The sequence below is a fragment of the Lygodium microphyllum genome, chromosome 8, assembly GCF_053477565.2.
Source record: "Lygodium microphyllum isolate KBCC chromosome 8, Lygodium_microphyllum_v1.1.10, whole genome shotgun sequence".
In the NCBI taxonomy this organism is placed as follows: domain Eukaryota; kingdom Viridiplantae; phylum Streptophyta; class Polypodiopsida; order Schizaeales; family Lygodiaceae; genus Lygodium; species Lygodium microphyllum.
In genome coordinates this window covers 3,609,266-3,681,354 of record NC_141142.1, presented here as the reverse complement: position 1 = coordinate 3,681,354, position 72,089 = coordinate 3,609,266, and the positions used below count along the sequence as shown (strand labels likewise).

At 42.3% G+C, this 72,089-nt stretch overlaps 2 protein-coding genes and 1 pseudogene across 3 annotated transcripts; 2 read left to right on the top strand and 1 right to left on the bottom strand.

Moving 5' to 3' along the window:
* The first annotated feature begins 23,485 nt into the window (after nucleotides 1–23,485).
* On the top strand, nucleotides 23,486–24,280 carry LOC148031914 (uncharacterized; annotated as a pseudogene).
* On the top strand, nucleotides 23,603–25,887 carry LOC148031913 (uncharacterized). Its single transcript, XM_087683999.1, has 2 exons — nucleotides 23,603–23,918; nucleotides 24,808–25,887. Exon 2 carries the CDS (start codon nucleotides 25,348–25,350, stop codon nucleotides 25,885–25,887), a length of 540 nt encoding a protein of 179 aa, XP_087540125.1. The 5' UTR covers nucleotides 23,603–23,918; nucleotides 24,808–25,347.
* A 2,843-nt stretch (nucleotides 25,888–28,730) lies between these two features.
* On the bottom strand, nucleotides 28,731–51,868 carry VPS22 (EAP30/Vps36 family protein). Of its 2 annotated transcripts, XM_087682503.1 has the most exons (8): nucleotides 51,556–51,868; nucleotides 51,387–51,451; nucleotides 38,184–38,294; nucleotides 30,205–30,340; nucleotides 29,852–30,006; nucleotides 29,630–29,737; nucleotides 29,416–29,505; nucleotides 28,735–29,314 (listed from the first exon to the last, which is right to left on the bottom strand). In XM_087682503.1, exons 2-8 carry the CDS (start codon nucleotides 51,435–51,437, stop codon nucleotides 29,192–29,194), a joined length of 774 nt encoding a protein of 257 aa, XP_087538629.1. In that variant the 5' UTR covers nucleotides 51,438–51,451; nucleotides 51,556–51,868; the 3' UTR covers nucleotides 28,735–29,191. The 2 variants fall into 2 exon arrangements, with proteins under 2 accessions (XP_087538628.1, XP_087538629.1); XM_087682502.1 differs by lacking the exons at nucleotides 38,184–38,294; nucleotides 51,387–51,451; nucleotides 51,556–51,868 and adding an exon at nucleotides 34,135–34,504 and having other exon boundaries at nucleotides 28,731–29,314.
* Between the last annotated feature and the right edge of the window lie 20,221 nt (nucleotides 51,869–72,089).

Genomic DNA, 72,089 nt, shown 5'->3' with positions numbered 1-72,089 from the left:
AAGCTTCTTCCTCGTTTGGTTCTTCCACATAGTGGACAGGAGCGTCACTCGGTGGATGGGTTGCGTAAGGACCAGGCGGTCTACGAATGCTTGTAGGATTTATTTCCAACCTAGGAACAGCCGACTTAATGTCGTTAGGCGGAGGGAGGGCCAATGGGGCTCCTCTTCTGAAAAATGGTTGTAGCCTGTTCGTTAGGTAAGGCTGGCCATATGGTTGTGAGTATGGAAGTCTTCTTAGCAATCTACATTGTGTGACGTCATGACCGAACCTACCGCAGTTAGCGCAAGGTCTTGACCTAGGGTCTTGACACTTGACTGACAAGTGGTTTCCGCCACAGTACATGCATTGGACGTGTGGGCACGTTGGTTGTCTCAACATGTCTTGCAACTTGGCTAATTCCATCTTAATGTCAGCCAAGTCTTGGTTCGCGTCTCGGTGGTTTTCCCCTTAGCCTGGGATGATGGGGCTGATTGCTCACTCGAGGCTGACGCTCTCTCTGAATTTCGCGAGTTGGTTTGCTCAGAGTTTGAGCTCCTAGAGCTTCATTCCTTTAGCTGATCCTCAACTCGAATGGCTTCCTCAAAGACCCTAGCTAGCGCGTCTCACTGCAAGCTCGAGTTGCCTGCCAAAGCCTTATATAGTTCCTCGTTCTAAATTCCACTGATGAATACCGTTGATACTACTCTTTCAATCGGCCATTCTCCGGTAGGGATTCTCTTGAAGAGACTCCATACATGGGTCGCATAATCGCGAATGTCCTCCTTCTCTTTATGCTTGATGTTCATTAAGCGTACTAGTAGATTATCGGAGTATCCGGGCTTGGCAAATCTCTTAATGAAGAGATCCTTGAGGCCATCGAAGTTGGCTCACTCTGCGACATCTAAGCTCATATACCACATCCTACCCTTGTCGCCCAAACGCTTGAGAGCATTGAGTTAGGTCGTTGAGGCCGTTGGCTTCGCAGACTTACTCGAACTACTCAACTTATCGAGTTGCTTGGCAACAATAGGGATTTTAGACTGGCTCTTTGAGCCCTGGTTTGCTCCTAACCGTGCGAGCAGCGATGTCACTAGAGCCATGGCACTTTGCTCTGTAGCCGTGTTATCGAGCAGCTACTTCATGAGAAGCTCACTCAGCGTTAAGTCTCCTTCTAGTGCTCTCTCATGGTCCATTCGATTTCTGCCAGCTAGATTCAGCACCCGCTGCACCTCTTGCAACTCCATGCTTTGCCTTTGGCTCCTAGCCTGCTGATCCCTATTGTATTCAGCCATGCTTTGCGGGCTAGCTTTCTCTCCTCTTCTAGATTTGCGATGATAGCATTTGTTGTCCTGCCGCGGTGCTCATACCGGGCATGAGCGTCGTAACTGCTGACCAGCCTATCGAATAGCATCTGGAAAGACTCCTAAGTGGAATTCCTCATTAGATCTGCGGTCTGAACTTTCTTCTGCCATTGTCGAGTTCTCGTGCTTCACCAAGCTATTGATCAAGTTCAGTAGACTTGTCAAATCCACTTTGTCAACACCCCTTGCTTGGTCCTACCTTGCGCGTCAATGGTTTGTCTATGTCTTGGGTCCTCTCCTATTGGTGGGTTTCTTAAGTGGCTTATCTGGGTGAGTTTCTTCAGTTATTGAATACAATCCTCAATTTATGGCCACTCAATGTGTGTCTTTTCCTGTGCACTTGTGCTCAATCAGGCTTTCAGTTTCCTTAAGTGTACTTCAAGTGCAGAAATTCACGGTGAGTGCAGCAACCAATTTCTAGGCGTCTTATGCACTCTCGTGTTGCTTCGGGCCTGATAGGCTTGTTGGTCAATTTTTTGGCCGTCTTGGCAGGGTTTAGGGTTTCCCTAACATGTGCCTTGTTCGTTTTTGGTCCAATCAGGCTTTACAACTCAGTGGTTTGCGTCTAAGTCTTTAGGTCTCGCAACTGCCTAGTTCTAGCTGCTAAGCGGCTATGCCCTACAATTTTTCCTATTCTTTATGCCAAAATCAAGTTTTGAGCATCCTAAGGGCTTTCGACAGTTTACGCTGCTGAGTTCTAGCCAGGTCACGTCAAATTTCTAAAAATTTGATAAAAATCTACACTCGGCCCAACTGGTCCGAATTGTAGGGTCCGAGTGGGTCACTCGGACAAGCCCAAGCGCATGGGCCAAGGGCCAAATTTGGGCCTTGGACAGGGTGGGCTCGGACGAGCCGAGGAGTGGACTCGGACAAAGTCACTCGGACAAATTGGCTCGGACGGGCTGAGTGGTCAATTCGGACAAGGTCGCTCGGACGGGCCGAGGGTCGAGTTTGACATGTGGCAGAGGGCCGAATTGGTCCATGGTCCGAATGGTAGACTCGGACGGGCCGAGTAGGTTTGTGCCGAGTGGGCCTATTAGGGTTTGGGCCGAGTGGGCCGAATGGTAAGGGACTGAGGGCTGATTCTGGGACTCAACCCAAAAGTGACCGTTCAGATGGGCCGAGCGTGGCGCACGTCAACAATGTGAGTTTGATTTTGATCGTTCCTTGTGATTTACTCAATCGTATCAGGCACAAACCTCAAGATCCTACCTAAGGGGGTAAGGGAAGGGATTCATATACCTGGATAGAGTGATGGGCTCGTCGTTGGTGCGATGATCGGATCGAATCAGGCAATAGCTCTCTCTCTCTCTCTCTCTCTCTCTCTGAAATGGTCACAAATGGGCTCTCCCTTGGCCTCTTGCCTCTTATACCCCTTCCCGGGTATGGTGTTGGTGCCCCCAATCACTCACTTGCCGATCTTAGGCATCACAAGCAAGCTTTTGCCATTTTTTACACGATTTTTGCCCTATTTTGCAACAGTAAACCCTACCCTTCTCCGATGTGATTTCCTAATCATAACCTACTCTAAATGCAACAAGAATCGAAAGCAAAACACTGAAATGATTTCTCCATGTTTCCCAATCATCAAACAAACAAAATAACCCAAAATACTTACTTGTTTTGAAGATCAAAAGCACCCAAACTTCCTACCTATCTCAAGCTCCATTTCGGGGATGAATCCCTTACTTTGATGCTCGATATGAGGTGCGCAAGTGCTCAAGCTTGAATCTGTTGGTCCCGGCAACCAAACCAAAATGTGGGAGCTTTCACTCAATCGCCAAGACCCACGAACCACTTATTGTTTCAAGCATTCCAAGCGAGCTCTAATGGCTATCTCTCACCTAGCCAACGCGCCGTCGATCCTACGAGTGTAATGAGCTTACCTTAGTGCCGATATGAGTTGCCTTCTCTCTCACACACGTTGGTAGCTCCACGATCCTAGATACAAGCTCAAGCATCCTCAAGCCTCCTCCACCTCCAAGCTCCATCCTCCATAGCCGTGCGCGCAAGAAGAGAGAAGAGAAGAGAAGAAGAGAAGAGGAGATGGTGAAGAGCTTCACCCTCTTGATCCCTCACACTCTCACACTCCCTCTCTCAAGAGCACACACAAGCAAGAAGATGAGAAGGAGAGAAGAAGAAGAAGACTCTTGTTGCCACACACCAAAGAATGAGCTCTCATTCACTTTTTGAACTTTATATATACAAACCCTAAAATCCCATGGGCACCCATCCCTTTTTTACATGACCGGCCATTGTGGCAAGGTCCTTTTTCCATTTCCCTCTTCTAGCCTTATGCCTCTAGTTTACACCCGTCTAGTATTTTACAATTGGCATAAGAGGGAGCCTGGCGCTCTTTTACAAGAGTTTTCCAAGTTTTTTGAGGCAGCCTTCATTTAAAATTTCTCTTTTTTGCCCTGGCTTGGTTTTGGAGGTCGCCTACGTGTCTTTACTCTTTTTCCATGTTTATCTGCTTTTTTTCTTCCTCTTTCCGCCATCTCGACCTGGGGCCATCTCGATTTGGGGTTAACAGATGCCGTGCCAATGATATCAAACCAATAAAACCAAGGCCCATTTTTTAAATGGCTCCAAGGGTAGGATTGGCCAAAGTGGCAAGCGTTTCTATGACCCAACTGTTGGGGCAGGAATTGCATTGATGGAACCACTTATGCACATCACCATGCATGGTTAGCCACCTCAATCTGGCCTACTAAATTTTTTGATGGTCACATTAGTAGAAAAATGGCTATTAAAAATCCCTTGGTGAGCTTCCTTCAGAACGAAGGACTGTTCTATTAGTAAAACCACTCTATATAGCACCCCAAATAGGATGTGATGATATAATTGGCTTGTGATGGCCTCAAAACACTAACTCCAAACAGCCAACAAATTTTGTTGATCCTTCTAAAGATGGTCCGAAACTCCAATCTCCAAGAAGGTCAGCATTTCCTCATACCAAGTCTAGGGTGGATTAGGTGGTTCAAGCTCCATCCACTTATGTTGCAAATAAGTGGGAATTTGGGAAATCATCATCAAAAACTATTGGTGCTTCTCCAAAATCTATTCCAAAAAAAATTTCAACAATCACATGTTGAGCTCCTGGTCGATGTACCTGCAGGCAAACAAAATACACCTTGTTAATCTTCCCATCACATTTTGTTACTTAACCAAATAAACTAAGGCTAAGTGATCTACATGGAAAATAAAATCATGCTCAAGAAATTCATGTTGAATTTTCTTTATGGAATAAATCATGCTTCTCTTTCAGTGACGGAGTAATTCTCCTTTGCATTGGATAATCTCTGCCTTGCATAGAACACTAGGTGGAGCCATCCATTGGAGTCATCCTACATGAGGACACTATCAATAGCCCCATCAAAAGCATAAATAAAGAAATGAAATGGTTTTTTCCAATCTGGGGGAATCACTATTGTGGTGCAATATAATAATAGCCTATGTTATGGGAATGCTAGGTTTGCCTCATCATTCCACTAAAAACCAGATTTTTCCACTTATGCCAATCGATTCAAGGGAACACCTAAGAGGGAGTACCTCTCTAGCTCCCTCACCCCGCCAGCGCTGAGTCGTGTTGATGCGTGTTGATAGATCCACTCTTGCCTGTATGAACCGTGTTACCTCTGTGCCTTCGACTTGCTATGTACAAAGTCTCCCTATTATGAATATGAGCTTCACCCTCAAGATGGGCCATTCTGCGAACTTCTATGATGTGTCACATTGAGGTGTTTGTGTGTTTGTTGTGCTGGGTGCATGTCGAGTTGAGAAATGGTGTCGCGTCGTGATGTGTCATGGTCCTGTGTGATGCCTCCCAAGGCACAAACAAGCCCTACGGGGGATTCCAAGGGTCAGGGACCTTGCACTTGGTATCGAATGTGCAAAGAGTCACAAGTGGCACCCATGCCATCAAATTTGTCCCAAGAATCAAATAACTATGGATGGTGAATTTGGCACTCTAACCTGCATGATGGCTACAACCTTCATGCGGTCAAGAGCTATCCCCTCTTTGGAAATAATATGGCCAAGTAAAACACCTCCTTGAATAGCAAATATACACTTTAAAGGATTCAAACTCAAACTTACCTCTCAGCATCTTGTGAGACATAATCGAAGGTGCATCAAGTGGAGCATTATTGTCCCAAACACATTGAAGTCTTCTTAAAATATTATCATGAAATCAATCAAATAGGAACCAAATATCTCCTACATGTCCCTTTGAAAAGAAGTTGAAGCATTCTTTAGACCAAACCACATTACGGTACATACATAGACACTCCATGCGTTAATGAAAGCCATTTTGGATTGATCCTCCAAGGCAAGTCACACCTGGTTGTAGCCACCACTAAACTCATCCTACATCTTGTGACGAGCCACTTTATCCAAAATATTGTCTATGTAAGAAATATGGAATGGATCTATGGAATCATGGTGGCATTGAGCTTCCTATAGTCAACACAAATCCTCATCTTCTTATTCTTCTTAGGGACAATGACAATTGGTGAGATCGAGTCGGCTCAATCTACTAGGGCTATGAAGCCAACTCGCAGTAGTTAATCCAATTCCTCCTTGACTTATTTGGTGATGTGTGGATTCATTTGGTAAGAATTAATATGGAAAAAAGAGAGAAGGTGGGGTAAAAGACTAAGACAAGAGGGCAGAGGGAGAGCTCATTTGTCTTTTGAGAGAGCTAAGAGAGAGAAAGAGAGAGAGAGAGAGAGAGAGAGAGAGAGAGAGAGAGCTACATGGTTGGAAACCATTTCATGCTTGGCAATCTTTACCACTGCGCCTTTTTGAGCCCCATAGGTAAGCTCTGAGTGTGTCTTTATATTAGATGATTGCTCCCAGGAGTATAGTTGAGAGATTGATCAAGGCGCATGTGAGATTCAGTATGGATTTGATCATTCTAGAACTTTTGGTACCAAACTCGGACATAGTCACAGTCATCCGAGTCCCGCTACTACTGGACAAAATCCAAGTCCTTAGTCCGCCACCCGAACAAAACATACCGGGGTTTGAGTCATAGGCTCATCGGACTCAGATGGCCACTTGACCTCAACCAATTGACATCGACCTTGAACGGGGCCAAAATTCAAACTCCAAAAATAGTCCACTCAAGCATGCAAACATTCGGCCTTGAACGGTTGACATCGATTGCCCATTCACTTAGACCACTCAGACAGTCTCTAAGAGTCAAACACTCGAATAGTGTCACCAAGACAACTATGCAAAATCTAGATTCTAGAAAATTGGGCCCATGCCAACACACGCAGAGCCTAAGCCCAAACTAGGTGACACCCTTGTAGGCCACCAGACGCATAGACTGGCTCATAGGGCTACCAAACTCATGAATCATGACATAACGGTCCAAAAAATGACTACGATCATTGATTCCCAATCATGTGTCCCAATAGAGACTCGAATTAACTCATCAAACCTGCTACCTTATAAATCACACGTCTAGGATGCCGTAGAAACTAGAATGAACCAGCTAGAGTGGCCATCACCCATACAAAAGGATCAAGAAAAGTTTGTGTTGCATTGTAATGTTTTTGTTGAATTTGCACACTGCATCAATTAAACATTTGACATGCACTAGAAAAGGTGAAAGCTTGATTTTGCACAGTGCACTTTGACGAGCATCCCACTAGCATCTGAGCGCTCGTAACATTAAGGATTGTTTTAAATAACAAGGAATTCACGTAATATAAGATAAGCTGAACAAACCCACTAGTAGAAGGAGACCTCCAGTCATCAAAGAGTGGCCAAGGACACCAATCATTGAATATTGGGAGACTTGAATCGTCGAGCTACTTGGGGAGCAACAATGATAGCACAAGTAGGGATGCATCTCTACCCAACTTGATCAATCTGATCAACACTCTAATTGTTCAAGAAACAGGTAGCATGTTAGGAGCTAGCACCAACCTTGAAAATGATGGCCCTAACTTGGGAGAATTCCCAATCAACACCCAGCAAATGATAACATGGTATGACCTACAAACTAAAATGGAGCATCATAGTAGACCAATCAAGGACATCATAGCCACGTGATCTCGAGGAAGAGAAAAAGTTGATAAGGAAAGCACTACAAGATACAACTACATACAACCAAGAGCAGTGAGCTCAAAAGCTAAGCTGACATAGAAATGCGCAAAGTCCAATGCGTCTTAGTGCTCACAAATCGAAATAGGACAAGACCAAACACTGAGAAGAAGAGAGCACTAGAGGTCAATCTTACGCTGATGAGCGAGCTACTCATGAAAAGTGACTCTTGGACAACATGGCTACAAAGCAGAGCAGAGCTGTCCTGGCAACTTTGTTGCTAGCAAGACTAGGAATCACCCCGAATTCTAAGAGGCAAACCAAGATACCTGTGGTTGCTAAGAACCTCGACAAGTATTAGTCTGATAATGTCCCGTATAGCTTTGTGGAGCAATTTGAGCAACTATGCAAGAGGTGAATGACCTCACAGACCTTTCTCAATGCGCACAAGCTTTCGAACTTTGCCTAGGAAACAAAGGATTGACATGGTACACTAGTCTCACAATGTCAAACGCAATAACTTCAACACCCTCAAGAGTCTCTTCATCAAGAGGTTCTCTAATGTGGAATACTCTGACAACCTCATCATTAGGTTGATGAATGTCTATCAAACAAGGAGGATATCTGAGACTATGTCACCCATGTGCAAAGTCTCTTTAAGAGAATCCCAACCGTAGAGTGACCTAGTGAATGAGCAATCTCCACCATGTTCATAAGCGAAATCCAAAGCAAATAGATTTATAAGGCTTTGGCAAGAAACTCAACCTTGGAGATAGCACTACCTCTAGAACCTCAAAAAGAGCTAGGACCGTAGTGAAAGACCTAGGCAGAGCACCCAAGATAAGGAAAAGAGTGTCAGGAGTTAGCGGACGTAAAGCTATAGTTGACTAGGCTTCAAGAGATTATGAAAAGTCCTACACAACGTCACATGCAATGCATTCATTGTGGAGGAAACCACCTTCCGATTGAGTGCATGGATCTTAGATCCAGACCCTATGCCAATTGCGATAGGTTTGGCCATGATGCAATGCATTGCCAACTACCGAGGCAATTTTGATACTAATGGCCATACAATCAACCTCGCTACTTAGGGAATAGACTACTACCTTTCAAAAGGGAAGCTTCACTAGCTCTCCCAACACCTAATGATCCAAAGCCAGTTGTCCCTAGAATGGATATTAGCCACGCACGCATACCTAGACCACTTGGACCCATCATGACCCATCCATCGGGTGATGCTTTGGTACATTGCGTAGAGGATCTAAACAAGGATGAAGCATATGTGAACCCTTATGTCTCGTATGATGCAGAGAGTAATCCCATCTTGATAGATTTTAGACTAGTTTCGGTGATGGCGTTGGGCAGGGGAAGAGGTAGAGGTCCAAGAGGATGGAACCAACAATCCATAATACTAGACTTGCAATCACCCAAGGTGTACCTCATCTTGATTCCCCAAAGGGAGCAAGCCAATCAAGACAACACCGACCTGAGATACCCTTAGTACACACTTGTATACTGAGTGCCCTAGAGATGGAAACCTTCCACAAACTCGGTTATTGTGCCATCCATACCATTGAGGCTATTTGGAGTTGAGACACTTGATGGCGAAGCTACACCAATTCTGTTGAATGTCATGACCCGAGCACAAGCAAAGCAATCCATTATTTCTTGGACCTAGCAACCTTGATGCAACTTCAAAAGAGAAGAAAAGCTGTAGAAGGAGAAAGAGGATTACGCTTAAGACAAATAGTGTCACCACATTACCAAAGGGGAAGTAAGTCACAGATGTAGAAGCAAAGACATCTACTCTTAAGATAGTAGAAAAGGGGAGTGCCAAGATTGGACAATATCGCAATGTGAGACACCAATTAAAAGTGGTTGATAAGGTCAAGGAGTGGGCAAGAGAAGCCCAAGGGCACCTAAAGGATGTGCAACCCATTATCAAAGATGAGATTGATGAACTCTCTAGCATGAGCACACCATTATCTCCTACTCAATTGAGATCAAGAGACACATCTGCACCCCATGTACCACTGCATAGATAGAGCATAGATGCCATAGGTAGGTAGATTACCCAAGATCGTTGGCAAAAGAATGTAGAGCCTAACAAAAAGGAGGCATTGGCAACTTGCTCACAATGTTAATATCAGCCCCTATGACTTTGCCTTTGGGAGAACTGCTTAGGCAAAATCCAACCTCATGACAAGTGCTAAATGAGTGGATAGAAAGACCAAATGATCTTGGAGCCATCTGACTAGCCCAACCATGATGCAGCCACATAGATACCTAGCTTGACCCTAAACTCGGTGCCTAAGTCCTTACACATGGATGCTTTCTAATAAGGCACAAAAATGCATGCAATCCAACATGTCATAGCATTAGGGGATGCCACAAGAAATGGGATCGTGGACATAGGAGTAGGAGTCAGTGTACTCGGCCATGCAGTCCTGTAGGCTTGGGGTAACCCACCAGTGCAGACCGCAAGGTTTAATGTCATGCTAGCCAATGGAATGAAAGTTAAGCCATTTGGGATACTAAAAGACTAGCCCTTGAAGATAGCAAGAGTCCAATTCTTAGTGAACTTCATAGTCATGAAGGGGGTGGACTACAACATCCTGCTAGACTAACCCTAGATGTGAAATGCACAAGTGATAGAAGATTGGGGAAATGGTCTTATATTCTTGGGCAATAGATCGGAGGCTATAAGAGTCAAGATGGATACCTAGAAGACCACGCCGGTCAAGCTAGATGCCATCTCTGCTATCTTGAAAGGAGACTCTCAAGCTAGGAATTCTTACATGCAACTAATGAAGTATATCCCTTGCCTCAAGGATGAGCGGGATTGGGTGCATGTGCTGGCCACCATTGACCTATCATTCTCAAATGAGGAAGAGGATTATAAGTAAGTTTCAAGGATGGCTTATGAGTCCCATAAAGCCATAACATCTCAACTGCCAAAGGGTAAGATCCCACCATCAATACCACTTTGCATGATGGCCAGGAGCTCTAGCAAACAACCAACACCCATTTCACATTCCTTCCAACAAACTCGAGCTCTATGAAATCCTTGAATACTTGACAAGAGAGCTAGCAAGTAACCTAGCTACCAATCTCAAACTCCTTAAGGATCTCATGGACAAGAGACGAAGTGGCGATGGACCAAAGTACACAACTTGAACCTAATGTATAATTGGGCACTGATCGTAGATGAGAAGAGGATTGAGAGCAGAAACCTAGGTGATGGTGAGTAGTCAGAAGGTAATGATTCGGACAACGAGTATGAAGACTGCTACTCTCCAAATGAGAAAAGTGAAGAAGAGGCTAAGACAATAGAGTTTGACACGGATACGGGCCCATGTGGAGTTTCATAAGGAGAGATGGCAAAAGGAACGACTATTGAAGGAACTACAAGAGGTTAGGGCATAGAAAGACAACGAGTCAGCTAAAAAGTTGCTAGAGGCAGAAAACCGACTCCTTGGGATCCTTCGAGACCAAAAGTGACTGAAAGAAGAGTTGCATTATCACAAACAAGACAAGGAGAAGATGTTGGAAATTTGGAAAGAACAAGAAGAAGTGGTGACAATGCTATCACAGAGCTGAGTGAGAGTCAAGGAAAGATGGAGGAGAAGGCTAAGACCTTGCCCTAGCAAAAAGCGGGAGAATCATGGCAGAAGCAAGGGTTGAAGCAATGGTGGAGGCAGGGCTAGAAGTCCAGCAACACACCTTCATAAAAACAATGCTTCATGTAACTTATGCTGGAGATGAGGACTCCGTGGAAGGGCTAAAGAGGAAGCTGGAGATCTCAAGGAGATCCATAAGGTATGGGTTCCAAGAACACACCCCTAGAACTAGCACTACCCCAAGCTTAACACAACAAAGGAAACTTCTAATGCAAGCAAGATTCTTGATGGAAGAGTTAGCTTGGAATCAAAGAGTAAGAGCACCAGGAGTAGCCAACCACAGTGATCCAAGCAGAACCACTAAGGGAAGAAGGACCCGATTTTGAGCAACTTAATGACACCGAGGCATAGCTAGTGAGCAGAGCTTGCTCCCACCTCCATCAACAGAAGCATAATGCCAAGAAGAAGAAGATCCTACCACTGTCAAAAGAATGATCAAGGCGAAAAGGAAAAGCAGGGAGTCAGTTGAATTCACGAGGAGGAAGTTTAATTCCAAACCACAAGAAGTGCCTAATGTCTAGATGTTCAAATTGAGGAACAACTGCCTATCAATTGGGCACTAGAATTGAACCATTGGGAGCAATGGCAGAATGGGTGTAGGCCATTTTAATTTGAATTCTTCTACCCTTCTATCTTGGATCGAATGTTGTCCTTCCCATAGGTGGTGGAAGGAGTCATGCAAGTCTCAAAGCGGCTAGGGAAGCAATGGCTAGATGATAGGGTTAAAAATCCCACGTTATGGAGAAAATATCCTACAAAGCCTTGGGTGGATAAGGTCATGGAAGAGCCAAGAAAAGTCAAAGGCTATGACCCAACCTGAATGGCGCGGAAAGATATGAGACAATAATTTTGAGGCCTGGATTGCTTTTTGCAATACGCTACCATATGAAAGGGATAGCCCCACCTACATGGCTTACCCAAAGCGCCACAGTGTGGATTTTGACTGGGAAAAGCATGGCAAGTACAACTTCCCTTTGATCTACAATGCCAATACTACCACTCCTGTGAAGAATGCCTGACCTTTGGGACACAATACCTCCGACCCTCCATCACTCACTTCTTAGATGAGTTCATGGCATGCCCCAACCCCACTTTCCTTACCACTTGTAATACCTCTGCCTCTTACAAATCCTACTAAAATAAAAAAATTACAACCCAAGAAGAGTACCTACCACCCCTCTATTTTGATATCAATGATGCAAGGATAAACAAATGTAAAATGACTTGCTTGATATTAAGGTCTGCTCTCTTGCCAGATTTTTGCATGAGCCTTTTGGAAGGCATGAGTGACAGGAGGTTCTCAAAGTGTAATCACCCTTTCCTATATACTACCCCTCTCAATGTAAGAATTAAACAAAAGGGCTACATGCAAAGCCATGCATTCCTTAGAAAATCTCGTAGGCCCTCCTAAAATGTAACTACTGAAGAGCACCAAGATTATGTCTAGCATGCTCCCTCCAATGTATCTCTCAAAAAAAAAAAAAACATAAGAAAACAAAGAAAATACCTACACAAAGCAAAAGGGAAGGGAAAAAGAGCTTTCCCATGTAATATCAAAGTGCCACAAACACCGCACCTAGGGATTCTCAAGTTAGATGTGTTCGATGGCCTCAAGGTTAGCCGGCTTCGTGCCTAACCCCCAAGCCCTCACTATCCCCCCACTTCACACATAAGGCACATCAAAGGCAGGACACACCTAGGAGGTTTGTGCTTGCCTACGGTCACATGTTTCCCTAAGTCACACCAAGCCACAACACATTTCCTTATACACAAAGTGGGTCCTCAAGTGTGGGACAATACCACAGTCTCCCCTGAGGTTTGACCCAACTCCCAGCTTCACTAGCATGGACCCCTCGCATTACACGGTGAGGTAGGCACATCCCTAGGTAGTGCACTCCCTTTCCCCTTTTCAAGTATAGTCGACAAGTTACATGACCGACCACCAGCTTCAAAGGCCCCCGTCACCCACTCAATCTACTCTCGGCCTCCACAACCTCACATCCATTTTATAATGCTTCTTCTCCATGAAGCCCCATCATCGATCTACATGACAATCCTTCAACCACCTGAGTCCTCAATCAACAAGTGCTACCAAGTGCCATGGGACTGGCACTTGACTAGGATGTTAACCCTAGCACTAAGAAAGAAAAAAATAAAAAAATAAAAAATAAGACGAAAGGAAAAGCAAAAAAAGAGGCCTGACTAAAGCAATAGGAGAAAAGGCCAAAAGAACAAGGACAATCTTAAAAGTTCAGGACAAATGCAAAAGAGGGAAGGTGCATTTTAAATGTAAAGGCGCACCCCAAATTTCTATAAGAGAGCACCAAGCTACCTCTTGTGCAATTTGTAAATGTAGACGGGCATGGGAGAAGACACAATGTAAATAGGAAGGGAATAGAAAAAGAGGACCTAGGCTAAAATGGCTATCATGTAAAAAAGGGGATGGCTGCCCAAAGGGGATTAGGGCTTGTATAAAAGGTAAAAAGTGAATGAAAAAGCTCATTATTGTGTATGGCCAAAACTAGCTCTCTTCTTCTTCTTGTTCTTGCTTGTGCTTGTGCTTGAGAGAGGGAGAGTGAGGGAGTGAATGTGTGAGGGTGAGGAACTGTGGTGAAGCTATCCATCTTCTCCTCTCTTCTTCTTCTTCTTCTTCTTCTTCTTCTTCTTCTTCTTCTTCTTCTTCTTCTCTCATGTGCGGCAATGGAGCTTGGAGCTTAAGGATCAAGCTTGCTTGGGCTTGCACCTTGGATCATGGAGCTACCAGAGTGCTTGAGGGAGGAGGCAACTTGATCGAGCATGGAGGTAAGCTCACTACACTTGTAGGTGTGAGAGTGTGCACGGCTATGTGAGAAGTAGCCATTGCACTTAGCTTGAAACGTTTGACGTAATTAAGCGGTATGTGGATCTTCGTAGTTGAGCGAGAGCTCCCACACTCCATGTCTACAATGTCTTCAATCTCTTCATTTATATTTCAAATTCTAGGAAGGCAATACTACTTCCAATGATCATGACTCAAGACATACAAGGGGAATCAAATCTGCTATTGTCGCAGCACTCAAGATGCCAGTCCAAGAGTAGGTCAAATGACCCAACAAACGAATGACAACCCTACAAAGGAGCCAAAAGGATGAACCCCTTGCTTAGGTGGACCTTTTCTTTTTATAGCTTGTTGATGGTTGCAATATTCTCTCTGCCCATGTGTTGTGTCAATGGCCATAACTATTGCTACACATGTCTTCTCATCAATAATCTCTCTGCCCATGTGTTGTGTCAATGGCCATAACTATTGCTACACATGTCTTCTCATCAATGCACTACTAGCCGCTTTTTTTCTTTAAACACCGCTAACTGCCCACTGGCCTTAACAGTGGTTAGGAGTTGGTAGCTAACATCTTACTTATGGTACTTATCACCTTACTTGTGATAGATGCCACCCCTCTTTATGATAGCTACCAACTTGCAATTGATAGATATCAATGCAATAGCATGCTATAATTAGTAGATACCACATTGACATAGCTACCAACTTATAATTGGTACTTGGGATAGCTATCAACTCACTCAGGGTAAATACTAACACACTAGAAGGCTATAGCCTACTACTGGTAGATACCACCATACTTGTGATAGCTACCAACTTACAATTGATAAATACCAGATTGCATATACATGATAGCTACAAACTAAAATAGACACTAGAAGGCATAGCTTGTGAGTGTTAGGTGTTCTAAGTTCTTATTAGTGCTGTGTTAATTTGTGGAAACAATCAACTTATGGCATAGGTTTTGGGTGATAGGTGTTCCCTATTCTAAGAAATTTCTGTAGTTACCAAGTTGGCGGTGATAGTTCTCTTAAATAATCAAGTATTGTGCAAGAATTACTACAAGAACTTTACATCCACAAGGGTAAAGATGTTTTACATATCAAAGGGTATGCTATTGTAGATGGCATCATAGACATCATAAGCCATTAAAAATGCCCCACACTTTTCTCTCTCCATTTTAACCTTGATCAGCTGCACAAGATGGGAACCCCATACAATGGCATTCTCCCGTGTATCCTCGACTGGGGAATCAATTCAAGTTTCTTCTTGCGCACATTTAAGAACATGGAAATCCACTAGTCCATCGTTCTCATGCTCTATTGGGACAACAAAGTTATCCAAAACATGAAGTGCATCACTTAAGGCATCATGGTATCCTTCACAAGTCGAATCATCAAGTTCTTCATCCTCTTCAATATCATTTGAGGGTTTGAGGGTTACATACTCCCAAGAGGACATATACATAGAGATGTAGCATCTCCTCCAGTGACCTCACATATAAGCACTACAAAAACATGAAAGGCCTACACCTCAAATATTTCCCATTACTTAGTGATGAGTAACTAGACACACATGCAAGCTATGTGCATTAGGCACAACTTTACAATCCCATCTCTTCCTTCTATCCACTTCATGAGGCTTGATTTCCCAAAACACTTGACACTATTTGAGCCTTTGATGGATATGTAGCTTCAACCTTGTAGACATGGTATTCCTAAAAAACAAAACAACATTTGCACATTGTAGCTTTACCAAATTGGGCTTTAGTTTCTCATGAATGAGATAGCTTTTAACTATAGCCCTTGCCCCATCATGCTCGCGCCTGTCCCATGACTTGAACCCAAAAAATTATGGTACATTTTAATGCCTATAAGCAATACATATCGAGCAAAAAATTAAAAAGGTCTGCTTGCTTTGAACTATGAAGTTGCACCGTTTGACCACACCCAATGTCCTTTTAGTAGTATGACAAGCTCTTTCAACCATCCATTGAACAAAAATGGTATCATGAGCTTTGTCTAGTAATGTGAACAAAGATTGTAACCTAATGAGTACATATGCATGGTTTGGATCTCATGGGAACTGAATAGTATCTTCACTATTTAAAAGCACATTGGACTGTAAGTCAAATGTTACTGCGATAAACATTTGAATGTACAGTTCTCAACAAAATCTAGGGAAGAAGGGAATGAAGACACTTCATGATTTGTATACTAAGAAATTCACACTTGAAAAGGGGGTAGTTCGCTCTTTATTATGATGCACATCAAGAACTATTCCCAAGCAAATTAGAACCCAAGTGGGATGGGCCCTACAAAATAGTACATATAGAGAAGAATGACTCTAGGTTCCTTAGTGCAAATTTCTAGAGATTGGAGTTTCAAAAAAAAGTAAATTTCAATAAACTTGAGCCCTACCATGTATAGGTGATAGACATGAAGCTTAATGCCTTTTGCAGGTGTTTAATTCCACAACCGAAACTTGCAGAGGGTACCAAGATTGTCAAATGGGGCAAGTAATTTAGTATCTAGAGAATTTATACTTAGAACAATATTATCACCAAGGAAGAGTCGTCTGGTGGAGCAAAGGTTATTATGTTGAGTGGCTAAACCGTTCTTTCACGTGGGACACTAAGATTTATTTCCACTATTGTCAATGTGTTCTTCTTAGCATCCCTAATTGCTTTAATGAGAAAGGAGGCATTATTCCAATGGCACATCCCCTATCATTGCTAGATTTTGATTACTATAAGTACAATAGCTTGATCTACATGGCGTGGCATATGGATAAGGCTCCAATTTACACTATATATTTTGCTGGAGCTTCTAGAGGACCACCTAGGCATGCAAGTGTTTGGGTTATTATAAAAGACCCCCATCGCCAAGTTATTATGAAGATGGATGTTTATCTAGGTGTTGGCTTCATTAACAATATGTCAGAATACAAGGCCTTATTAATGGGGCCAAATCTTCCTAAAGATGGTGGTATCTATCGTTGTTAGTGTAAGGTGACTTGTAATTGGTAATCAATTAGTTGAATGGGACTTACAGTTTTTGTGATCCCATTTTACATGTGTATTATTGTGCTACTTTGGATATGCTTGAGACATTGGAGTTGGTAACCTATCGATTCATTCCCCATCAATGGAACCACTTTGTGGATTCATTAACAAATTATGCTTATGTTGAAGATGTGTTCTTCAACTGTGGTTCTAAGAGTCTTTTGAGATTATTTGATTATATCAATTTGAGTCTACTTTGGGGGGTTGCTTTTGCTTAAATATCATTTTTTGGTTGTTGATGGGTAGTGTAGGTAATGAGTCAGGTGGCTATAGACCAACTTCCAAATTTATCTTGGATACACATGATTTTTCAAGGATACCCCTTGCTCTTTATGCAAGGGGTTTGGCCAATAACTCGATGCATTTAGCATAGAGGCCTAAATGGCCCATACCTTGCTCTAGGAATTTTTCATTATGTAAGTTTTGTAGGGACCGCATGAGTATTTCTCAGCACTATGTTGCTAAATGTTGTGCTATCTTGATAGATTTAATTATGCAAGAGAGCTAATCCACTTTCTTCCTTGGGTGTGGCTACTTTTGACATATGTGCTATTGTTGAGCTCTATTGTGTAGGTTGCTTGGTTCACATTTAAGGAGGGGTCCAAGGGTTGCAACACAAAATCTCTTTTACATCATTCATCTCTATCACCGTGCTCTTTCTTTATTTATCATTTTGTTTTAAGATAAGGGGTGGTGATTATGTATGATATGTTACATATAGATGTTATACCAAGATTTGGGCTAGGGATTCAAAGGTCTTCCTGATAGGGATGCATCCCCTTTCTTGAGAATGCTCATAAGTTGAACATGAGAGTTGTTTTAGCAAGCTTGATGGTCAATAGGTTTCAACCTTTCTCATATAAGGTAGCTAGCCTAGGGTGAGTTCTTGCTAGGTTCCTATCATGATGAAGTCCCATAATGGGTGAGGGTCTAGTTTTTGAGCGATTGCCTATGAGCTAAAATTACTAAAAAGTTCCATCATGAATAAGAAAAAAAGAAACAAAGCTAGAAGATACTCGTTACCTTGTCACAACTTGGTAGGTTCTCAAGTTTGAGCCAAAGATTGGGCCTAATACCTTATCCTCCTTGGGATGAGACCTCGCCATAGGGAATAGAGTAAGAAAGAAGAGAAAGAATATCCTATCTATCACCTTGCAAGATCCCAGTAGGTTCCTATGTGTGAGGCAAATGCCTTGGTCTCCTTGGGGCATGATAGTGACTAAAATGGTGGAAATCCACCCCCGTCGAATAAAAATATTAATGGCATATTATAAAAGTAAAAATTCAAAAGAGAAATAAATGAGCTTTAGCATGTTTTTGTTTTTTACAATAGAGATTCCTAAGTGACAAGGAACTAGCCTAGGGTTAGCATGCCTTATGTGGAGGTGGGATGATTCCTAAGTGCATGTCTAAATAGTCTAGGATGTCCTCTAAGTTGACTTAGGTTCACCTAATAGTGAGAGTGTTATGAAGTGGTATCGCCTTGGGAGACACCTTAGCTATTAGATCCATGTATATGGGGCTAAGCTCTTTATTTTCTTCATTTCTAGTATTGTATCTCTTCATATTAGTATGCTTTCACAATGTGTTTTGTTTTGGCATGATATGCCCATGGATTTAACGGGTTGTGTCACTATACCCCATGGTCACCAATGAGAGGACATTTTGAAAAGAAAATTTAGAGTTATCTTGTGTGATTTTGAATGGTTTTTCAAGATTTGAAGCCTAAAGTTGAACACTCGAGACTTAAAGTGAACCTATCTGCAAGACATCAAGGGTGGTGCAATTCATGGTTCAATTCAAAGGGAAGAGCAAGACGGAGTGCAAAATTAGTGTTGGGGTAGCAGAGAAGTGTCTAGCCATGATATTTGCATAAATTTTGTGCTTGGAGCAAAAATCCATGACAAAACACCTTAGCTTGTGTGGGAATGGTGTAACTAGCCATGAGGATCAATTTTGGCTAGGATTTGAAGAGGCGGACATGTCTTGGAAAAAATTGAAAAGACACAATGCAAAAAAAATGTGGAGAGAGAGAAGGACAGCATTTGTAAGGAAATAGGGTGCCAACATGATGATCTTATCTTGTTCATCTCTCCTACAAAATCTTCACCATTTGTAAGAAATAATCCTTGAAATAAATCCTTCTCATCATTCTCCATGTGTCTGTACCACTCCTATGAGATGAGATGAAGGATTAAGAAATCTACAATTAACTCTCTCTCTCTCTCTCTCTCTCTCTCTCTCTCTCTCTCTCTCTCTCTCTCTCTCTCTCTCTCTCTCTCTCTCTCTCTCTCTCTCTCTCTCTCTCTCTCTCTCTCTCTCTCTCTCTCTCTCTCTCTCTCTCTCTCTCTCTCTCTCTCTCTCTCTCTCTCTCTCTCTCTCTCTCTCTCTCTCTCTCTCTCTCTCTCTCTCTCTCTCTCTCATGTTATGCAATCTTTCTTTCTCCTCCCCCATAGTCACTAAAATCGATGCATATGAGAGAGGGACTAGGTGAGATGGAAGAGAGAGGGTCGTGATTATACATGAATAGAGGATGCTAGAGTGTTTACGAGGCTAGAGGACTTGCAACAATGGAGTGTCAGTGGTGGTCCAATGGTTCGTGGGGCTGCCGAATTTTCCACAGCATGCACAAAATAGTCAAAATTACACATCATTGAGTGTCTATGCTACATTGTTTGTGGAAGTCAGAATTTATCATGTTTGAAACAGGCTAAATATGATTCTTTACAATGGTTTTTGTCTCTAATTTTTTTAATTGCTATATTTTCCTATTCACACACACACACACAAAAAGCTAAAAATTTAAAAATGCTCTAAAAATATCTAATAGATGAAATAAAATATCAAAAAATTTGAAAATAATAGTACCATTGTTCTAATTTTTCTCTCCATCAAAAAATACATCATCTTAATCAAAATACATAAATAAACCCATCATTAAGAGTGTTTAATATGAGTTCATAGCATGAGAATAGCTTTAGTATGCCGAAGGTGTGACATTTTGTATGGCAATGATGCACAATAATAAAAGTGTGACGAAATGAGATTTTTCTAGTTTTCTTTGTGATTATCAAAGAATTCTTAGATTGACTTTCATGATGTTGTGTATATATTATAGTAGCGTGAGACATGTGGGCTCGGTACCATGACATGGCAATGACGCATTGTGACATAAATTGGAACACATGAAAATGCGTGCTTTATGAAATATATGTTTGGCACATACACTATGACAATTAGATGATAATTGAACACAATTTATCCAAACATGCATTAAAGAAATATTTTTGCTTATACCAATGCATTGCAATTGTTTTACTCTTAATCATGTGCATGATGCAAGGAGATCCATGCTAGAGAGGCAAGTGCACGGGTATCAAGTGGGTTCAGTAAGAAAAAGGGGAATAAATGAGGCATTGCGCATAAAGTGCAGGACTCGATGGGAGCTAACCCTGACCGGAAAGGATGCTCCTTGCTTGGACTTTGGGGTGTTCTTCGATCAATCGCGTGATTGAATGCATGATTAATTACTTCATTCTCGACAGAGTAATCATGCATGGTTGAATGATTGCAGTACACTCACAATCCTGCATGACTAGTTCATTGGAATTCTATGGCTATAAAAGAAAGAGCATTAGAAAAGAAGTCTAGAAATTCTTACTTGCATCCAACTTTAACTTTAATATGGTTGGTAGATTAATGAAGAGCAAGGGAGGGAGAGAGAGAGGGAATGATAGTCGTTTGAGCAACATGTATAACTACATAAATTTCAATTTGATAGGATGGGCAATCGTGCGAATCTTTTGTACTTCAATATGTGCATTTTCAAACCAAAGACGATGAAGAGGAGCTTACATGACAAATGAGAAAATACTTTCGAATGTATGCTATATTTATGATGAATGTCACACTTGCAGCTGATGGACTAGACTCTCCCAAATATGGGCCTCCCTTATGGTGGGTGTTCCCTAGGCAAGTGGCACTCTGGCAATGACTACATTTAGGCTTATGGCACCAAGCTATGTTAGAAAATCAACACATGTACTACACATTTTATCACATGTCATATGAAAATCCCAATCTATTAAAATCCCAAATAGAACCTTTTTTACCATCAACAAAGACAATCCATTTTGTAAGAAGTCCCATATCTAGGGATCTGGCTCTTACTTGCCTCTTGTGATGCTTTGCTCACGAACACTATGCACAAGTGATTGCATAGATATTTGCATTAGAATGTAGCACTATTAGGAAATACACCAAGGTGATTGTGGACATACTTTGCTCCCAATGGATGTTAGTGAGACATGGCATTAGGACTCCAACAAGAGACCGTCGTCTGCATAGGATCATTACAGCATTCGAATTATTGACATCATTACCAAATATGTGTGGAGATCGATGGATCCCACACTCGACTTTATCACCTTCTAGATGAACATGAAACCCCTTCTCATTATATTTGTAGACACAATTTTCTAAGTGTCCTACAAGCCATAGTCGATGCCAAGAAGACATTTTAGAGAGCAGTATGTAGTGCCCTCAAAGACGTGGATGACCACATTTCAAGGGATATACCTTGTACAATAAGTTGGTTAGGTAGGGGATTTTGCAAGCGCTCATAATTCAAGTTTAAGGTGAGAATCTTAGGCCTTATATTATTGCAATCTCGGCCTACAAGGCACAACCCTTTGTATTGAAAGCATTTAGAGCAAAGGAGGAGTTTACTTTGATGAGAAAATGAATTTTGACTAGCATGTGAGCAAGGGAAAGATGGTCATAGAAAACACATTCCGTACCTTTAAAAATTGGTGGCATATTCTAAGGGAAATCACTGGTCATCACTACTCCTTGGCACTGTGTATTGCTATTACATGTTGCGTGTTGCATAATTTCGTAACAAAGCGTGGAGAGGCGGAACCAATTGCTTGTATGGATCCACATCCAAATGATAGCGAAGAAGGAATATATGGAGAGTGAAATATATTATGAAATTTGAGACTTATTCCTTTCAAATGCAAATGCATGGCTCCTTGGTATATACAACTTTCTTTGAGGTGCATTCTTTTTTTTTAAGTCGTTTGCGTGTGTTATTTGCATACATTTTCATAGTGTGATGTATATTTTTCCTTGTTTTTTTACCACTTGGTTATGTGTGTGGTCCTATGTCATGTGTGTGGCCTACCTAGGCCGTGTGCTTGCATGTTTGCTTGTGTGTGTGTGTGTGTGTGTGTGTGTGTGTGTGTGTGTGTGTGACCATTTGCTTCTTTAGTATGTTAGTTAGTGTGCATGAGCATGTGCTTCTTTAGTGCTTGCATGTTTGCTTGTGTCAGTGTATGCTGGAGCATATGCATGTAGTCTAGGTAGGCAAAGCCTTACTGTATCGAGATCAAGGTTTGTATTCCCAAAGGTTGTAGAATATGTATTTGGTTTACCTAACAAATTTGATGTGAACATGTGCTCTACTCTTGATTATGATAGGATCTACCCACATTCCGATGGACATGTGCCCATGTTTTCATGCTTCCTTAGTGTGTATGAGCATATGCTTCTTTAGTGCTTGCATGTTTGCTTGTGTGTGTGTATGAACATCTACTTTAGGCCCAGTTCAGACGAAGACGGCAGACCATGTGATGTCGTCTCGCACCCAACTAGCAGTCGCCATGTGTAACGTAGTGTTCAGACGACGCGCCATGTGTAACGTAGTGTTCAGACAACGCGGCAGGTAGAGGTGATCATGTGTCTACATCACGCTCGAAGCCATGTCAATTTCTTCTGATCCCCAAACCCCCCCCCCCCTCCCCTTCGCCCGAACGTTGAGAATCTGACAGGCCAACATTTGCCAACCTATTAACAATAATGATTTGACATAAATGGCTTGATTTCTAACGTTTGAGAGATCCCAACATTAAAAAATCAAACTAGTAGCTTCAACGTTTGAATAATCTAATGTTCTTTGCAGCACTATAAAGGAAACCCTTTCCTTTGTTGTCACACATTTCTTCTTCTTTCTCTTGAAGTTTCCCTTGGAGTTTACAAAGCTCGGTGTTAGTCACTTGAAGGTAAAGCGTGCCACCATACGTGTATCATTTCCAAAGCTTTTTTTTTTCTTTACCTTCTTGAAATTATCTTCTTATGTTCATAGGTGCAAGCACAAGTGCATGTGTGACACGAAGGTACCTTTACTTTTCAAGCCCATATATCAAAGCCCATAAGTAGATATTTCTCTACCTCTTTGTTAATTGGCTCCCTTTTTTCTTTTATTTTTAGGTAATATGGACAGATGCCAATTTGATTCCCAACCCATGTTCTCTCAATCCACTTACTATCCCTCCTCAACCTCTCCTTTCTCCATACCCCCCGATGGCTTCACCACTATGTTAACATCCCCTCATCTACCTCCCCCTTCTTCTTTAGAACACCCCCCCACACTTGGCTCCTAAACCACCAAGCTCTTCTCCTCAAGCACCTCCTAAACCACGAAGCCCTTCTCCTCAAGCATCTTTATCTACTTCACAAACCATGGAGAATGGTCCTAGTTCGAACCCAATGGCTTCTCAACCCTCCAAACCCCGGGCTAAACCTTCAAAGAAGAAGGCTCTAGAGCTCGATAATGAAGTAACAAAATGTGCTTCATCAAAGAAGCAATGTACCACAAAGAAGAAAGGTGTAGTGCACCTCATCGATGATGATGACAATGACACCAAGGGGAAAGGCAAGTGGAAGGATTTTTGGGTCGACCAACTCGTTCATGTTCGAGGCGGCATGAAAGAGGAATTTGGAAACCCCCAAAAATAAGGTGTGAACCTTCGAGCCAAAGTAGCAAAAAGATTGTCTTCTACTTACCATGACCTTGACAAAGACACTGAAGCATGTCGGAAAAAGTGGGCTGCAATATAAGGTCAATACAAGATTGATAAAGCTCATAATTCAGTGTCTAGAAACGATAGGTGTCACACTTGCAAGTGGTATGATGTGGTGGATGAATACTATCATAATAGGGCATCTGTCAATTGTGTCTCCCATGCGACATCTGCCACCTCTAACCATAATGTGGGTGCTATGGGGGAGGAGACAACTATTGAGGGAGACTCTCAAGCAAACCAAAGCAAAGTTCAACAAGCTTTGTCTTCATCTCGATGTACTGCTCCTAAATGTGAAGATTCTTTGGCTAACATGGCCAAAACTGTTCGAGCACTTCTTGATCATCTCAAGGAGACCTCACTTCAACAAGAGGCTATAGAGAATAGGCGCCTAGATATCCTTGCACAATTCCAAGCTACCATTGCTGGATTTCTTGATCAAGCTAATAAATAAGTCAAAATAACTTGTAATGATTGAATCTTTATTAACGTGTTAACTTGTCAATAGTTAGCTTGTGCTATCAATGCATGCTATAAAAAATAACATAAGGGAATATTTAATCTCACTAATATATATGTGTGTATCAAAGACCTAATACAAGGGAATAATTCTTCTCACTAACATAGATGTGTGCATGCGGGTTAAAATGGTAATCTCCAAAAAGATGGCCTTATTTTGTGCATGGTTGTGCTCCTTGGCAATCATAGAACTTCTTGTACCTAGCCATATGCACATTGATGAGGCCGCGCTATAAATGTGGTTGCATCTATTTCAATGTATGGGCCGTTCAAGAAATGTTGCAAGGACAATTAATCGTATGAAGGGCCATGAGCATAGAGAGGCTTGGGCTTATGCACATCCATAACATTTTCTTGAACATTACTTGCTAGGTTCTTACTCGGCAAGTATGTTTAAGCGACGACTTCACATCAGCAAAGAGACTTTTCATTACTTGTGTGGTAAGCTTGCTCCACAAATGGAAAAGAAAACTACTAATATGCAAGCCACTTTAAGTATTAGTACATGTGTTTGTCATACTCTTCATAGATTGGCCTCTAGGCCTCTAGCACATCATTAGAGGTCTTAGCAGATTTGCATGGGTGTGCAAAGAGCACTACTTGTGGCATAGTCATAGACTTTTGTAAGGCCAACCTCAAATCGAGCTTAAGGGATGCATATATCAAGTGGCCATCTCAAGCTCGATTTGAGAAGTTAGCCAAGGAATTTGAGGCCTTGAGAGGTATCCCCTATGTTTTTGGAGCAATTGATGGCTCACATATTTTATCGTTGCTCCAAAGGAGAACCATGAGGATTACTTTAACCGTAAAGGATTCCATTCTATTCTCTTGCAATTAACATTTGCAGCAAACTGTTCTATATGGAACTATGATGTGGGGTGGGCTGTGTCAATCCATGACTCCTTAAACTTCACAAGAAGTGAGCTAGGTCAAAGATGCACTAGGGGTGAGTTGGGTAACTCTTGTTTGGTAGGAAACTATGCTTACCCAGCCTGATCATACATGTTAGTGCCCTTCAAAGGATGCAAACAAGTCTTATCACACATGAAGTATCATTGGAATTTCATTCAATCTAGCACTAGAATGACAGTGGAGCAAGCTTTTGGTATGTTAAAGGCAAGGTTTCGCATATTATTGAAGCGATGTGACATGGATCTACACCATGTGCCAAAGCTCGTAGCTGTTTATCTTGTGTTACATAATATTTGCATATGCCATGGTGACTCTTTTAACATGGAGTGGGTACGTGAGGCAGAGGCAAGCTTACAACTTGGTAGCTCAATGGAAGAGGATCAAAGGACAGAAGCAAGCTCAATGGTTGAGATACAAGCAATTCATCCTATCCAAGCAAAAGATGCAATGGAGCGAGCACAAAGAGATGACGAAGGTGGTGGTGGAGCTATACCAAATGACTTTGGTTCTGGGGTTGATCAACGCAACAACATTGCAAGATCAATGTATAGAGACTATGCAACGAAAGAAGTGCATCAAGCATTTGATGACAACATTTCGAAAAGCCAAACGACATCATCTTCCACCTAAAAAAACAGTGTTGCTTCATGTATTTTCGATTATGTTCTTTGGCAGCAACTGATGTACCCTCTCTTTCTAGATCAATGTCATGATTAACCTTACTTTTCAAACATGTTTGTAATTTGAAATCTATAACGCAAGATAATATTAACTTTTCAATTCTTCACACGTTGCACACTTCTGTCAAGTGAAAAAATCTTGAATCTTTCACCGCCGCCGTGTGAACACAAGGGCAGCAGAACTTTAAAAAAAGTCTATTCCACCTATGTCGTGTGTGAACTTAAGGCCAATGGTAAGGATACTTTTGGATCTTTTCCACCCGGAAATGCATACCCCAACCATCAACTTCCACCACCCTTGTTTGAACCCACCCTTAGTGTGAGCATGTGTATGTAGTCTAGGTAGGCAAGGCCTTAGTGTATCAAGGTCGAGGTTTGTATCCCCAAAGGTTGTAGAATATGTATCTGCTTTACCTAACAAATTTGAAGTGAACATGTGCTCCTAATTACGATAGGGTCTGGCCAGATTCCCATGGACATGGGCCCGTGTTTCCCTTAGGATTTCAATAGATAGATCTCTCAGCCACTCTGCCTATTGACCCATGTGATGGGAGCTGGCAAGTTTCCGCTGGTAGCCATGCGCCCCCATTCTGATAGGGTCGGGTAGATAAGATACCTGTTAGTTATCGTAAGAAAACCCTCATTTGCCCGGGCGGCGGGTTCTCTCTCTCTCTGCCTGCCGTTGAAGGTAGCGCTCATCCACCCTGCTTTACCGCATGCCAGAGGGTTGCTAGCATAGCAGTGTTTGTGCGGCGACACTGTACGTAGAGCCTAGAGGCTATAGGCTACGGCGGCAGGACAAATAGCCTAACAGGCGGGCTGCACAGACAGAATATCAAGTAGCAACCCTGGCGAGTAGAGAGGACGAGTTATGTTGGCAAGCCGTGCAGCCTAACAAGGGGACTACACACGCGGAATGTCACTAGCGACGAGCTCAAAAGAGCGATCGGCGGCAAATTGGGTAACGTGGTTGGAGAGGGAAGCGTGCAGGAAGTGGTCGAGGGGGGTCCAGAGGTGGACGAGCGAGCAGCCGTTGTTTCTCCAAGTAGGAGATTGGTAGTAGTGCTGCTATTACACCCGGCTATGGCCGCCTGGTTCCGGATATAGAGACTACAGTGTTCCAGTGTGTGAGAGTCGTGGATGCAGCTGAGCTGCACTGTAACCTCGAAGCTCACCGACTACACGAAGCCTGCCATCGACTGTACCACCGTCCATCTGATCTCTCTCTCTCTCTCTCTCTCTCTCTCTCTCTCTCTCTCGTGCAGTTGTATATTTGCCAAACTCCGGTGGTAGAGCTTTTACGTTTTTCGAGACTAACCTTTTCAGTACCTAGCTTCCAGACGAGCGGTTTGGGCATAAATGGGCGGCCCAGGCTGAGCGATAGTGGCGCTTGCAACACGGCTAGATAGTAGGCAGCAGCGAGAGGGGGGGTGGCAATAAGTCCGAAAGAAAGAAGTGGTGAATAAGAGAAAAAAGAAGAAAAATGTGCATCGGTAGAGAGAGAGAGAGAGAAAGGCGAGAGAATAACACACACACACACACAATAAGTGAATACCCATATAAACTATTGAAGAGGTTTTATGATTCAACTTTCAAGCAACCTCTTCAATAGTTAATATGGGTCATTTGTATCAAGTGCTCTCCCTCTCCCTCCCCCACACCTCTCTCTCTCTCTCTCTCTCTCTCAAGGGGGGTGGAGGGATGGGCTTGGACATCTTTGACAAGGCATGCAACAGCATGGTTGTACTAGCATGGAGATGGTGGACATGAAGATGTGTGAAGGGTGTTAGTAATGGGGTGTTAAAACACCATTGCTTTATAGGTGCCCTAATGACACGAACTTGGGTGGGTCCTCTCACGGAGCACTAGTCACATTTAGTTTTGGATATGCAAGCTGTCTAATGCAAATCTCTGACATGCGTGCTTTGGTCATCGAAATTTCAACAATGTATATTATACCTACATGAGCACAATGGTGTTTGAGTTGCCAAATGTTGATGAAGCACTTATAAAACATGCACGTGAAAGGTTGCATGATGCAACAAGCAGTAGTTCATAAGGGAGGTTTAGTGAGAGATGAACAATTTCTAATCTGTATACACTGATGGATATCATCACGAGGGCACCATCCTTTGGCAATAAAATCTAACATGCCTTTCATTGATGATTATACTACATGTACGTGGGTCTATTCATTGAAGGTAAAATCGGATGTTCTATGAGCTCCAAACATTGTATTCCTTACTGTTGATAGGATTGTAGGGTCGGCATTCTTAAAAGGGTAGTATACATCTACAAACTAAGGTGTAAATGCAGTGTGCACAGGAGAACCTGTCCAGTGACAAAAAAGAAACCAGTTACAGTTCCAATCCCATGTAAACCGGCTTTCAATATGGCTTGTGTTAGAGCACTGGACCTCCAATTTTGAGAACATACCACGTACTTTTGCATCAGCACCTAGTTACCATGTCCTAAATGACTCCCTATCAATCAACCCACATGGGCACATACTTGACTACCTGTCCTACTGCTGGCATGATTCCCTCTGTGCATAATTAATGTATCATGTACAACAGGCAGGTAGACACGCATCCACCAAAGGTGTATTGATAATATCATTATCGTGCCTATCTTGTACAAATGCAAGACATTGTGCAACAAGGTCTCATGATCAATTCATCAACCTTTGACATAGGAACTTCAACATAGCCAGACTAAAAGATGTTGATGTCATTGGGCCTTTCCATGCCATTTTTCCACAACTTTAAATCAAGTCAAGGACTTAGACAAAATCTTGTAAAGGCCACTTTGACCCCATAGAATTTAGAAGTAGATAATTTTGTTGATACTATCAAAAGAACACTTCAACAATTTGACACTGTAACATGTACAGAATCTTTTGCCAACTGTGAAAGAGAAATCACATACAAAATACAACAGAGGTTGTCCAACAGGCTGGATAAAGCAGGACTAATCCAATGAGAAACCTTTCCCAGTAGTCAATGTGTGTTAAGATCAATTGCAAATATTCACGAGACCAAATCAACCCTCTAAGAGAACAGTCATCCAATCAACTTGTGGTAAACTGGAAGGTAGACCAAAGCAGCTAAGCCAACTGAGAGGTGCACAGCAGATAATAACACATAAGGATGACTAGCATCATTATTCAAACCCATTAACGGTTAAGAGTAAAACCCAAGGTAGATTCCAGTCTTCCAGGTAATCCCATGTCTTCATGCTGTTGTAAGACAAGATCACTCTGACAATAAGTATTCTGGATCTGCAGCAACAGCAGCAGAAGATGAAGCCCCAATGCAAGGAAACCAGTATCGTCGTTTTCCATCAGAGTGGCCATCATCCACCATAGCTAGTCCTTCCTAAATGATCAAGCCAAATGAAAATATTGTCAAACATAAATTAAAAGTGATCTTTAACACTGAACAAACAAAAAGCATGTGAGAACATGCAATGAACTTACCTTCAGAAGAGTTTCAAGAGCATCACTAGCACGGCCAAATGACCAGGACAGCCTTTTTTCTACTTCCTCCACTGTAGTGTACCCTTGTATCTGGTTTAATATATTCAGATAAGCACTATGTTTTAGGCTAGGCCTGTTCAACATGTTCTTCGTTCTCCAGGAAAAAAAATTGTATTTTAAACTTTGAAAGTTTCTACTCGTAAATTTCAAGTACCTGAGCCAGCTCTAGTATTTGATTGTGATCTTTATTAAGTTCCATTGGAACAGATCGTACTAGCTTCCGTCTACCCACTGTAAACACTTGAAATCCACTGCCTAATATCTGACATGCTTGACCAACAAAGGAGACTTGTGTGGCATCAACTTCGAAGTGCGAAGAATTGACAGATTACAAACACTCCAAACATTTGGAAACCAAAAATCCGAATTCTTGTACCTCAAGTTTACTAATGGCCCGACGACAATCATCCTCTGTGATAGGCTCTCGAGATGCTCTTCGTCGCTTTGATAGCAATGAACATAACTCCTCTAAATCAATCAGGCCACCATTATGAGGTCGAGTAGCAAGGCATATATCAACAATTTGTACTCCTGTTTTAAGTTCACCATAACCAGATAATCAGACCAACAACTTCTAACTGATAAAATTCCCTTTCATACACTGCCAAAAATTCAGCTTAGCCTTCTCTCTCTAAACACACAACAATAATCCATTTATTAGTAACGAACTGGCCTATCAGGTAGCGTTCTGCTATTTCATGTGCAATCATTGATAGACATCCATCATACCTAATTCATAGTAGAAATCACCAATCCCTAACAGCTCAGCCCAGAATCCCTTGTTTGACGCAAGCGGATCAACACCACATTTTGCACACATGGAATGAAATTGTGCTCTGAATTTAGGATTCTTCTTAATATCATTCTGACAATCCCAAACAACACTGTCAGAAGCATAAATTGCAAATAATTGATGAGAGAGAGAAGAGCAGCAGGTATACCTTAACAGATCTCAACTCAGCATATGTTTTTTTCAAAAGCCTCGTTTCAACTTTGACACTTGACACAAACTTGATAATTCAACTCAAAAGTAACCCAAAAAAAATACAAAAAACAATGATAGTTCTCTAACCATGAATGGGTTCATTAATACACTATGAGCTTTTGGACAACAATTTTTCAGCTAAAATCACAGCAAGCAAAATGCACATAACCTAATAATCTATAGGGACATAACCAGATCCCCACATAATGAAATCCCCTTACGCACCGCACCCCTCAACTATGTATGATGCCAATTGACCCTTAATATTTATGTTTCCCACGCCACAGTTTCTAAATACCCAAAAACTCCTTGCAGCTCATTAAACATACTAAGGAGTGTCCTTATTAACCCCAGCACTTAACCATCATGTCCACAAATGCCCACCCCCAGCACCCTGCCACACTGGCCATACAGCCGCAACCCACCACCACTCCCCCAGCTTGCACCCCCCAGGGACCTGCGCCACCCCCCCTGAAGTCTGTAAGAGCCACCTCCACTTGTGCCCGCCCCCCACATTTCATGACCTGTACCCACCATCCCTGCAGACCTGCGCCCACTTTCAGCTGCACACCTGCACACCTAGTCACCTGCACCCACCCTTACATACCTGCACACCTGCATATGTGCACCCACTCTTACATACCTCCACACCTGCATACACACACCCGCCCCCAGCCACCCACCATTGCATCCGTGACCTCCCTCACTGCACATAGCCATTTCCATCACCACACCCCCCCCCCCCCCTGGTGCCAAAAAAAAAAACCCATCCCTTTGCACCTGTCACCTCCACCTGCTTGCCCTGCCCATATCCCAGCTTCATTCTCCTCTCTCCAATACCTCTTCGCCACCCACCATCAGCTGAACAGCAGCTGCTCCCTTCCTTTGTAGCAGCATCCAGCAACACAATCAGGTGGTTCCTCGAAGAAAGCACAATGGAAACCTTTGGGAGCACTCGACAGGTTCCTCAAAGAAATCACAAACCTTTGGGAGCACTCGACAGGTGCCCCACAATCTAGCACCTTGCATCTCGTCCTTACCGAAGAACAGCTCCAATTGCTTTGCCCCACTAAGCAGGAATTGAAGAGGAGACCGCGATCTTCAAACAGGTTGTGGGCCAGTCTCCATCCAGGGTACAGCTTCAAGATCGGCTTCACTCTACCTTGCACATTGGCACCTCGTGGATAGCAGAGGCAGTGCTAATAGGGCAAGGTATCTTCATGGTTTGCATCGCCTCGCTCCCCGATTGTATCCTCGAGAGGTGTCACTTATTTGGTTCTGTGGTATAAAGGCTTCACAATCACAAACTTTGCTCTTCACACTAGATTCCCCAAATATCCCATGACCTCCTCTTCTTCAGGCTTGTGCTCAAGTACCAACAGCTGATGGAGGACTTTGGCATCTTTTCAGCATGGTCCTTCCCCCCTCTTTTGTTGATACAGTGACAAGGGCCAGGGTACTCAAAGGTATGAATGGCAATATCAAACCAAAAGAAGATCCCTAAGTTCCCAAAAATTGTGAAATACACAAGTTTCGACAACAGGTCTTACCTCAAACTTCAAAGAGGTAGTGTCTAATCCCGTACAATGATTCTGAAAAGGAGATAACATAAGTGAGAGAGATGCACTGTGAGGAGAAACATAATATGGAGGACTTTGGCATCTTTTCAGCATGGTCCTTTCCCCCTCTTTTGTTGATACAGTGACAAGGGCCAGGGTACTCAAAGGTATAAATGGCAATATCAAACCAATAGAAGATCCCTAAGTTCCCAAAAATTGTGAAATACACAAGTTTCGACAACAGGTCTTACCTCAAACTTCAAAGAGGTAGTGTCTAATCCAGTACAATGATTCTGAAAAGGAGATAACATAAGTGAGAGAGATGCACTGTGAGGAGGAACATAATATGGTCCATCAAAAAGCTTGGGGACCCGAAGTAAGGCTTGGTTCAAGGGTGTGTGTACATGGCTTAGAGACTGATCAAAAGCCACCGTGGCTCAGAGGCACTAGGCACGTGACTGGAGGCCAAAATACATGGGTATAGCTTTCGGGATCAACTCAGAGGTCATGTGGTAAGTGGTTACAATCCCCCCTAAAATATAGCTCCTAATAGAATCATAAAAGGAAAGTACAAATCGTTTTGGATAGAAATCCACGTAGAGTACCCCACACAGTAAGTATTTGGAAAGGTCTTAAAACATGCATGGGCACGGCCACTGTCTAATTCCAAAACACAATATTTATTTATTTAGGATTTGATTTAAAAAAGCATACTGATAGGGTTCGACATTGTCAAGAGACAATGATTGAACAAATACATTAAGGGCCTTATCAGAGGTGATAGGTGGCTCATCAAAGTCACTATTAGATAAGGTATTAGCAATAGCATATTGGACGTGTTGCTTGTCTTGTTGCTCATCTTTCTTCTTTTAGCATTGATCAATAATGTGACCAACACACTTACAATATCGACACTTGGGCGGTTGTTTCTTGGTGTTAGAGACTGCCCGTGCGATATCAGCATCTTTGTTGCGCCTTTTATCATCCGAAAGGATTGTGACCATTTCTTTATATTTCATCTCTCGAGCGACCTCAAGAGTTGTCAGAGTTTCATGGAATTGTGCTTCTTTCATCAAACTATTAAGTAATATCCTTTTTATCATCGTCATCTAGACGGCCTTTGAGAGAGGTCAATTGTTGGTAAAAAAAGACTTAAATGATCGAGATTATGATTAAGAGTCTCTAAAGGATTGTAGGAGATACTAAACAACTGCATCTTTACAAATAATTTGAAATTATTAATATCTTCTCCAAATGTGGTTTGAAGGTCATCCCGTTCCTCTTTTGCCATTTTTGTAAGATCAAGGTGATGAAGAAGGTTGTCAGAGAGGTCAAGCCCGACGATGGCGAGTACGCTTTCTTTATTCTCAAGCCATTCTTGATGAAGTTATGCATTGCCCCGAACATGCACTTTCATTACTCTCGAGCCATTCTTGATAAAATTGTGCATTGCCCCGAACGTGCTTTGGCTTGTCAGTGGAGACAACTTTCCATGTGCCTTCTCGCATGAGTATGGATCTTTGTCTTCTAGATGGAAAAGCCAACGCCCGAGAATTTTTCAATCGTGATACCATATCTCAACATCCCGATGGTAGATGCCATGAGGAGAGCTCAATTTGAGAAGGGATGAACTCTTGATGAAGAAATTTCAAGAAAGCGGGCTCAAATTTGAGAAGCCCCAATTTTTAATGGATAAATGATGGGAAATTTTGATAAAAATCAAAAATCCCCAATTTCATGTGAACTACCCCTAACAAGCCAATGTTTCAATTTAATTGATTAAAGTTGAAGCTTTTAATTTTGGGCTTAACTTCAAACGTCGGGCCATGTCGGTGATGGGATAGGAGCTGTTGTTGACATGGCCTTGAGGCGTGACAGCCTCCAGGTCAACGGGTCAGATCGCAAACGAAGCCACGACTCGACTGACTGATGGGAGGCAACACCTGGGCACAGCAGCACATGGAAGCGCAGGTAACGGGCAGACAGGCTGGAAGGCGCACGGCGGACCGACACGCACATGGGTAGACTATCAGGGCAGACGCAGCTGAAGACGGCAGAATGTCGGGGCATTAGTACATGTGACAGCTGGCAGGTCTATCGTCAGTCAGGGAGCACCTCAAAAAGGTAGGCTGCACACATGGCTGGAGATAAGACTATGTTGTTGCCGTTTGACAGATAGGTCAATAGCATGAGGCCAAGACGGACACCTTCTTCTTCTTCTTCTTCTTCTTCTTCAGGCTTCAAATTCTTTCTCAGTTGTTGCTGCTGCTGTATTATGAGCTGTAGTTCATAGGATGTGTATCCACGCGGCTTCTTCATTGCATGGGGACACATTAGATCGATTTCTCTGATGCCACTGTAGGGCATGGAGCTGATGTGCGCCCAGCAGGCTATGGAGGATGAAGCTCCATGAGAGAGAGAGAGAGCTCTTGCAAATACACAACAAGCTGAATAGATTGATGTGGTAGTTTGTGATGAAAGTACAAGTGACACTGTTTGAATATATAGGCTAAGGTATCCACCTACATCTTTGACCTTTATTAAATGCTAAGTAGTGTAAAAGGTGTTCACACCTAAACACGCACTTTTACACACAAAAATGTGTTTTCACACACACACATAAATAAATCTAACAAGGCAGCTTGGATAGTCTTCATTGCCATGAGTTAGGCACCAATTCTCAAAGCGTAGGCGCTTTGGGGCTAAGCCCATGGAGCAAGCGAGTACACAAGCATAGCATGATAGCTTCATCAACACCCACCCTCCTGGCCCCCCAAATTCATCACACCACCCTACGCCCCTGCCCACCCCTTGCTTCAACACACCCACCTCTCCCTACTGCCATCCCATGTGCCCCCACCCCCCCCACCCCCAAAACCCCCTCCACTGCACTCTATCCCACACTCAAACCACTCCAATCACCCCTCCATCCCCACCCGTTGCTATCGCCCCTCCCAAAAGCACCTCTTCATCCTTGGACCTCACCCTCCACTAACAAAGAGTGACAAGCCTCATAAACCTGTGCCCTCTCCACGATACCATATTGTCGCCCTTCCCATGAGGCTTCCAACACATCCACCCCATCAGCAGGCCACACCTTTCCACTACATCCTCAACTCCTACCACAAGAGTTCTACCACATCAAACCTTGGACATACATGAGAGTTGCGGGTCGTGGAGATTTCCCACTACTTTTGGAGTTGGGGATCTTCATAATCCACAAGTCCTTTGGAGGTGGGGATCTTTGTAAACCACAAGGCACATCTACTAGCCGCCCCTCGCAATGGGCCAACAACTCCTTCCTCCAAACTTTCCACTTTGGCAATTCAACACAAACCCAAATGGAACAGGACTTGAGAGACTAGGTGGCTGAGCATATCTCCTAGTGGTTTGGAGAAACAAGGTTGGAGTTCTTTCTAGAGCAGTGATGCCTGAGATGCAGGATGGACATTAACTGGCAAAAGGGTAAAGAGACACCACACTTCAATATCCTCCCCCGTGCCTCGCCGTGCTGGAGATTACCTCTGGGCATGATGGAGTGGCCTTTCGCCCAGGCTACCCGATACTACCAGACCTGTAACTTGTAAGGCATGGCTGATAGCCTGGCTCTTGCAAGCACTTGTGGGGGTTCAAGGACCCTCTTCCATCCTTGTACCACCATGGGGGAGTGGAGCTTGCCCTCTAAGCCCATCCCCAATCACTAATGCATGTCACACAGTTCCCCTTCCTCTTTGTCTTTTACCATGCTGAATAGGAACCTGGCCTGTTCAGCAGACCCTAGTGTCTCCTAATGAGAATATACCTAGTACCCTAGAATGTAGACAGCCTTATCCATTATAGTGGGGCAAGAGGTCCCAAGAAGCTGATAGTCTAGCAAGAGCTGCAACCAGCCCTTGCTGGAAGTATTGACATTCTTCTTCTACAGGAGCATAAGCGCACACCCTCCCAGGCCAGCAAAGTGGGGAAGATACTTGCATGTAGTTCTCATACTAGTTCTCTATTGGACCCCATGCAAGGAGTGGTGGAGTATGTACTTCAATTGTCCAAGCTTTCTATCCTGCATGTGGACCACAGGATGATTGTTGTAGGGAGAGATGGTTGCAACTTTACCTGGAAGCATTTCTGCTGGAACCCACCTTGGTTGAGGCTGAAACAGGAACAACAAAGCATAGATATGACGTTGTCTGGAGAATGCTGTGCAATGAGGGCATAACACTCCGGCTTCCTCAGAAAACAATTGGCTTTGATATCTAGAATTCACTCAGTAATGCAATATGCTCATCCAAGGCCTTTTGGCTGGCAATATATGTACTTTGAGACTTATGATGAGTGATCATTACACTCTAGTTACAACAGTTTATATGCATAGTTACTAGAACTTTGAGTACCATAATAAGCATTATCTGGTAAGAAAATGTAATCTTTCTTTTCTACTTTTGGAACACATGGGTGTGACCTATAGTGACTGTAACAATTGCAAATGTTGCATGGAGCATTCATTTGCATGTATTGCCAAGGTATGGTTGCCCTGTTTCAGACTCAGATGCAATCAAGGTTGCTTGCCATTTTTCAAGAGGTGGGTATGTCCGAGGATGTGATTTAATCTTTAGAACTCTCTTTGCCAGATCCAGGACATTGCATGAGTTGTATTGGACATGGGCAGGATCATAAGCAATTGAGGCTCTGTGAGTAAAAACAAAGCTAATGAATGTGTAAGTTTGTGCACACATAATTGACTTAATCAGAATGAAACTTAATAAAAGCTTTGTTTAATTTATTAAATTTGTGTGTGGCCAAAGTTTGGGCTGGGACACCTCTAAATTTAATGAATCAAGGCTAAATAATTAAATGTTAACATTGATTGAGAAACCATTTAAACACACGGAAAAACTGGAACAAGCAAGGAAAGGCGTGAAGCTCGGCTTTTCTTCATTACGTGACCTTTATCTGGGCAGATTGTGGCTGCCACCTACAAATTCATCATCTATTGTTGCTGGTCATGTCTGCCCAAAGGCTGGTCATGTCTTGCCCAAAGGCTGATCATGCTGTCCTGTCTCCCATGCCAGCAATGTTGTTTTGATGCTGGTGATGCTGTTTTCAGCCAGGCAATGTTGTTCCAAGGTAGGCAAGGACAATAGCAGGGTAGACGATGGCTGTTTTGGTGTGAAGAATGCTATCCCAGGCCGAGCGATGTTCCACAATTGCCTGAGCCATTCTGGTACGTTTGTGCAGATTTGCTGAAAATTGAGATCTAAAGCTTACTGGAGAGGTCTGTCGTGACACATTTTGTCAGTTGGGTTTTTCAAGCAAGATCCAGTGTCGAGCAGATTGGTCTTGTTGTCTCTCTGTGGAATCTAAACCATTTTGGTTCAAATCTAGTGCTTTTGGTATTGCCTGGTGAGAGCAGCTAGAGAATAGTGCAAGAGCACAGCAATCCATGAGTAGTTGTACTAGATTAGCCTACTGAGGGCTGAATTTGGAAAGCCAATGAGCAAGGCCTTCTGAGAGGTAATAGTTGTACACAACTTGATAATGATACAGAAATAACACAAGGGGCGCTAGGCTTTGGGGGCCAATCTTCCTTTGTATTCAAGTATAGGAGCATTCTAGCTCCATTGTTTGATTTTTTTCTTCTTTTGTTGGTTGCCGAAGTTCTGTTTTTAAGAATAAATGCTTGCAAGTTAAAGATCATTGCCCATGGTTTCACCAACAGCTCTCTTAGAGCATGTGGAGTCACAACGCCCCATTCCATCGAATAGTTGTTATAGCTTAAATACCTAAGCTTTTGCATTCTTGTATATCACCTATCCTCACATATGTGATTGCTGGTTTACATCATCGCTAGTTTTCAACAGCTATTTTGGAACTCTGGATTCTGCCAAACCTTCATGAAAGCTTCATCGTGCTGGACTTCTTGTCTTGTCCACTTCAAAAAAGATGAAGATGAGCAGAGAAAGAAGCAAGTGCAATACCTAGGCTAAAGCTTCTGCAAGAGGAAACAATCACTCTATCACAAATCCATAATTTGGGAAGTTGGACTGTTGAGAGAAATCAAAACAGTATACATCAATGCTAATCAAACTAAGTCCCCAAGCCAAAAATAAGAGAATGCATACACATGTTAGATCAAAAAAATAAATGCAAAAAGTTTTGTTAGTTGTTACCTTGTGCTTTCTAGCGAACTCTTCAAGTTGAGTCCTAAATGTGCTCAATTGTTCTTTCATAAAATCTGTCCTAAGTCTAGCTACATTTTCACCAAGTAACTTGTATTGATCCTGCAATAAATTGGCTACTTTGGTTAATAGACAATACAACTTAACAACTTTTGCATCACAGTTAGCAGATTAAAGACAATTTTGATAATGAAAATGCAACATGATTGACAACACATTGTGTCAAGTTTGCTTCATAGTTGAAATGAAATCTTACCAATGGCATCAAGAATTAACAAGCTACAAGTTTGAACATTTTTCAGATTAAAAAGATGATAAATTAACCTATGCACACAAAAGAAAACTTAAAGGACACAATTGCTCCACTCAAGTCTAAAAGACGCCACCAGCATTGGCAGCAAACCCTCCATGGGACATGTATATGTGCAAATGTCACTCTCTAGAAACAATGCATGTAATTGTAAAAAGGTTCTTGTATCTAAGCTGTAAGGTTGGTTAATGTGACAAGATGGAGAAACAATATTAAGAGTTGTGACTGTCAGAATAAACACATACAGGATTTATGAGGAACAGCAAACTATGCAGACCTAAGACAGATGTGAACCAAAATAGTGTAGCGGCTTAGGCCAATTAATGTGTTTGAACCATAGTCGCAAGGCTGTTTCCGAGTCTAGAAATAGACAAACAGTACTTCCAAGTGCCTGGGTGCTAGAAGTGGTAAAAAATGGGGGAAATGAGGTAAACGAATAGGAAAGAAGTAGGAAACTGACAAGAAACATGTTAGATTTTGCCAATTCTATGGGCAGTGCCCAATGTTTTAGTCAATTAGTTTGCAGTGTGAACACAACTAATTAATAAGTTGTCATTACATTCAGAGTTAGTTCTAGAGCTAGCTGACTTCAGTTAAGTTAGGGATTTGGTCTACCTTAGACCTAAGGGTTGTACTTTCATCAATTACTTTTCAGTTCAGCAAGTACACTCAATCATTTCAGCTCACACTATCTACTCACACTCTCTCGTTTCTCTCTCCTCCATAGCTGGTTCAATTTCCAACATTTGGTATCAGAGTCATACATGAACAAGTTCCGTGTGCACACAGGTTCTGTTCAGCCACAATCAGCCAGTGCCGCTCCACTCAAGGTCCTGCAACTAACAGCTCAGCTCGTCAGCCTGTGAGGAAGAGGATGAGGAGCTGCCAAAAAATCACTGCCTCCGATAACTGGTTACACCGCCCATGCCAGTGCCACTGCTGCACCTATCTCAGCCCCTGCTGCCTGCCCTACTCAGCTGCGCAACCACCCTGGTTTGCAGCACTGCACCACTTGACTCCAGCCAGGTGCTTGCACCACTAACCTCCAAATCTGTGCTGCCTGCCTCCAGAGCTGTCACCGCCAGCTGCACTACCTGTGCGCCACCCTGTCCGGCTCGTCGCCATCTCCAGTCAGTCCACCACTGCCTGCTATTTTTGCAGCACTACCATCTAGCTGCCCTTTGCTCCTGCAGCACTGCCCCAGCCTGCACATGCAGCACTCCCACCCTGTCTGCTACCACAACACTGCTCACAACCTGCACCCCCAGCTGTGCCACCTTCTGCAGCCTGTTGCGCACCTCAACCACTTGACACACAACACGAGGAAGTGAAAACACCCGGAAATTCGGAGCTTTTGCCCAAATTGAAGTCCTACGTGTGCATCTTCACCCAAAGTGCCGACATTGTGCAATTTCCTCAAGATTTGAGCAAGAAATTTGGGGCTTTCCGACACGCATTCAGAGGTGCCCTAAAGTTGCTGGTTGCTGTCGACATGCATCCTAAGGTGACATTCCATCAGATTTTCGGGCTGTAAGTATAAAATCTCTTCAATTTCTCAGAATTTCTTTACAGAGATTTGGGGCTTTTGCATGGCATGCATCCCAAAGCAGTGGACATGAGCTGCAACAGCATTATCTTGTTGTTTATGTAAGATTGGGTAGAGAATTTTGTATAAATTTGGAAAATTGCAATAAAAATTGGGGATTTTCAGCATTAAGTTACTACATTTCATGTTTGGCACACATCTTGAGGCATATGCAGTCTCCTGTTGCTGCCCTTGCTCCTCCTACAACAAATCACAAGAGATGGGATTGGAAGGATGCACATGCTTTGTCATTGATTGCCTCATCAGTTAAGAGAGCTCTTATACCTCATATGTAGTCATGCAAGATTATACCTCACATACAGTCATGCAAGACCTCTAAAGCAGCTTGGAATGTCTTGGAATGCATGTTTGCAGCTCGTAATGAAGCTAGATCTCTTGCTTATGAAGAGAACTGACTAATGCACATATGGATGAGGGTGATGGCATGGCTCATCACCTTGCACACTTGTAGGACTTACATGAGCAGCTATTGAATACTGATGAAGTTATTTTGGATGCAGAAATGGTGAATGTTACTCTAAATTCGCTTCCAAAGTCTTACCTTGACTTCCATACCTCACTAAATTTATCTTTTTTTAGGGGGGAGCATCCCCTTACTTTTGTGGAATTGGAAGGCCTCTTATTACAAGAGGAATAGACTCAGAGAAATGTTGCTATGTGTTCAAGTGAAATAGTCATGCTCTCTAAATATAAAGGCAAGGGAAAAGCAAAACAGTATATAAAAAATCAGCCCAAGGCTGATATGGAACAACCATCTAACAAGGCTGCCCAAGACATAGAAAAGACAAAAGAAAAAGGGGAAATGCCACTACTGTAAGAAACCAAGACATGGCATTGATGAATGCATGAAAAGGTTGGCCAAGGAGAACTCCGATTTAGCTGTCTAGGAGACATCTACCACTCGGTCTTTAGATGGGGATGCTACAACCCATTTTGTAGAGGACTGTGCATTCTTGATATGCTGTTATGACACTTCCATGACTGATAGTGTATTTACTGTTGCTGAAATGCAGCATACTTGGTATTTTGACAGTGGGCCATCTAGGCATATCACTTCAACAAAGTATTTGTTCACATCATTGCATTTAACTCCTGCAAGGAAGGGTTACATATACTAATAACAGTAGTCATGATGTTTGTGGCATTGGTTCAGTGCTGATCACTACTGCAAATGGCTTAGATTTTATGCTTCCAGATGTCTTCTTTGTGCCAAAGACTCTATTATCCATTTCAGCTTTTAATAAGCATGGATTTCAGGTCATCTTTGAGAATAACAAGTGTATTGTCAAAGATAGAGAGCATGACTACACTCTTCGATTGTCAGGTATCTTGTATAATGGCCTATTTTTGTTGGACACATATGAGAGGAGTTCTAACTTCTCACAATACTCTGACAGTTAGCACTCTTATGCCTACTATGCAAAATGCAAAGCTATGGCATGCCAGATTCGGTTATATGAGTTGTGACAATCTAATGACTCTTGAGCATAGTCAAATGGTGGATGCCTTACCTCCTATAGAGACCCCACCTCCCAATGCATAGGTTTGCTTTCAAAAAAGATGGTGCTATGTGTGTTATCCAAAAATTGCAACTAATACACTCGGATATATGTGGTCCCATGAGGACACAAGCACTTGGAGATCATCTCTATTTTGTCACTTTTATAGATGACTACTCTCTATGGGTGAATGGACTAAAAGTAAAATCTAATGTATTTATGCATTTTAAACATTTGGTTGCTAAGCTTTAAAAGTGCAAACACTTCACACAAATAGAAGGGGGGGGATATATGTTTTGTGCTTTAGAGACATTTTTGCTTGAAACAGGTATCACACATCAATCCACTATGAGGATGACCCCTCAATAGAATGGGGTTGTTGAAAGAAAAATTTAGACTCTTATGGAATTAACCAGATATATGCTTAAGAGCAAAGAGCTGCCATGTAAGTTTTGGTTAGAGGGTCTTTAGTGTGCTAATCATGTCTTGAATCGTGCACCAACAAAGACACTAAAGATTATCACACCTTTTGAGGCTTGGCATGGAAAGCATGGAAAGAAACCAGAAGTTGATCACTTTTGTGTGTTTGGATGCATAAATTATGCACGTGTGCCAAAGGAGCTTCATAGCAAGCTCAATGACAAGGCCATAAAATGCATTAGGCAAAGGCTATTGGTTGTATGATCCATGCACAAAGAAAGTGTTTATCAATAGAGATGTAATCTTTGCTGAAAATGCAGCCTTTTCGCATAATCAATTTGAAATGCCAACCACTTTGGGTAATGTATTTGAAGGCCTCTTACTACTTTCTTTGGGGTCCAAGCCTATTGTCAATGGTCGGACGGACTTATAACAAAAAGTTGTTGCGGCACCAAATGCTCCCCGACAACAAGTATTTGATGATGCTTTGCCTCCAATAGTAGGACATGCGATACAATAAGTAAATGCAGTAAACATGGTCCCAACTTAGCAGTTACAAACTCTCCAGTAAGAGTAAAATAGATGCTCCCTTGCCTCAGCACACTAGAAGGGCGACTAGACATGCAACACATCGTGCAAGGGGAGCTCACTGTTAGATGATGATGAGCCTACTTCCTTGGAAGAAGCCTAGCAAGATATACATATTGAGAAACCACTTCTTCAGTTTACACACTTCATTTAGGGTTCCGCATTGATAACCCCAAAAAGGATTGGTGTCCACATTTTAGTGCCACTTTTTCAATGAACGCCCACTCATTGCTATGCCACCCTAGCCAACTTATGCCTATAAATAGGCAGTCACTTCATTCATTCATTCTTCACCCCTCTTCCTTGGTCTCTCCCACACTCTTCCCTCTTCACTCCACTGCTACCCATACCCCTACTGGGAGACATCGCAGTTCGTGGTCACCCTTCCACTTCTCCTTCAAGCACCCTATTTCCTCATTATCAAGTCTATGTTTGGAGGCTTTCCCCATCTTGGCAACAAGTTTATGCAACTTGGCATCAATTTCTTCCACACACACATCGGTCTTCGCCAATTGACGTCATCATCCACTTTGCGTTTTCATCATCTAAAGGCTCTCCACCAGTAGGCGTTAGCTTCCATCTACGTAGCATCACCCTAGCATCTGCATTTTGCAATTTGGAGTCCTTCCTCTAGCTAGCGCCATCTTCTGTGGCTTGGCGTCAGTAATCTTGCACCTGGCAACAACATCCACAACCTAGAGTCAGTGATTTCATCTACATTTGCAGCTCGTCTCCATCAAACATTTGCATTTTCAGCATTCAGATCTTTGGGATTTGTGTTTGTTGCTCGAGACATCTCCCCAGCATCAAAGGACTGGTTCAGTCCCTTGATAGTTGGTGATCATTTTCCTCATCTCCTGACAGCATCAGAGTACTACAGTTTACTCCATCGACAATTGTTATTCACCTTCTAATGATTACTTTGATAGCCCCCTACCCAAAGGATTGCGTTTCGCTCCCTTCACTGTGTAAATTGCAACAGGTACTACCACCTGATTTAAATAGGATAGTGCACTTGTCTTCTAAGCTTCAGCTCCACTATATCAGCTTTTTTTCTCATAGCATGATTTAGTATATCATCACCATATTGTTCTTGTGTTTCTAAGTTTCTCTTCTCTCTTAGTGTTTGCCGTGCACACTCTGTGTTTCTCCCCACAAACCCTACTATCTCTCTGCACTGTCATATATTTTGACATGATATTAGAGCATACCTATTATTTTGACAATACATTGGATGCAAGCCATGCAAGAAGAATTGGATTCTATTGCAACCAACAATACTTGGGATCTTGTTGAGTTGCCACTTGGCAAGAAAGCCATTGAAACCAAATGGGGACTATAAGCTGAAGCGCAAGGCTAATGATACTATAGAGAAGTACAAAGCACGTTTAGTAGCCGAAGGCTATGCATAGTAGAAGGGCATAGATTATGAGGAGACATTTGCTCCTACATCCCATATGATTAGATGTGTCATTGCTATGGCTGCAAATTATGGTTGGAAGGTACATTAGTTGGACATCAAGACGGCATTTTTGAATGGTAACCTACATGAGGATATTTATGTGTCACAATGAAACCAACTTTCCTTCTTGGAAAGGGCCATAATTCCCTAGTTAAGCACTTAACTACAGCAATCAACAAATGAATATAACTTAAAATGCACAAATTACCTTAATAATCTCGAACATTGGACACCCTGTTGGCTCCAAAACTAGTGCCCCTTGTGGTATTTCTTTAACTTGATTGCTAATGGAATGAGTACAAGCTGAGATTCACAATCTCTTTTGCTTGTAGCCACCTTATGAAAGGTTCTATACACCTAGAGGGCCTTTGTAAGTCAATCATCCCAATCACGACAATATGCGGCAATTATCCTTCTTAGGATCGAGCAGAGAATTGCGATTGGTAACTTTGACTTAGTTATTGGCTCTAGGGTAATAGGGTGTGGATTTACGATGTCATATCTTGTACAACTCTATCAACTCTTCCATAATCTTATTGAGAAAGTGAGTATCTCTGTCCCTTACAAGCTCGAGGGGACTGCCAAAACGGGTAATGATATTCTTGTATAGGAACAAGGCCACACTATTGCCATCATCCCGCTTGAGAGCTTTGGCTACTCCAAAAAGCCTCTTTCTTAGGGTCACATCTGATACCAACTGACCACCAAAACCCAATGAGCATAACTTATCACAACTTTTGCATTTGACACCCACTGCATCCTCGGGGCCCTTGGCCTATTACCATGAAATTGTTAGCCTGCTCTTTATCATTCTCAGTCTGTCATCTCCTGGTTGTGAGCTCCTGTCAGAGTCTGACAGGAAACAGAGGAGCTCTGTCAGTTCATTTTGTGGCTGCTCTGGTTAGCCAGCAGCCTTAGGTGTCATACAGCCCAAACTGGGCTGTTTTTTTTGTCCAGACTGCCCATTTTCTGGGCAGTCGGCCAGATCTGACCAAAGTCCGCCAGATCTGGCTGGTCGGCCAAATCTGGCCAGGTCGGCCAGTTTGCTGGCCTGGGGGCTATATAGAGCAATCCCCCCAGTCATTCCAGCATCATGCTCTGCAGGTTCAGCACTGCCTCCGTCGTCTCCGTCTCCGACATTGGTGCTGCCACTGCTTCCAGTCTGTCCTGGTTCCCTCACTGACGCTCCGGGCTGCGTGCAGGGACTGCTCTGTCCATTTCAGTGTATTCAGCATTCATCTCAGTCAGTGCAGACTTACTTCCTTCATTCTCTGCTTTCTCTCTCCTCTCCTCTGTGTTCGTGTTCTTCTTCCGTTGCGCACTCTCACAAAAATAACTGCCATGTGCAACATGTGTTAAACAACCTTGCACATTTTATTAATAACTTAATTAAATGTTATCAACAAGATTAAAGTATCTCAAAATTTTATGTCCTCATGACACACAACCTCCAAGGTTTCTAGTTAAAGGTAAAGACCACATGGTTTGCAAATTGCATAAAGCTATTTATAGCTTAAAACAAGCTTCTTGTGCATGGTATGCTAAGATTGATGCTTATTTGGCTAGCACTGGATTCACAAATAGTCCAACTGTACCCACTCTACATTAAGAATAAAGGGAGGAACATACTGATTATGATTCTATATGTAAATGATATGCTACTCACCAGACCAAATGAGCATAAAATTGCAAATTTCAAGGCTGAACTGAAATATGCTTTTGCTTTATCGAGGAACACAAATGAAAGGGTACAACAAAGTATGAACTCAACAAAACACAATTAGGGTTTGGATAATAAACAGACAATGAACACAATGAAGATCATAAATGAATGAATCTCAATAATACAAAGCTCATGCAACAAACACACTATGTAGTGAATGAATACTGCACCCTGAACTCTCATGTCTCGAGAAATGAGGCATAGGTAATGAGTTGGAGAGTGTGTCATACTCTTGACAGGTCCTAATTCGCAACAAGGCAGCCTCCAAGATGTCGAGTAGCAGCAAACGCAGTAAAAGATGATGATCCGTCAGTGTCGGACATGCAAAGGAGAGAAAATTGTCGGTGCAAAAGTTGATGATGACATGGCAAGCTGTATGGCAGCCAGCACGTCAAAATGCAATAGTTGTTGCAATCACGAAGGGTAGGGCAGCAGCAGCAAGTGTAAAGGCAGCAATTGCTGCCACGTGGCAGCTGGTGACAATGGGGAGAGTGAGCAGCAGCAATCAACAAGGCCGGACAACAGCAGTAGATGTTATAAACTGCATGATGAAAGCCGAAAACGAGTGCCGGATGGATATAGACAATAATGGACAGCCTCAACTAAGATGTCCTCTCTGAACAGGGTGTGGGTAACGAAGTTAGAGCACCTAAAACCTACAAAAACGAAATTCACTAAATGAGAGGGCACGCTGTCTATTTATCAAAAGTTTGGGACCTCCCAAGGGTTTACATGTGGGATACTGAAACTCTCTTGAACCACTCCCGATTAAAAAGAATGGTTAAAATTTATTAATGAGCTTGAGTTTTGAGACTGTTTAATTAAAGCTAATGGTTATTTAGCTCAATACCCCTCTCAAGCCCAAAACTGGAACTAGAAAGGGACATAAACAAGCCCAAGCCTTTTTTCTTTTCTTTTCCCCAAGATATCCCGCCCCAAAGCAGCTAGGGTATCAGGCAAAGGGTGCACATTGGCTGCCCACTGACTTACCAAGACTATATAGGTGATGGTTATCTTACCAAGGAAGCCGAAGTGTTCACCCCAAAAAGGACAAAGCGTGATGGTTATCTTACCAAGGGAGCCGAAGTGTTCACCCCAAAAAGGACAAAGCATCGGACAAAGGGTGCATCACCTGCCCAATGAACTACTATGTCCTGAAAAGGCGGATGGAAACACAAAGGACTCTCTCTCTCTTGCTCTTTCTTTTTTTGGAGGGCTTTTTATTTTGTTTTTAAAAAGATTTATCATTGAGCGAGGGTTCCAAATAAGTTTTCGCTCGATTGAGTAACAATACCCAAGGGGAGATACAAAGATGGTCTGCCTCAAGACCTTCACAAAACAAGCAAACCTATCCCAACCACTATTGGGTGTCAATAATGAAGGTAATAGTCTCTGTGTGGGAGAATCTATGGTGAGTATGTGGAGAGGCAAAAAAGATGTGCCGATAGCAAGCTAGATAAGCTAAACGAGGAAGGAAGATTGCCTCAAAGACTACCATGTGCAATCCCAAGAATATGGTGAGTCTAGAGCCAACCCCTCCAAAGATTGAAAGGGATAAATGCACACAAATGCAAGTTTACAAGAACAAAATGCTAATGCACTAGGGTTATGCAAGAGGAAGCATGCTCATGCAAAATGTGATGCAACGGTACCACTTGGACACTAATCTCACAGGGGAATTGTTCACTTGTCCAAGTGTCCTTTTACAATCATAGTTATCTTAATGATGCCGTTGAAGATACAAAGTACAATATACATAATGTCTCAATCAAGAGAAATTGCTAACGACATCCTATCACCACCAAGAGAAGAAAGCCACCCCCTCTTGATTGACCACCTTGGTCAATATATTTACGAAATTTTCTGATGAAGACACAAACTCTAGACGTACGGTGCCTAGCTTAACCTGCTCTCTAGTAAAGTGGAAATGGATGCCAACATGCCACATCCAAGGTGTGATAATGGGGTTATCAACTAGTGTAATCACACTCTGGTTGTCGTAGCACAAGGGAACTAAATACCACCATGAAGCTCATCATGTAGATGGTCTCGGTGGTAACGTCAAAGAAAGCCCTATACTTGGCCTCGGCCATTGAAGCCACTACTATCTCCTGCTTATGGCTAGCCCAAGAGATGGAAGCCATGTCCAAGGGAAAGAGGTAGGCTGTAGCAATAAGAATAGTTATATCTCAAATATCTCAAAGCACAAAGACATATAATCCAATGTGACATCCTAAGTACAATGAAATACTGCTTGAGCAAAGTAACAGAGGAAGCTAAATCTGGCCTAGTGTGAATTGATACGAGCAATTTCCCTACTACAAATCTATAGGTATACTCGTTGTCAAAGGGCTAACCTAGGGTATCCTTAGACAAGTAGACAATGGAATCGAGAGGAATGGCTACATGCCATGTCCAATCCTCGCAATACTATTCCACCAACTGAAGAGCACACTTGTGAGAGTGCGCAACAAAAGACAACCACGAACACACACACATTTAAGAAAGAAATCTGCACTGACTGAAAAGAATGTTGAATACATTGGAGAGGACCGATCAGTCCCTGCATGCAACCCAAGGCATCAGTGAGGGTACTGGATCACGCTGAAATAATGACAGCAGCACCGATGGTGATGGAGATGGTCACAGTGACAGAGACGGAGAATATCCAGCCTGCTATCCACAATGGAGATGGAGAAGATTGCAGACACCTGATGGAGGATCTACCAAGGAACAGAATAAATGATCTGCCAACTAGTAGGGGGCAGCTATATATAGCGAAAGACCCCAAAAACTGGCCGACCAGCAAAATGGCCTCTAAATCTAGTCGACATGCTGAATAATATCGTAGGGCTGCAATAAATGCAGTCTGACTGTACAGAAAAATCCAGCAAATACTGACATGCCATCCTGGGCAATCCAAGCAAGCACTGGCGGCTAGAAATTGTAAATCATAGCCATATCCTTTGAAGAGTGATCCTGCTGAGGAAAGAAAGCTTATCCCTCATGTCCTACAATCTATTAATGTGATCCTTCATGGAAGGAGAGTCATCAAAAGCAAGCATCCATAATTTCTTCTCAAGAGTAATCCAATGGACAAATATCTTTTGATGGTATAAAAAAGTAAGCTTTGTCCACACTTTCCGCTACCTGCTACAACATGCACACATGCGCTAGGATAGAATCCTGTAAGCTCATAAAGAGGAAAGACCAAGCTCTAAAATTGAGCCAATTCCATAGGGTTGCACAATCGATTGTCAACCCCACTCTGAAATTCTCCACAACGGGGAATAGGGTGGGTAATAAACTTCGAGAGATCAAAGTTGTCAAGAACACATTCCAGCTTACATGACCAAAGCGAATAATTTGATCCGTCCAAATGGTTTTCTTTGGCAAGAGAAGGAAGAACAGACACTTGCACTGACGGTGCCATCATAGGCATCCAAGGGCCAAAAGGACTGCATACCATCCATGTATCCCATACATACCTAGCAAATGAACATCACTTCCAAATATACATTTCATGTATTATATACATGTCAATAACCTTGCAAATGTATAGTTTCAGAGCCTAGGTGCAAACCATACCATATGTGTACCGACTCACAGTGACTAATACACTAAATAGTCATCCCAATGGCAGAAATACTTTCAACATACACTACCTTAGATGCAAATCAAGTACATCCGAGATCAACTACGTAACCGAGTTGTCCATCACTAGGAGAGTGGAGATGCAACCTCCTTATAGAACATCAGGTAATGCCCTAAACTTTCTATGCTTTGTTGAGCTTGAAAGAGCCCCATCCAATCGGCTTTAACTAAAATATATCAAGGTAAAGTGCATCACTAAGGATGATCTACCAAGTCACCCTCCTCCATCCATTGCATCCTTTCATAGATGAAACAATGCTAAAGCTTCACCAAAAATACATGGAAACTTTACCTCTAACTTTACTTGCCTTTTATAATGAGATGACATTGGATACAGATATACTTTGGTTTTGTCTCATAGGCCACATTGGCTTTTTGTAGACATTCTCTCTCTCTCTCTCTCTCTCTCTCTCTCTCTCTCTCTCTCTCTCTCTCAAAAGTGTTGTCAATCTAGACAAAAGGTAGAAAAGTAGTGGATCTATTTGACTCTAGTTAGGGTGACGTGGTCAGTCTATCTCTACCTGCCAGCTCTCCTCTGCAAAGTGCATGCAAGAAGGTGCAAGGTTTGCCATGTCTCATTGTCCTTTCAACACAGCTTTAAGAAATGTTACAAAGCAAGGCCCTCTCCAAAATGGGTAGGGTCTTCCTTAAGCAAATAGCCATTGCAAAGTCTTTCTTCAAGTGAGTTTAACAAGTGATTCTAACTGTATATATCAATAATTTGCAATCTGAATTTCTTTGGGCTATTTGGATAGTGGTAATCTTCATTGGATAGTTGTACTCTTCAAAAACTATTAAAGTTCAGAAACAAAAGGGCAATCCTGCATCCCTTTGAATAAAAGCCCAAACATGCTATTTAGACATGAATCCAAGACACCAGCATCCATTGTATGACAATAAAATTACATCACGAATTTGGTTCGATAGGGGGTGTGGTGCACCTCCCTTCTAAATATCAGTCGAATGAGAAAGGCAAGGACCATACTAGCATTGTTCTTTGCATAGATAGGAGTGCATGCTAATCAGATGATGGAGCTTGATCACACTAGATCATCCTCCTCAAAGACCCTACCAAGGGGAGGACCAGCCAACTGTTGAAGTGGACAATAGCTTGGACTCAAGTTGGTTACACACCAAATGGCAAATGCCCAACTTGTAAGCTTTAACCAATCAAAACACTTATTTATGGGTTGGGTATCCACAGGCCTTTACACACTGGACAGGACATGACTTGTTGTTTACCTACTAAATAGGTGAACTCCCCACCCACATTTGGATGGAGAGTCTCCCTTGCCCACTTTGTAAAGTGGCAGACAAGGGTGCACTTTTCGCATTCGTTACCAATTGAATATTTATAACTTTGTTATTTTTTACTTTTTCATGAACTATGTCCATTTGGTGTGTAAAAATACCGCACCCATGTCCATGCCAAATTTCAAAAAGTGCATGCCCACACCCTCGGCTAGGGTTGGCCGTCCATCACTTGGTGTGTAACCAGCCTTACAAGGACACACCATGTGAACATAGGTGCCCAAGATGGACCCAGCATGTCTTGATCACACAACCTCACCGGTATGAGCTCAAGCTTTTGACCTCTAGGAATTTAACTCCTCAAAAGTAAAGTGACTCCTGCTTTCATAGAGTCTACTGTTTTCGATTTGTATTTGGCCTTACCAGTTATCTTCCAGCACGAAATCCTTTCAGGCATACATAAAAGTGTTACAACACAAGTATCCATAATGAGAAAATCATCAAGAAGCCCAAGGATTTGAATAAGAATCTGTTCGATTATCAAAACTAGATTGTGGCTGTCTCATCTAAACAGAACAACAGCATGCCATGTTTTGAAATGGATTGCAGTGCAATCATTTCTCCTGTACAGACCATCATTCAGCATACTAACTTCCAGCTACAAAGGATTATCTCACGCACCCGTGCAGCCACAGCCGTTTGAAGACCTGAAATTCCTGGACGGCGTCTCATGTTTGAGAAATCCCCTGCAAAGGTGAAACCAACGGCATTCGTTAAGGTCCCAATAGCTAGTCGATTTCAATATTTCATTCCCCTTTCTGGATATCCATTAGGAACACTAGTTACGCACCGTGTTCCTCAGTAGAAGTGGGCGCAGTTGACGTCAGAGCTCCCCCTGCAGATGCAATGCTCGGCGTCGATGATCTGCTACCCGAAGAAGGTAAGTAGAAGAAGAAGAAGATGGCCTAGAACTACATCAGTCGTGCTGTGATTGTCGGAATTGGCTGACATGCTCATTATCGATGATCACTGCTATTTGATTTGGTGTAAACCCATGTGGACATACGGTAATTTGATTCACAAGTCAGGAAGCGATCGAAAAGTGCGGCTCATCCCAGGAGAATAACTACGTTGGCACTTCCAGCCAGGATTAGGTTTTGGGATTTTCTTTATTAGATAGACAATTCCAGGTGGGTATTAGTAGTTCTGCCTAGCCCTTTGGGGGATCCTTGTCAAAGTGGGAGGAGTTAGGTAGGGAGATGGTGCTTTAGAAATAACCTCGTCACTCTATTTAGTAATCTATCATTAAAAAATTTTAATGAATATGTAAGTCACTATTTGGTTTTTTTAAGTTCTCCTTATGAGCATCCACGATGACCTTTGGGCCCCTTCATCTCTCTACCCAAAGGTAGATGATGATGCATTTCATGAGGAAAAGGCATGCATACCTTGCAAGTTGGATGGAGAATAACAAGCAATAAAGTGACATGTGGGTCTTTAGAGATATGCTTGGGTGGAACCATACGCCTTTGGGTAGCCCTGTCCAGCAAATTCACTTTGTGGGGGCAAAGTGGCATTAGGATACAAGGCATCCTCTTCCCTTTGATCCATCTAAAGTAGTAGGGATACGGCCTTCATCTGATGTATATGGGGGAGGTTTCACTATTGGGTACTCTGATCGAGAAATAGAAGTGAAAAAAAAGTCCCACGGCTTGCTTTTATCTCTCCTTCTATGCTTCTCTTTGAACTAGCAAAGCAAGCCAATTTTGTTTTATATTATTCATAGGGAAGCCTCTTCTATAATATTCATTATACATCATGTTCAAAAAAGAGGGATAGCACCTCTCCCTGCTAAGAATTGAACGTGGATTTTTTTAATATGATTTTAATATTGTTATCTAAGCAAACTCAAAAATTCGTTTTAAAGTACGAATTAGATGAACAATACTCACAAGATTTTGGAGCTAATCACATTTGGCTAGAAACTCGTCATATGGCTTGAGACATTTTTAATAAAAGGAGTGTATACCTTGCTAGTTGAATGGAGAATAACAAATAGTAAAGTGACTTATGGCTCTTAAAAGATCCACTTGGGTGGAACTATATGCCTTTGTGTAGCTGCAAATGCACTTCCTGGCGAAGTGACAGTAGGACACAAGGGGTCCTCCTCCCATTCTATGCCCGTTCTCTCTAAAGTAGTAAGGGTACAGTCTTTAACATATTTGGTGGAGATTTCACTATTGGATACTCTACTCGAGTGATGGAAGTGAAAAAGGTCCCTCCTCTTATTGTCATGTCTCCTTCTATGCTTCTCTTTCAACTAGCAAACTGGGCTAAATTTTTTAAAAAAATTTATAGGGAAGCCTCTTCTATAATATTCATTATTCATAAGGAAGCCCCTCCTCATTTTCAAAAGAGGAGTCGCACCCCTCCTTAAGAATTGATCGTGGAATTTTAATTATTTTTAACCATATCTAAGTAAAGTGGAACATATGTTTTAAAGTATGAATTAGATGAACAATACTTACACGTTTTTGAAGCTAATCACATTTGGCTAGAAACTCTTCATACACTTTAAGACGTCTTGTTGCTAAAGAGTAGCTTGCAAAACAAAAAATTAAAAACCAAAAAGTTTCTTAGTCGATTTTTTAGATATGGTGGCTTTCACATTTGATTATTATGTTTGGTTAAGAACTAGCTTATAACTTCAGTAAAACACAATTGTAACACAAAAAAAAAAACACATAAATATGCTATAGAAGTAGCATATCAAAGAGTTGGCATATATCTCTTTCTTGTTTTATAATTATAGGAAAAGGTGCCATTCCCCCGTCTTTCAAGAAGATATACACTTTTCATTCGATGATGAGATAGAATAGAATGAGCAAAGATAATACCAACTAAGAAAAACTTTACCATTAGACTTTAAGTAGCCCTAACCCAATAAGTAGCAATGAAGGCTTTTGTTGGAAGTATTTGTTTCTCCACAACCATAGAAACCTTCAAGGAGGTGGACTATAAGTCCATAAAAGTTATATATGCTTTTCTACAACGATTTTGCAAGTTGAGAGGTTTGATGTGTGCACTTTCAAATCTCATTGTGTAATTAAAGGTTTGATTCCTTTTTGGTGCTCTAATTTCTTCATACGAGCAAACCTAATAATAGCAACTTAGAGCCATCCAACTAGTCGACTTAATTTGAAGTAAGGCTAGAAATTAGATGCCGGGACATAGATTCCACTTACTATATGGCTAGAAATCAAATCTTAGAACATGGATTCCTCTTCTCATGCACATGAGAAAGTTTGCTTTGGCTACACTTGAAATCTTTGGTGCATGTTTAGGTTGATCTTTAATTTTGGTTTTCAAGCACTAGATTTTTATTATGACGAGAAGAAGAGAGATTAAAGGAAGAGGAGGAGGAGGAGGAGGAGGAGGAGAATGAGGAGGCAGACAATGATGAAGAGAAGGAAGAGAAGGGAGGAAGACAACAAGTGAAATTTTTTTACCAGACTATGTGATCTTGTGGATGAGAATAACCTTGAAAAGGTATGACGATGCACAATATACTTGATTGATTGTTGGTGCCAATGGTGTGCTCCTTCATTGGATTTTTGGTTTCCTAAATTAACCCATTGATTTACATGGTTGAGGAGTATCCCGCAAATAATCATTACAATCATTTTGGTTCGCAAGCCTGTAATGTTGCAAATAATCATATTAATGCTTAGTTTGATCTTGAGACAAACCAAGTGAACCAAACATCTATTGTATCCTCTTCCTCTAGCCTCCTCCACATCTTGTGGGCAATAGTGTGACTCTTATTAATATCCCATGCAGTCTGTCTTCCTATTGGATGACTAGCATGAGCTCAAGCTAGTAGGCAAATTCAGGCTTAGTGCCATCTCCCATGAGGGCCTACTCAACACTCTTTATAGAAGCCCAAATTATTTCTCCGCCCTCAAAAGATGCATAGAGAGAGAGAGAGAGAGAGAGAGAGAGAGATTCAAACATGAGGTGAATAAAGATTTGAAAAACTTGTAGAGAAGGAGAATTTGAACGCAAAGCAATGAAAAGCAAGTGACTTTTCAAAATCGAGTATTACAGCCAATTAGTATCGAGCTTCTACATCCAAGTCAGTTGACATGTCGAGTGATCATGAATGACCACTAGATGGTTGTTGCTAGTTGTTATACATGTGAAGGGGAGTGTGTTGGCAATGGAGGGATCCCAACCTCGTGTAGTGAACACCTGATAGAGTGTACATCATAGACTCTCGAGAACAAAGTGTATAGCAAGGACTCTCAAGAGATGCCATCACTTCGTAATGAGAGTCTCAAAAGTGAGTATTGATGGAGAGAGAGAGAGAGAGAGAGAGAGAGAGAGAGAGAGAGAGAGAGAGAGAGAGAGAGAGAGAGAGAGAGAGAGAGAGAGAGAGAGAGAGAGAGAGAGAGAGCTTTTTTAATATTTATATGCTACTAGGGAAGGGAGTCCAAATAGGGAGGGAGTTCTTTTCTTTTTTCTTTTTAATTTTCTTCAAACATGAAAAAAAACATGAAAATGAGAAAAACTTGAAAAAAGGAGAAAAAAGATAAAGAAAATATGACCATTTGCTGCATGTGTAAAAAGAAGATTAATTAACGGAATAGAACCAAGACAATGAACCACCAAGGTCTTAGCATAGTGATTTGAGTGTGAGTCTAGTTATGTGGGTGCATGAGTGTAAACCTTATGCCTTGCAATCCTCGATATATAATAAAAAATCCATTCGCATCCAAAACTAAGATACTGAGACTTGCTTGTTGTCTTAAGGCTGATTCACAACAATCTAGGCAACCTTCTAGCCTTAATAGAATAAGGAATAAGCTCTTGTAATAAGAAATAGCTTATGACTTCTTGTCTTAGGATTGATTCACAACAATCTAAATAGACTATTGGTATCTATTGAATAATTAATTAGCAATAGCTTATCAAAAGGCCTACTTGCTATCTATAATATTCCAATTTTATGAAAAAGTATGATAACTAAGGAAAAATGTTGAATTCAAATCATATTCAATAACTATGTTTATTATTATTACTAACTTATTAGCAAAAACAACAAAAGTGGTAGCAACTAAAAAGGAAACCTTTGCTCCTTCATAGGTTGCAAGATTATTTGCTTCCTTGTTGACCTATGTGATAGGCACACTCCATCAATTCTATTTTTAATGAAAATAGATAAAAATGGGAACTAAAGTTTAAGTGCCCAATCTATCACAAATAAGTGGGCCATGGGAGGATTGCCCTTTTATTTCCTAAAAGAATTCCCAAAAGCAAGAACTACTTTTTCTCTCTCTATTTCCAAAAGTTGTGGTGATTATTTCTCTCTCTAGGCTATTTTTTTCATGATTCATCATGCCACCATACCATTATATAAGCATATGCCCTAATGAGCAATGCTACCAACAATGCAAAAAATGCATACTCTATGAGAAGGATGCACATGACCCTTTTTTTCATTTTTGTGACTATGTGTGTATGACATGCAAGCTCACATTCACATATGTGTGCCACACATACATACATCCGATGCACATGAAGACACACATTATCCATAGTAGAGGTTCAACCACATTGTATTATATTGTCTTCAAGCATCACCCTAATATTTCGCATATAATATTTCTTCACATGCACGCGTGTGCACATGCACACACATGTATATATTTTAATAAATATTATTATAGTTCACGAAAATCTATCATAATATTAGAACATGTACATATGCATTCCACAAATAGATATATGCAACCCATAAGTAGACATGCATGTCCATAGACATTTATTTGAAAATGATATCAACAAATATAAAAGGATGTTAGTTATAGTAGTGTTTTTATTGTAAAAATAAAATTTTAACAATAACTATTAATATTACATAAAACAAACAATTTTGACCATAAAAAGAGATTTTAAACAATAAAAGGATATTAATTAGAAAAATATTTGTTATTATAAAAATGCAAATAACAATAAGAGTTGATCTTTTATAAAATAAAATATTTTACTAAAAATAAAAGTAAGATAATGAAATGAAATATTGAACTTTATAATAACCTTATTATAATCACTATAATAACAAAACATTAACTATGTATGAACATTTATAAACACTTAATAAGCCTTACAAATACTTACTCAATGAAAGTTTAATAAAAATATTTATTATAATCACATTATTTATTATAAAAACATACGTAATAATAAAATATATAATAAATAAAGCATACTTAATACATTTTTACTCACGATAATAGCTATAATAATAAGTTTTTAAAACTAGTTAAATGCATTTTTAATTATATATATTAAAAATATATCTCCATAAATTTAAAATATATTTAAATAATTATACATATATACTTTTTAAATTATAAATATATTTAAAATAATCTCACTCTCCAAATATATGAGACATTAAATACTATTTAACTCTAAAAATATGGATAATATGAAAATTTTAAAAATAAAAATAATGAAACAATCAAATCAAATTAAACATTAAAATAAGACACAAATGTTCGTAATAAGATCATAGCTAATTAATGAATTGAAATGAGAGAGAGAGAGAGAGAGAGAGAGAGAGAGAGAGAGAGAGAGAGAGAGAGAGAGAGAGAGAGAGAGAGAGAGAGAGAGATTGCACACTCGAATAACAGGTAATGGGCATCATGGAAGCACTAAGGGTGCCATGGACAATCAACACATGACAACTCCCCCCTCCCGAAGGCTATTTGGGGGGGGGGGGGGGGGGGGCGGTTTTGCAAGCGGCTACCAAATGACCCCATTAATAAAGCTTCTTATAATATATAGAGTGGCTATGTAATATTTCCTGGTGATTGATAGCGCGCGTGCACACGCACACGCACACACACACGTGTATACATATATGTAGACATGCTCATATGCACATAAATATATGAGAGAGATATATATATAGTAGAGGAGAGAGAATGGATACATACTTATAAAACATGCACTTACAAATATGCACACATGCAAATCTATATACATACATATCCACATACAAATATATACATATGCATATAAACATGTGTATACACATATATACACACGTGTACACATGCACACATATGAGGTAAAAGGTGAGATATATCAAGAAGAAAAAGATAGAAGAGAAAATAAAAATGATGAGAGGGAGAGAAAGGACAAACATTTATAAGACCACATAAATAGACACACTTATTAAGCACACATATACATACATATATACACAAACATAAGTACACATATATGTGTTTGTGTGTTCACACACACATACAAAGCATAGGAAAAACAAGAATGAGTAAAAAGAAAAAAATATGTGTGCACACTTGTGTATCATTCACACACACACATTGCTTATGTATTAATAATTAACTATTAATTGTTATTATGTAAATTATACTTAACCTATAATCAATACATACATGCAGAGTTAATATCTATATTACATATTAACACTTAATTATAATGTATAATTATAATATATTTATGATTTAAATAAATAAATAAAAATATATATATATATATATAATTTTATAATTATATATTTATTCAATAATATAAGTATTTATTATAATTATTAATATGTTTATATAATTACTTACATATTAATAAAAATATAATATATATGTATAAATAATCAATGAATAGATTAATAATATAATTAATAATATATCAATATGTTATTAAAAAATATATAATTCTAATTAACATATGATGCATATAAAATTATGTACATGGATTATTAATTACTAATTATATGAGAGAGAGAGAGAGAGAGAGAGAGAGAGAGAGAGAGAGAGAGAGAGAGAGAGAGAGAGAGAGAGAGAGAGAGAGAGAGAGAGAGAGAGAGAGAGAGAGAGAGAGAGAGAGAAGAAGAAGAAGAAGAAGAAGAAGAAGAAGAAGATTACGGGTTGTCAAATATATCTAATCTTAAAGCTTAGTGTGAGGACAATATGTACACTATGACAGGCTCAATGTGAATAGAAATCAGTGTTAAATGTGAGTGCGTGAAACCTGCAAAAACGAGATTGACTAAATGGGAGGGTAGGCTATCTATTTATAGAAAGTTTGAGGCTCCTAAATTAGGGTTTACATGTGGGACATTGAAACTCTCTCAAACCACTCCCAATTTAAAATAATGGTTAAAAATCTTTAATTAACTTGAGTTTTGGGGCTATTTAATTAAAGATCATGGTAATTTAGCTTAATATACACTACTATTTGGGGATTCAATTCACCCAAAATCAACATGGCATCATCATGTCGCAATTACAATTATATGGATAAGCTTTTGCATATGTTTAATATGCAAGATTGCAAACCTATGTGCACTCCTATGGAGCCAAGGCTTAAGCTATCCATGCATGATGGTGAAGAGATGCCTAATGTTGCAATTTATAGCCAAGTTGTTGTTGGCTATCTTATTTACCTTTGCAACACAAGTCTTGACATATAGTTTTCAATAACCCAAGTGAGCAGGTTAATGTACAACCCACAAACAATACATTGGCAAGCTGTCAAGCAAATCTTCAGATATTTGCAAGGTACTTAATCATATGCTTTATTATTTCCCAAAGGGGAGACTTGCACTTATAGTCTTACAACAATCTAGATTGGGCTGGTGCTTCAAACACTGAGTAGTCTACTAGTGGACATTGTTTCTTTTTGGGCCGCTCATGCATTTCATGGCTAAGTAAGAAACAACCTAGAGTGGCTACCTCATCTTGTGAGGCTGAGTATAGGACAGCCTTCATGACAACAGTGAAATGTGTATGGATATGTAGATTTTTGGCTAATCTATAAATTTCATTGGAGGGTCCTATGCCCATTCTTTTTCACAGTTAGAGTGCTATTGCATTGGCACAGAATCTTGTGTTTCATGCTCATACAAAACATATTGAGGTACATTATCATTATGTAGAGAGAGATGCTATGTAATATAGATCAATTTGATGTATGTTCCTAGATAAGAAAACGTTGCTAATATTTTCACTAAAGCACTACCTCGTGAGAAGTTTGAGGCATTTCAAAAGTCCTTGAACTTACTACCGTTTGAGAAATACTAGCAAAAATAGCTACTATATAGTCATGCCTTCTGAAGGGGAGCTACAAGCTCTACCCCGAGACCTACGGACCGCTTATTGATCAAGCGTTTCAAGCCGAGCGGCCATGGCTACCTCTCACATAGTCGACGCGCCATGCCTACCTTATGAGTGTAGTGAGCTTACCTTGGTGCTCAATCGAGTACCCTCCTCTCTCTTGCACACAGGTAGCTCCACGATCCTTGTTGTAAGCTCAAGCAACCTCAATCCCTCTCCCATGAGCTCCATCCTCCATAGCCATGCGTGAGATAAGGGAAGAGAAGAGAAGAGAAGAGGATGGAGAGAGGAGATGGAGAGCTTCTTCTCCACGATCCCTCACTCTCACACACTCACCCCCTCACCCTCTCACACTCCCTCACTCCCTCTCTCAAGCACAAGCAAGAAGGCAAGAAACAAGAGAAGAAGAAGAAGAAGTTTTAGCCACACACAAGAATGAGCTTCTCATTCACTTTTCAACTTGATATACAAAACCCTCCCTTCTTTGGGTGGTCATCCCCTTTTTTACATGGCCGGCCATCGACCTAGCCCCTTTCTCATTTCCCACCATTCTAATTCATCCTATTCCCAACTAATGCATACAATTTGCACAGGAGCAAGCCTGCCACTCTTTTACAAGGATTCGGGAGCGCTTTCACATTTAATGGTGTGCTTTTTACTCTTTTGCTTTCTTCGGACGACATTGAGACTTTCTGGGGGCCGTACCCGAACATTAAATTTTTCAGGGTCTGGTTATCGGTCAAGGCGCCTTTTCCTTCTTTTATCCTGCGCCTTTTTTGCTATTTCCTTTTTTCCATTTTTCCTCTCCTCTGCTCCATTTTCCCGCTCCTCTATGCTGCGGTAAACATGGTAAACATTACCCCCCTCCTAGCCAAGTGTCAGTTCCATGGCACTACGGTGGGAAGTAGTGGGATAGTTGGGTCTACTACTAAGTGGAACTGATGGGTAGATGACACTGATTTTAAGGTGAGGGTGTGAATGAGAGGTGATGGAGTTTAATGATGATGACCGGGAGAGATTCCGGTGTGCTTTAGGCTTCATGAAGATGCTTTCTCACACAGTTGTGGCTCCCATTCTGCGACGACTGATAGGGGTTCTAGTTGGCTGGTGACAAATATGTAGCCGGTCAACCCTTGAGCATCAGAAACGCTTGAAGCAATAAGCAATCCCTTAGGAGGATGGTATTGGAGGGATTTATCCTGGAGAAGCCCCCTCGAACTCTGCCTTGACAAAGATATGCTTTGTCTTCGCATTGAAGATCTGTGTCTTTGAGTTGAAGGTCTTTAGTGTTGCGTTGAAGATGGTCAACCTTGCTTTGAAAATCTTCAGGCTTGTGGAATCAATAAGCGATCCATAGATCTTGAGGCGTTAGGCATGCATCGTTGGAAGATGAGGTTCCAAAATCTATGCCGATGGCAGATCTATTACTGAGTACTCCTTTTGCTTGATTTGGTTCAGCCATGTTGGTGACATGAAGCATGTTGGTCCGTTCAATCCAATCAATGCTATCATGTCCGACACATGGAAAAAGTTTTGGTCATTAAAGGATGTCGTGGATGATCTTCTTTAGCTGATAGCCAATTCTTGAAACATGAACATAACATGCAAGAAAAGTTGTGCACTCCCTAAGGGATGTGTCTGTCTCACCGTGTAGTGCATGGTGCCTATGGCAGTGGAACTGGGAGATGGGTCTAACCTTGGGCAAGCCCTTGGTAATGTCCCACACTTGAGGACCCAGTTCGTGTGTCGTTGGAGGTGCGGTGCAAATCTTAGGGTGACAGGTCTAAAAGTCCTGCCCTTGATGTGCCCTAAGTGTGAAGTGGGGAAGGGGCTAAGGAGAACCTTAGATGCAGTGACTGTGGTGCACAACAAGGCGAAGGGAAGTTGCAAGCTCATCATGTGAAGTCTTCTCTCTCTTATCTTTGCTTAGTAGTAGATTCATCCCTTGGCTTTGCTATTCTTTGCTATTGTCTCTTCTTTCCAGTTCGCCTTTTCTTTTATTGCCTTGTGGCTTTTTTTTCTTTTTTTTTTTGATAGGTTATACATAGGTGCATGTGATACAAGGGCACGATGAGGGTTTAATCCTTGTCATCCGCATGGCGGGTAGGGGATGGTGGAGGGTGAGGGGCTTTATTAAGGAATCTGCGGCTCAGTAGGTAGCCCTTGAGATTGAGGCGGGTTTTGAGAGTGGTGGTGGAAAGGAAAGGGTGGTTGCACTGTGTGAATTTACTATCACTCATATCCTCAAGTAGTGCAATACAGAAGGATGGCAAAAGAGTAGCGCACATCATGAGGCGAGTCATGGTGCTGCTATCTACGGCATTAGGGTCGAAGTAAAGGGGTGCAAGGTGGCGTTCTTGAGGTGCAGGCTCTTGGTGGATTAGGACCCTAATTAGTCTAAGATAATTACAGGTTGTTATGAAGGCGGGGTCAGGACATGATGTGAACTCACTAAGGAATCTATCTATGGAGCTGTACAAATTAGGGAGGGTAAATACAAGGGCATCTTTATAGGAGGTGCTATTGGCATTATAGATGATAGGGAAGTCGAACGTGTCGTGGATGGACGGATTAAAATCCACGCCTACCCTTCGGGGATACGGCATGAAAGTGGGATCATTTCTCTCAGAAGGGAGGGTGTTACGAAACGCCATCCAAGCATCAAGGTTGACATAAAAAATGCGTCTTCTCCAGGTGGGTTGGCAATTATAGCCCTCCACCGATCTAGGCACCTGGAGGACCTTATCATGCCAAAATTCGCAGTCCTCGGTTCCCCAAGCAGTTGGGTTGGCCTCTCGCTCCGCTAGCCACTTGTTCTTGAGCCTTGCACCCATAGCGATTACATCGTTTACAATTTCAATGGGCATTACTCTATTTAGTTTAGTGGGAAGCTCGAAGCTGAAGTCGAAGGGGTTGCGGGCACATTCTTGCCACTCCCAGATGATTAGCTCTACATGGAATCCAGCGCGGAGGTCCTCAGGGTGTGGTGGGAGAGGAGCAGGTTGCCTTGGGATAGGTCTAATGTTTAGCTTTTTCCTTGCCCTCTCCACCATTTCTCCTCTGCGCTTAGCCAGGGCTGCTTTCCTCTCAGTGAATGTGTCAGTGGCTTGCTCTTCATCTTGTTGTGGAGGAGAGGGTGGTGGGATGTAGTCCTTCTCCTGAGGTCCCAGATCAAACTCTGGTCCACCCCCTTCTGCTTGCACGTCTTCTTGCACCTTCTCTCTTCTGTGAAGCCAAGTTGTCGATTTCTTGCACCGTCAGGCCTACCTGTGTAAGATATTTTCTTTGCTTCTCCAGGCTCTGCGGCAAGCCTCCTAGTTGCAGTGGTACGTGCAGGCTTATTGTTAGGGCTCTGCATGCAATGGCTAACTTCTTCTGCAGCTGATCATTGGCCTCGTTTTCTTCTGTTTTGGTAGAGTGAAGCAGCGTGTTGAGGAAAGTGTGCTGCTGGGCTATCATAGAGAGCTGGGCAGCCTCTGCCTGATTTTTAGCCAACACTCTATCTCCTTCTACTTTGGCCAATCGGCATGCCAGGTCTCGCACCCTCCTTTCGTTGTGGTTAGCCCATTCCTTCGCTCTCTTCTCCATATCTTCCAGGCTCTCCCCCCTGATGGAGGGTCATAGCCATGAGTCGTTGCTCTTGGTCTTCGAGCTCGCGGTGTAGGCGGTACTGCTCCTGGTGTTCATTGGCGATCTGTGCATTGAGTTGATCCAGCTTCACTTGCATTCTTCACACCTGCTCTTCTCTTAGTTGGTCTAGCTCTACAGTCTCCTGTTTGATCTTCTCAAGCTGGTTTTGTGCCTCCAGGTTGACTGCAGCGAGCTGGTCATTCTTGTGCCGCAAGTGAGCAGTGGTCTCCCTCTCTCTGTTGAGGCGATCCATTAGGATTTTTCTTCTTCTCTCCCAGGCAGCATCACGTTCCTTTAGGGCTTTTGCTTCTTCTGCATCTCTATTGCTAGCTTCCTCCTTTATCACAGCAATCTCCCTTTGGTATTCTGCTATTTGTTTAGTTTTCTCCAGCTGGAGAGTGGCTCTTGATTCTCGCTCTGTTGCCAACTCTTCCATGGTAGTTCTCTTTTCTTCCTTGGCCTTTTTTAGCTGCGAGAGCAGCTCTTTAACGTACTCATCGTACTGGCCCGCTGGAGGTGGGGGATGGGACATGGTGGTGGCGGTGGTAGTAGCTTCTGTTTTCTGTCTTTTAAGCTCTGGCCTTGGCTCCACATCAGTCGTGGCTGCCCTCTTCACTCCTGACATTGGGGTGGCCACGCCTGCTTCTCTTGCCAACTCCCTTTCCACCAGGAACTGCAGCCATGTGACCATATTGCTCTCATCGACCTTTGGCAAAGTTCTTGGGGCGGGGATGGTGATTACGGAAGCAGCAGGGCTAGTTGGCACAAAACTGGTAGGGATATGCGTGATGACCTCCTTGCCCTTGCCCTCTGCGAGACCGACGGTGGGATGGGATTTGGCACGTTCAAGCTCGTGTTCGGGTTCTCATCCTCTTGGGGCGGGGTTTGCTTTCCTTGTTGTTGATGTTGTTCCACAGATAGGCAAATTGCAAGTTTTACATCTTCTTGTTCCTTCTTCCTCAAGGCTTCTTCCTCCTCCTCAGCCCTTCTTTTCCTCTCCTCTTCCGCCTTTCTAGACTCCTCTTCCATTCTCTGTGCATCCTCATTTTCTTTCCTTTTCCTCTCTGCTTCCTGGGCTCTTAACACTCTTTGCACTTTTTGCAGTTCTTCTTTCTCTTTCTTCCTCCTTTCTTCTTTCCTTTGCTGTTGGAAATGCTTAGTGCCCTGCTCTCTTTGCTGCTGCTGGTGCTATTCTTCTTGCTTTTCTTCTTCATCACTACTCTCATCAGTTTCTGTTTCCTCGTCAGAGCCAGAGGATTCTTCGTAGTGTGGTGAGGGTGGCGGTCTCTCTTGATCCTCCTCTGCTACTCCTGCCTCCTTTACTGCTTCAATGAGGGTGGTTAGTACACCTCCATATCCAATGAATGATGCTTTGGAGGTGGCCTTCTTCCTGTCTTTTGCTGCTAGGGATTCACCTCCAGTAGGTTGGCTTCCCAAATCCAGTGCTACGGCAGCCTTCTCGATTGTGTGTCTTACATACTCATTCCAGTCGACCTCTTTTGGTGCATTGGCTGTGAGGCTTTCGAGCACAGGCACATTTATTCTGCCCATATAGGCAGTGTATCGATGGGGCTAGAGAAGAGGGTGTACATGACTTTAGCACACATGCGGATTTTGTTATCAGGGATGTCCTGGATATTAACTCCGTCGTTGGACCGCACTTGGTTCCTATCCATTTTTAGCATGGCAAAGACATCCCTTTTTTATCTCTTTACGGCCCTTGATTCCAGGCCCAGTGCCTTTTCTACTAGTTCCTTGCTTAAGGGTACCCTGACTTGCCTGGCAGCATCCCCCCTTCCCACAGTCACCGTGGCACTCTTGGAGGTAGAGTCGAAAGTTCGTAAGAACTCAACACACCTTGCATGATCCACACTTTGCTCTGCCTTCTCCACATACTTGGTCATATTGCACATTTCTATGACCTTCTTAGCTGCTTCCTTCATTTCCACGACCCTGGATAGGTTGTGGACAGTTCGGAAATAAGCCGTCCGCAAGCTTGAATTTCTAGATTTAGCATATATTTTTGCTTTTCTTCTTCCGTGAAGGGAAGCTTATGAGCGCGATCTTGATGAGCCATCTTGGATTCCTGCCTAGCAAAAATACTTTTCATTAATCACAAGTGGAAAAGGAAAACATGGATAAATGAAGCTAAGCATGAACTTGAAAAATTTAGCCTTATTCCTCCCCCTCGGAAAGATGAAAATCCTTCCTAGGATGTGAACGAAGTGGTGAGGATATCAAGGGTGATTGTGATGGGGTGTTCTGGCCAACAGCCACTCATAAAATGCAGGGTTGTACTCAAGTTGAGCGTGACGATCGAGTTCATAGGGTTGTACAGAAACTTGGGAGATATAGGTCAAGACGTCGTGAAAAATATATTCGGTATATAAGGCGGCTTGCAACGTGCAGTTCTTTTTCCGTAAGAAATTGTTCAATGTAAGGATGGGCTAGGACCTGGTCATCTAAGTGTTGGTTCCGGGTAATGGCCAAAACTCTAAATGAAAGAGGTGCCACATAAGTAGGATCATACTCAATGGTCTTGATTGCCCTCCTTTGTTCAGCATTTGTCATGGTACGACAGCCTTTCTTTTCCCATTGGGTCCGCAAAGTGAACCACTACTGTAAGAACGAGGAAGCTGAGCTTGCAAGTTGCGTGAGCTCATGTAATTCTTGTTTGGGGGCAGAACGAGGAGGCTTACGGTATGAGGTGATTAGTCACCGGAGAACAGCTTGCTCCTTTGAGATTTCTTCATTTGCTATTAGTTTAGCAGCAATCTTGGGGAATTTGACGGTCATAAACTCGTACTTCTCCCAAGTGCATGGTAATGCATGAACATCGGAAGCGAGTGGTCATCAAGAAGGCCTAGGTCCAACCGCTCATAACTCCTTGCAAATGTGGTGAAAGTGTGGTCTAACACCTTAATGCAGGTCACAAGGTCATCTCTCGAAGTTTCAACAAGGTCTTTAGCCAAGGAAATGAAAGATCGTACCGCATAGGAAGGCCTAAGACCTGCAGGTGGTGATGGTGCAATTGAGCTGGATAGCAGTGACTCCGTTGTAGGTGTCCTAGGTGTGGCTTTGCACTCCGAAGCACTTTGAAGTGATGTAGGAAGCTCTGGTGGCATGGGAGTCGTGCTGGGTTCGGAGTGCACAGTCATGGAAGTATTTAACTCTTTTGAGTGAGGTAAGCTTGAGGCTTTTAGCGATTGCTTTGGTCGATAAATTAGCTGGGACCGCCGGCAGGGGTTTGCTAACTACGGCCTGGGCGTTATGTTTGCAAGTCTCTCTCACTGAAGTGAGGTTGCTTGGCGATGAGCCTTTAGACTTGCCATTCTTAGGCACCCAAATCCAGGGGTTGCCTTCATAGTAGCCTTGCGCTCGCAAGAGATCCTTGGGGATCCATCAGGGCGTGGTTGTGTGCCTACGTGGATAGCGTCCAAATTGCCTCTTAGGCCGTGATGACTAATTGTTTTGGCGTTTAGAAGCACGTTTGGGTGGTCTACCCGGAGGTGGTCTTTGCCACTTTGGCACCCATATAAGCTTAGACTCTTTGGCCTTCTGAGCACTCTTGGTGGGTTTGGGTCTCGGGTCTAAAGCTTGGCGGGAGACTTTAGTGTCCTTCTATGTAGACTTGAGTGTAAGTGCGGTCGTAGCGATTTCTACCGGTGGCTTCACAATGTTGAAAGGGTTAGAACAGCCATTGCTGAAAGTCGTCACTATGCGCACATTGCCTATAGCAAGATGGATGCCATCTAGATTATAATCCACAGTACAATTCGTCTGCTTCTTAAAAGTACGACCTAATAGTGACATATTACCGGCTGCTTTTGTGTTAGGCAACATGTGAAAGAAAGCTGGTATACGTTCATACTCGATAGAAATGACTACTTTGCACTTCCCTAAGAGCGTGTAAGCATTGCCCCCAAACGGGGTGAGTTTGGCGTTGGTGGACTGCAGTTTAGGTTGACCAATGCGTGTCCAATGGTCATGCGTCAAGATATTGTAATCGGCACCTTCGTCAATCAAAGCATCAAAAGAATAGGTCTTTCCCGCAGTGACGGTGATTCATAAGTAAGCACGTGCCACTACTTCTTCATCTTGATCTATTATTTCCATAATAGTAGTTACGCAGACGTTGACAGGGGCTTCCAACATAGGTGGCTCATGCAACGGGTGGGAAGGAGGATAGTATTTTTTTATGTGGCTACCATTGAAAAGCCGATTCCTTCGCCTTCGAGTGTCTCTAATTCAACGTTGCCCGTTCGACTAATTGCACGTACTCGGAAAGGTCCCAGTCCACGGAATTTCATTTTCTGTTTGTGACCCTTCACAGAGTATAGCTGAACAAGATCCCCCTGATCAAAGTCGCGTTGTTTGACATGCTTGTCAAACCACATTTTCCTCTGTGCTTTTTCACAAATCAGAGCATGGGTGGCCAAGAGCCGGGTTTCCATGAGACATTCTAGCTCCACCAAGCGGTTTGTCCAAGCGTCTCTTCCCTCCCAACGCTCCTGCATTGCTATCCTTAAGCTAGGGACAAAAAACTCTAAGGGTAGAATGGCCTCCATTCCATAAGTCAGCCTAAAGGGCGTCTGGCCTATAGCCATTTTATAAGCTGTACGATAGGCCCACAAGGCCACCATTAACTTGTTGTCCAGTCACTCCGAGATGTAGATACCACTTTTGTGAGTACATTGACTAGGATTTTATTGGTGGATTCTACTTGTTCGTTAGCCTGAGGATAATAGGGCGAGGATTTTCTGTGAATGATTAGAAAAGTAGAGAGTAGATGCGATATCACCTCATTAACGAAGTGTGTGCCCTGATCACTGACTAATTCTATTGGACACCCAAACCATGAAATGACCTGCTCCCACAAGAACTTGCAGTGGTTCTAGCGTCATTCTTCCTTGTAGCTCTTGCCTCTGCCCACTTCGTTAGGTAATCAGTTGTTGCCACTATGATGTAGCGAGCCTGAGAGTACTGTGCCGCGGGACTGATAGGTCCAATGAACTCAATGTCCCATTTTTCAAAGGGTTTTCGGGCTATGACAGGGGTCAACTCCATTTTATCTTTGCGCATGGGCACCTTGGTTCTTTGGCATTCGTCGCAGTGCTTCACAAATTTAGCAGCACCACGGAATAGGGTGGGCCACCATAGTTGGGATCGCAGCACCTTTCAGGCTGTTGTATCCTCGCTAAAGTATTCTCCAGCGATTCTGCCATGTGCTTCTTTCAATGCATCGTGCATCTCGTGCTCACACACGCATCTGCACAACAAACCGTCTTGCCTTAACATATAGAGTTGGCCGGTTATCAATTGGTATGGTTGGATTTTCAAAATAAGTCTCCTCAGCCTGGCCTTCTCAATTGGTCTCTCAGGTAATCCGTTCTCCAGCACCTGAACTACATCATCGGCCCAATATGGCGTCAGATCAGCTTTAAACAATTCTCTCTCACTAGACAAATTAAAGAGATGAGCATCCGGTAAATTGTCAGGTATGCCTTGTCCAACGGCTTCTCCTGTGGGTATGTGGGACATATGGTCAGCCATGTAATGCTGCTTTCCTCTGTGTACAACCACAGAGAAATCAAATTCCAATAGGAGAAGTAACCATCTAGCTATGCGTCCTGTAGCGCAAGGCTTGTTCACAAGATAGAGCAAGGCTTGATGGTCAACAAAGAAGACAAAGGGAGTGGCCAATAGATAATGTCTAAATTTCTTTACAGCAAATACCATGGCCAACCCCTCCCTTTCTGTGGGGTGGAATAATTCATCTCGGTCTCTGCGAGTTGCCTGCTGGAAAAACTCACCGGATAGTCTAAGTTATGTTCACCAGGCTAGCATAACATTGCCCCAATAGCAAACTTAGAAGCATCTATGTGCACATGAAATGTGATGTTCCAGTTTGGGGCTCGTAAGATTGGTGCAGTGGTAAGAGCCTTCTTCAATTCTTCATATGCACGCTGGCATTCCTCAGTCCACTCGAACACGATCAACAGCTTGTACAATGGTCTAGCAATTAGTGTGTAATTTAGTACAAAGCGGCGATAGTATCCAGTATGTCCTAAGAAACACTGAACTCCCTTGTAGTTATTGGGTGGTGGAAGGTCGACAATGACTCTGACTTTTGAAAAGTCTATGGCGATGTCGTTCTTTGACACCATGTGCCCTAGGATACATCCGTGTTTCACCCAGAACTGGCACTTCAAGGGGTTCAACGAGAGGTTGTATAACTGACACCGTTCAAAGACAGCTCTCAATTTCTCTAAGTGTTCGGCCCAACTAGAGTGTACACATAAGTCGTCTACAAACACCTCTAGTTCGCGCCTAAGCATATCTTTGATGATAGTGCACATTAAGCGTTGGAAAGTCGCATGCGCATTCATCAACCCAAAGGGCATGACAATGTAGGTGAATACACCCCATTCCGTGGCGAAGGCAGTCTTGTGCCTGTCATCAGGGTGCACTTGCACTTGATTGTAGCCTGGGAAGCCGTCCAGAAAGCTGTAGGCCTCTTTACCTGCTACCCTCTCAAGCATGTGCTCGGTGTATGGTAAAGGGTAGTTATCCCTCTTCGTAGTGGCATTAACTTTCTTGTAATTAACGCACACCCAGATTTTTCCGTTCTTCTTCATCACGATCACAATCGGTGATACCCAGTCCGTGTGCTCAATCTCATATATGAATCCCGCCTTCATGAGCTTATCAATATCCTCTTTTACTGTATGGGCATGTTTGGGATTCATGGGGTAAGGACGTTGCTTTGTTGGCACTGTGTCAGGGACCATTGGGATATTATGAGTCACAACCCTAGGGTCGACCCCTTTAAGTTCTTCCAATGTCCAGGCAAATACATCAATATACTCTTGCAAGCGTGCAACAAGTTTGGCCTCCTCATCCTCGGTCAAATCGTCTACAATGAATATAGGTCTTGGCTTTTCGCCCTCCCCAGCCAAGTTGACTTCCTTGACTTTGGCAGGTCCTTCGATCAATTCACTAGTTTGGCCCTGCCTCTTCACACCTAGGACAATCACTACTCTGTCACCCTTTTTAAATTTTGTAAATCATTTGGGTAGATCCTACGGTTTCTTTTGCATCTCTGCTTCTGAGTCTTTCGCTCGCGTCTTGGCCTTCTCCTTTAATCTCCTGTGCCTTAGGTGGACTGGCAAGTCCCCTTTTGTGCGTTTGACCTTAGAGGGTTGGGGTATCTCGGGATCACTCTCAGTGCTGACTTTCGACTCCGAGTTAAACTCGCATCCCTCGCTCGAGGAAGGAGTTTCCCCAGGGGGTCGTAGTTCAGTAGGTGCATCCATCTTGAGCACTGGGATTACCCATGGTCGTGCTACTCCGGCTTGGTCATAATCCACGGCTCCTATGTGTTCTAGCCAGGATCTATCACACTCCATCCGCATGCCTCCCTTTTCACTCCAATTCATCTTTCCCTTCCTGGGTCTCGAGTCTGCCTTGATTTGTTCTATCGTCCTCCCTTCTATGTCATACTCTACTGTATCTATCTCTTCCTCACTTTCATCTCCTATAGAGCGGCAGTCCTCATATTCCTCATCGTCAGAGTCTTGCTCTTCAGACCGTTCATCATCACCTAAGCTTTCCTCTTCAGTCTCCTTGTCGTCAGTAACTAAAGCCCAATTGTATAACAAATTCAGATTGTGGACTTTGGTCCATTTCCATTCTGGCTTAGTCAACAGATCACGTAGAGGCTTTAGGTTGGCAGCCAAGTTGCCCTTCAGTGTGTTTGTCAGATACTCTACGATTTCCTGGAGCTCTAGCTTATTGCTGGGGATATGGAATGAGACAGGTTTCCTTGGGTTGAGTGAGCTTCCTGCCATCATGCAGAGTGGCACAGTTGGCTCCTCTATTGGCATGGTTGTGGCTTTAGTAGCTTGCCGATACAGTTCTTCCTCATTTGTGAATGGTAGGTCAATGGTTGCCAAGACGTGCATCCAATCCCGCTCATCCTTAGGGCAGGGAATATATTTAGTGAGTGATCCATAGGGTTTGGTCGTTTGAGTATCGCCTTTTAGCATGGCTGAGATGGCATTTAGGTCAACGGGGGTCGTCTCCCAAGTGTCCATCTCTACCCTTGCTTCAGTTCTGCTCCCTAGGAAGATCAAACCATTCCCCCAATCTTCAATGACTCGAGTGTTTCTCATCCAAGGTCGGCCTAGCAGTATGTCATAGTCCACTCCCTTCATGACAATGAAGTTCACGGAAAACTGCACACCTGCAATCTTTACTAGCTAGTTTTTTAAGACTCCAAATGGCCTTATCTTCATTCCATTTGCTAATGTGACATTGAACTTGGTAGTCTCTACAGGAGGGTTTCCCCATGCCTCTAAAACTGCATGGTTCAGTACGCTAACGCTGGCGCCTGTGTCTACAATTCCTTTCCGCACCATATCTCCTAAGGCTACAACAGGTAGGACTGCATGCATTTCCGTGCCTTCCCAGAAAGCATTGATGTGCAATGACTTAGGAGTTGAGTGTAGAGTTAGACTTGGGATTTGTGTGACTGCATCATGATCTTACTGATCAGCACCCGTAAGTCCTGTGTGTCCCTCCACCAAATCTTTTAACTCTTGCCATA

Excerpts from the sequence above, each read along its gene's own strand:
- LOC148031913 (XM_087683999.1), top strand. The coding sequence starts at position 25,348 with ATGTTAGTGCCCTTCAAAGGATGCAAACAAGTCTTATCACACATGAAG.
- VPS22 (XM_087682502.1), bottom strand. The coding sequence starts at position 34,386 with ATGCCCTACAGTGGCATCAGAGAAATCGATCTAATGTGTCCCCATGCA. Across the intron at positions 30,007-30,204 it reads TGATTTCTACTATGAATTAG|GAGTACAAATTGTTGATATA; the intron begins GTATGATGGATG and ends AACTTAAAACAG. Across the intron at positions 29,315-29,415 it reads CTCTTGAAACTCTTCTGAAG|GAAGGACTAGCTATGGTGGA; the intron begins GTAAGTTCATTG and ends TTGATCATTTAG.